The sequence below is a fragment of the Coffea arabica genome, chromosome 11c (genome assembly GCF_036785885.1).
Source record: "Coffea arabica cultivar ET-39 chromosome 11c, Coffea Arabica ET-39 HiFi, whole genome shotgun sequence".
Lineage (NCBI taxonomy): Eukaryota > Viridiplantae > Streptophyta > Magnoliopsida > Gentianales > Rubiaceae > Coffea > Coffea arabica.
The window spans coordinates 4020578-4082040 of record NC_092330.1 but is presented as its reverse complement, the minus strand read 5'-3'; the positions used below and the strand labels follow the sequence as shown (position 1 = coordinate 4082040).

The following is a 61463-nucleotide window of genomic DNA, read 5'->3' as shown; positions in this document are numbered from 1 at the left end:
TGACTGTAAGTGTGCATGAATGTAAACCATATGTGTGCCTCGCTGCATCGGTTGAACTGGGCCCCAAAACCCTCTGTTCAACGGACTACTCGAGCCAGCAAAGGGCTTGGTTGGGTGGGACGGTAGCTTTGGGTAAAGGTTTCAGTATACTCGAATATTACCATGAGGTTGGGAGATTATTGAACTGATTATTGAATGTAGTGGATTGTTTACTGTTTTGGAGGACATAAGGAGGTGAATTGGCAGAGTGAATGCAATGATATTGAAATAAATGTACAATGACCGTGAAATGAGTGTCTCTTGACGCTGAAATGAATGCTTAATGATATTAAAGTGGTTCTAATGCGAGCACCATATCCTTTTAAAAGTGATTGTTTAGTGAAGTGCTTCCTCAATTGCTTAATTGTACCGATTTAACTATTTATTAAATGTTGCTTGCTCGGCAAATCTCACTGAGCATTAGCTCAGCCCTTTTAGCTTTGTTTTCCTTACAGGAGTTGGAGGTCGGGAATCGAACGAGGGAACTTAGGGATTTATCATGAAAACTTTAGCATTGTGATTAGTATCTTAATAAGGTAGGATTGTATCGATCGAGGTATTGTAAAAGGATGTGAACGACTGGTTTTGGTTTATTGAAATATTATCTCTGGAGTTAATGTATGGTTAATGGAAATTATCAAACGGTTATCTTTGAAGTTAATGTGAAACCAATGAGTTCTGGCGAGAGTCAGGTAGACGATTCGCTAACTTTTAGAATACACCCTATAAGAAAGTGGGGTTGTCACGGCTGTTCTGAATATCAGCAGTGAACATGGAGTGTTATATAAATGACCTCAGTAACACTTTAGCACACGCTGTAAAATATCACCATACAAAAACTAAAATGACACCATGCAACCCATGGCAATCATGAATAAGAAAAGCCAGACTACTGCCGTCATGGCACTTGATAGCTTTGTCAGATGGATTTTTCTTTTATAAGTCAAACTATTGAAAAAAGAAATCTCAACTAATAGCCAAAAAACCTCACCATTGTTGTAAATCCAGCTTGCCCAAATTGTGGAGTGTTTTGTTTAAAGACCAAACATCTTAAGTAAGAAACTAAACGATCTTATCCTACCTTCCTACCTAAATGCCCATGGAAGAAAATGTGGAAGGGCTGAAGGGACAAATAAGGCAAGTAACAATCAAACCCACCCTCTCTCTCTCTCTCTCTCTCTCTCTCTCTCTCTCTCTCTCTCTCTCTCTCTCTCTAAGGCAGGAAAACACAGCTAGCACTCTCGAATGTGCTCTAACAGTTCATTAGCAATGTTTGCTTTCTTATTGCCACCAAACCACAGAAGGGAGCCACAGAAACAACACAACAATTGTCTATTGAGTCATAAGCTACTTTTTTTTCGCTAAATTTTTGGCTATTTTATCGAATTAAGTTCTCGAAAAGTAATTCATACTCGAAACAGATACTAAAGTGTAAAATCCCAGCAAAAAAAAAAAAATCATCCCAAACATCGACCTAGATAAAAGACTAGAAAAAGAAAGATTATGCGTATAGCACTTCACAACCAAGAGATCAAACGCCAAATTTTTAAAATTTGATTGACGTGCACGGGATATACATATACAATTTAGCTCATCCATAATCAAGTTTTATATTTATAATTCCTAAATACCCACACGCGATTTATCGCAAGTATACGAATCGTGAGCGAGTATAGGGTATTAAGGGTCGATCCCATAGGGAAAATTGCAATTACCGGTGTTTTTCGAACTCTTTTATTATCTAGACTACCATAAACATAAAATTAATGAAAATTACACTAGAAAACTCCTAGAGATATGGAATTCCTTACTACTCTTGCAAATGAAGTTACCGGTTAAGTAAATGCTATTATCTTGGTTAGCTATGGCAGAATTTCCTAATGTAGGTGAAAACTCTCGTAGTGAATCAACTATACTTGTAGCTAAACAATACCTACTCTCGTGGTTATGAAATTAACTACAAGTTCATTTCTTCTATGAAATTACATGAAACAAGTCACTAAAGCCACAAAGGTGTTCCTCTACTCTCGTGAGTGAACTCCCTAAGTTTATCACTTCCTTGAACTAGTGTTAAATTCCGATTCTCATTGCAAACTTAATACCTTTAGATAATCACAACTAATGGCCGGTTAATCATGATTAGAAGAGCAAAAGTGATAAATAACTTGCTCAAAATAATATCATCACATAACCAAATAAACATCACTAACAAGATATAGCAAGTTCAACCATACTCTAGGCATAAACTTTAGCAAAACATGAAAAAAAACAAATCCAAACTTGTATTATAGTTAAACATGAAATCAAATACAAAAGAAAAAGTGATAGGAGAGATGTCACTCTTGTCACATGAGCTTTAAACTCTCCATCTTTGCTCCTCCAATCTTCCTCCAAATCTGACTACAAATACAAGAAGGAAACACTACACTAGCTACTCTATACAACCCTAACTAATTAACTAAGGAAACCCTAGTGAAGACTACATTTTTGGTGAGTTTCTCTAGCCTTCCAAAGTTGTGAAATTGTTCTCCAAAGGCCTCTATTTATAGAGGAATTCAAGAGTCAAATGAGTTGTTAAAGTTGTCATTTTTGACTCTTGAATCTTCCATGAGTTGTCTTTCTAACTTTCCAACTTTTTCTTGATCAGATACAACCGAGATTGATAGCTGGAATTGAGTTGGAAAAGTTGTGTGAAAGTAAGGCAAGTTGATGAGCAAGTTGCAGAAAACAGGTGAGAATACGCGACTCAAGCCACGTATTCAATGAGTCGCCTTTTCACTTCTCCACTATTTCAACCGCTATTTTCTTGATGATGGAGGCTGAACTAGTTCTTGTGCAAAACATGAAAGTTGTAGCTCTTTGAGTTAGATTTCCAATGCCTTAAAAATCATCCAATTTGGAGCTCTGTGAACTGAGATATGATCAAAATACCAAAGACTAGTCAGAGCTCTGTTCAAGCTTACGACCACAGAATTTGTGTTTCTGTATTCCGGCTTTTTGACATGGAAAACGACTGATTTGGATTTCGATGTCTTCATACCAAATGTAGATATATCTCTTAGCTTCAAAATGGTTCAAGAATCACCTCAATCCAATGCTTGTAGCTCACATATAGCCAAAATACCAGAAGGTGTCAAAGCTGTGAAACTTGCTTCCTTTTATTCTTGATTGCATTTCCTCTTTTGCACTTCATGTCTTCTTTAAACCATTTCAAATCATCATCAATCATCCAATTATCTTGTTAAATCTCTCCCTTTGATGATTGAATCCTTAAACCCACAAAAACATGAAGTTTTTACCATTAAAAATTCATAGAAATGCAATTTTCATACTTTAAACCATAAAATGCATATTTTCACTAGATTCCTAGTTTATTAACTATAAAACTAATTAAAGCACACCAAAACTATAAAACATACTTAAAACACGTAAATATCTATTTGTCATTGATAAACATAGGTGATCACATGAACTGAAAATAGAGGTCAAATGAAATCTGAAAAAATCAGAAGCTAACAAAACCCATCAACAAAAGTACAATTTTTAGTCTAATTCACTCCAGAATCAGTTGTAACAATTAAAGATTAAATCTTTTAAACAAATTTATCAATGCATGCATAAAGAATTTTGCACACTTCAACCCTGATTTAAACCCTGACCTAATGCTCAACAAAAAGGGGAAAAAAATAATTATCTACATACGAATGGGAGAAGCGATATAGAGTCATCTGATTGAAGGAAAAGTAAAGTGTGCAAGAAAATTACCAGAAAGGCGTAGCGAATTGAACGTAAAACCTAGAATTTGGGGCTGTTTCGGAAATAGGGAGAAAAAGGGGGAATGATACAAGAGATAACAGCCACAAGGGAGGGGAAGGCAATTGAAGAAGTATAGCATCTGAATAAATTATGTGCGGAGAGGTACGAAGCTGAAAATTCTTTGAGAAAGAAGTGAAAAAATAATTAAAAAAGGTGAGATTTCAGTGAAAACGAAAAAAAAAAAGAGAGAAGAAAATAAAAAGGAAGGAAAAGTTATGTCTGGGACCTTCAAGTGAGATGGAAAAGAAATGGAACGAACGGATTTTGAAGCATCCCAAGTGCGGAAAGTAAAGGAAAATGAATTTGTAAATCTTTTTCCGACCAAAAAGGGGCGGAAGGCAAAGGAAAATGCATGGGAAGCTTACAGAATTCTTTCAAATTGTCCATTTTATCCTCACGAAACTTTATTTGTATATCCAAAATTGTTCCCTTCTAAAAACTCTCAAATAATATCAAAATTTCTTCTCCTTCCCCTTCTTTTATTTTCTTTAATAACTTATCATTCCATTACTCTTCTTTTCTTTTTTATCATAAACTCCCAAACTAGCCTAGGGTTATAATGAGGCTCGACGGTGATTTACTATATTATGAGGGGTGGGTTTTATTGAAATTTCTGGAAATTTGATTAATATACAATTGAAGGACGTGGTAATTTGGATTAGACATCATTTACTTTTATATTGGATTGAATTTTGTACTCTACCTCTTCCCTTTATCTTTTTATCTTTTTTTTCCTCAGCTTTGAAATTAAAAGTTTCAGCAAGAACAATCATTGGATTAAGTGGTCAAACTCATTATATTTTTCTCAAGAATTTGATCTTTGCTTTGCGCAAGTTATTGTAGGTAAACACTACACTTGTAAAGTAAAAGACGTTTAGCTTAATCAGTTTGGATTCACTATTTTTTTTAAAACTAGTTTTTCAAATACAATAAAAAAATTTTAAAAATTACTCTAAAAGGTACTTTAAAAAGTAGTCTAAATTTTTTAAAATATTCAAAAAATCCCAAAATATATTTTAAAAACACTACTACTCTTAAATATTCCAAAATATACTCTAAAAACTCCTGTTACAGTAAAATTTTTAAAAAAACACCTCTAAAAATAGCTAATCCAAACAGAGAATATTTCAAAAAGTCAAACTTTTAGGAATAAAATTCAGATGACCTAAAAGTTTATTCATTTTTTAGAATGCCCCCCCCCCAACAAACAAAAAATTGCTATTTTCATGTTCTTTAAAATAGTAAATTCCAAGTTTTATAAGATAAATTCTGTTTGTGGTGTTCTCATTTACTTTTCTATGTCCTATAGTGAATTTTATTTTTAAGCTCAAAAGTTTATTTAATAACTTATGAGAGAGTACATCTCAAATGGCTTTTTCAGAAAAAAAAAAAAGAAAAAAAAAGCTGAAGCAAAAGAAACACACTCACATTTATAAGTAAATATTTTATTTTGTCAGTTATTTTGTGCATAATACGTTTCAAAATAGTTCATCAAGAATATTATGATCTATCTCCAAAGTAGAGTACAAATTACACCACTTGTTTTAAAATTTTAATAAAATATTAGCAATCTCAAGACTTGAAAATTTCATGTTGAATTTCTTTTCTCTAACATCTAAGAACATCACTAATTTGAGGAAGATTCAGAAAAAAAAAAAAAATGTTGCCTCGATATGGGCGGGTTATGTTCAAGTGGCCAATTACTCCAATTTTAAGAAAATGTAATTTAAATTGTTGAATTCTCCTTTACAATCTTTTTGGATAAAATTCTCTGTGTCTCCATACAATGATATTATGTAACTGTCTATAATCAACTAAAACTTTAGTTGAGGTTGTTTCTTTTGAATTAATAATTTAGTAATCTTATAGCTAAGAATATCTTGAGACATTTTGTAATTGATCCCCCTTTTCTTTTAGTGTATAAAAAGCAATACTAACCAAACTTTTGAAGCAAATTTTATTGAGTAACCATGAATTCTATAATTCAACTCTGAGCCCTCTCCAAACACCCCCCACCCCCTCCAAAAAATATTGCTACTGGCAGGGATTAATGCATTTTCATTCCAACATGATAGTGCATATCATCTCCCAACATTTGAGTGGCCTGGATTCAAACTCCTCACTAGCGATAAGAGTCCCCAGGCGTAACCTACCACCCTTTAATTTTCGAGTTAATGCTCTTCAACAGAGCTAAGAAACAAGTGAATCTTTGGCTTTGTTACCTGAACAGCTTGAACAAGCCAATGAGTTATCACATGTGGGTTACCTTATTTTCTTTCTTGTTCATACTTCTTAATTTGAGTTTTCAAACAAAGAAACAATTAGGTTTCTTTCTCTACCCTCACTTCTTGATATATATGATGAATCAACAAAAGCTATGGCTGATCATAAAATACAATAAAATTGGCGAGGAAAAACTAGGGTGAACGTGGATCGGATACCCGCCTCGTCCACCATTTTGACTAATCCAACCCGCATCTTACGGGTCAACCATTTTCTGACCCTTACCCACTCCGTATATTAACAGGTACCTAGGGATAACAACGGGGGCGAGCACCCCTGCGAGGGGTCATTGGGGCCGAGGGAGAATTTTTTCCCCCCGTTTAGAAACGAGGTTTGAATATATATATATATATATATATATATATATATATATATATATATATATATATATATATATATATGTACATAATTATATATATATAATGATATTAACAATTATACTACTAATTATACATATCTATTAATAAAAATTATTAATTATTTATACTAAATTTATTAATACATTTATGTTAAACTATACTTAATACAATAACACTTTTTTCTAAAAAAAAACATAATAATAATTTAGTGATTGTATTCGTATCAAAAGTGAAAACTTGATTATTTTAGTTATATTTGTTTTATCATATTAGATTGTATTCAAATAACCTTTGTTTAATTATTTTTATGAGTTTCAATTGTGAAGTTACAATGAATAATAATTTAGTGATGTGTTGATATTTTAGTACTTAATTATTTGCTCAAATTTAATTATAATAAAATTATATAATAAAATTTTTTTAGCCCCACGTATACCCCCACGGGGGAAGCAGGGCGGGGGTTTGGGGAGGTGTCCCCTGCCCCATTGCCACCCCTACAGGTACCCGATTATAGGGTACCCGATACCCAATGAAATGGATCAACGAATATTCGCTCCGCTCCATTTATCATTTAATTTTTTCAAAACATGATTTATACTAATTTAATTTTATATTTTACACATTCATCTAACGTTTAATAAATTTTTTTTCTCAAAAAAAGTCTCACACCAAGAAATAAGCATGTGAAGAAAATACAAAAAAAAGGAAAAAAATCAAAAGAGTTCAAAATCAATAAAAGTTTGAAATAAGTAACACATTTTTTTAAATATATGTTCCACATTAATTAAACTTTTTTTTATAAAATATAAGATCATGACTTTTACAAATGAATCTTATAAATAAACTATGATCTTTCATATTTATAATGCAATTTATTCAATAAAATTGCTTATTTTGGTCTAAAAATATTATTTTATAATGTATATAAAAATTTTATATATATATCACGTCGTGTAGCCACGAATTTTTTATTATGTGACCATAACCCTCCACACATCTGCATATTTAAGTGAGTATTCAATCCTCTTTTGACCCAATCAAATAATACAAATTAGATATCCTAATTTACGGATTGGATCAATCCGGCTGATTTTCAGGTTAGTAATTTTGCTCACCCCTAAGAAAAATGTACCTGTAGACAATTAAAATTGTTTATTTATTGTGTATCTGCAGCCGCAGGATAGAAACTGCAATCTTAACTAACAACAAAGAAAAGTTTTAGTTAAGGAAAACGCACATGCAAATACAAAGACACGAAAGAGGGGAAGAAAAAATAAATAAAAAAGAACAATCGAAACTTTACAGAGAATAAGTCCAGATATAGATCCTCTCAAAATGATAAGGTCAACAACAAAACATTGGTCACTGAAGAAGAAATTATTGCTCTCCTATAGGCAACTTACCACCAGCCTAAAACCAAAGCTTTGGAAAACTATTTCTCTAAGCCACAACTGCAAACAATTAGTCTAGCTCACATATGGAAACAACGTACCAATCATCTTACATATTTTTTAATTATAAAGATCAAAAAGTAACAATCTCCAAGCATCTCTAATACACAACACAAACTATGCAAATGCAATTTCGGCCAAATAATCACCTAGGTGCGTAGCCGTCTTCTGAGAATTACCATCCTGGTACTCAGCGCCACTTGAGAAACATTCTTACCATCTCTTCGTAATCCCCACCGGGAAAATCACACCACCACCTCTTAAAAATATTCTCATTATCAATAAACCAAGCACTAGTATCCAACTACAAGAAGTAAGGTACTCCTGTCCTGGGTCCTCTTATTTGGTTGTTTTCCTCAGTTTCAGTGAAGAATTTCACTTCTCTCCTGGAAACACAAATCAAGAACAGTTGTGGAGAAAAACGAGAAGCTCATTAAGTTTTGACCAGTTAAAAAAGGCATTAGATAGAAACAACAATCTAAACAGTGATTTGCATAATACTAACACAATTTTTTATTATTAAAACAGCCTACATTCTAATTAACAGCAAAATCTCCCCCTGCCTATCCTCATGTTCTTCCAGGGGCCGATTTTTAACTACCCTGCAACCCTGTATCAGAATATAAAGTATCCCCTTTCCCCTATGATTGTTGTATTGCAGCGGACTGTTAGAAACTATCTTCCCGTTATAAGCAAAGAAAGTCTCTATTTATGTGTCAACTGCTAATAGTCTATATGCAAATAGCTTTTCTTATTGTCCGAGTATGTTTCTCAACTCTTTTTGTTTTCTCAATTTTGAACAAATGTATGATTCAAGTATTCAAAGTGATATCACATGTTTTGCCTTTACATCTGCTTTCTACAAATCATGCTCCACTTCATTAAATCACCAAATTTCTTTTATCCTTTTAACAATTTCCATAGCTCCTTTGGTTCTAACGAAGAAAAATTACTCCCTCTTATATCATTTCTGTTGTCCAGAGTCCTTTCTAACAAGTCTCCAAAATATTCACCACTATCATAAGTCAAGGTTCATTATCACCAAAATTTCTATATCCCCCCCCCCAAAACTTATGTTCATTCAAATGTTCATTAGAGTCGAGAATCAAAGTTCAATATATGTAAAAGAAGGGGAAACTTCGGCATTTTTTGGGAAAAAAAAAAATTACACATACAAGTTAAATCACTTTTCATTGCCTATGCATTTGGTCGAAAAGCCGAAAGCAAATGGATCTTAGAAAGAAAAAATGACCATTATCAAATAAAAAAAAAATAGAAAGAAAAAATGACCACTTTGATCCAATTTTATGACCAAAAAGAAGGGGAAAGTTCTTTATTCATTAGAGTCAAGGTTCACCACTATCATAAGTCAAGGTTCATTATCACCAAATTTTCTATATCCCCCCCCCCCCAAAACTTATGTTCTTTCAAATGTTCATTAGAGTCGAGAATCAAATTTCAATATATGTAAAAGAAGGGGAAACTTCAGCATTGTTTGGGAAAAAAAATTACACATACAAGTTAAATCACTTTTCATTGCCTATGCATTTGGTCGCAAAGCCGAAAGAAAATGGATCTTAGAAAGAAAAAATGACCACTTTGATCCAATTTTATGACCAAAAACATGTATCACTAAAATGCACAGTCACAGAGAAAAGAGAGGTGGAAACAAGCACAAGAAGTTGGATTTGGTACCATATTCTCATTGAAGCTCAAAATTGACGCTACATTTCCACAACGATAGCAGTAATTTGGTGCAGACCACACCTGCAAACAAATATATTGGATGACGTAAAGACATGAGTCTAGACTACGGAATCAAGTCAAAATTTCAGTGGCAGAAATGAGAAAAGAACTCACAGTAACTAGTCCTTTATCTTGAAACATGTATTTTAGGCCTTCCTGCACTAGTTGGTGGGCCCGACAAACTAGATCAAGCTTGTTAATATGATTGGACTGGAGAAAGAGACAAACAGTTGGCACAAGATGAATGATAACTGCACACATTCACACATGGCTTACCTCAGAAGTAACCCTGGATCAAAAGAGCCAGCCTGCTCCTCTTGGACTGACTGCCCATGTTTCAATATCTTCAGGGTCACTCCACATGAGGTCACAGAAGGGCCCTTCATGGGGAATTTCACAATTCCTTTCGATGACCCTAATCTGCCAGGCCAATAACAAAACAAAATGTCAGTTCTTTAAGCATACCATAGTTATGAGAAGGAGAAAAGTTTCAGGAACTCGTACTTCAATAATAAAAAGGTATTAGGGAAAAATATCAACCACTGTTGTCAAGATCAGTTTATCAGCAATCCTATAGTCCAAAAGTTCCAACCACTGTTGTCAAGATCAGTTTATCAGCAATCCTAGATAGTTTATCAGCAATCCTATAGTCCAAAAGTTCCAACCACTGTTGTCAAGATCAGTTTATCAGCAATCCTAGTCCAAAAGTTCCAAAAAATGTTGTCAAGATCAGTTTATCAGCAATCCTATAGTCCAAAAGTTCCAACCACTGTTGTCAAGATCAGTTTATCAGCAATCCTATAGTCCAAAAGTTCCAACCACTGTTGTCAAGATCAGTTTATCAGCAATCCTAAGTCCAAAAAACTCATTCCATTTAGTTCAAACTCATTCCATTAGTGCACAAATCTGTCCTATCTTTAACATTTATACTTTCTCCTATCACCAACAGCCGAAAATGCCATGCAAATATTTCAAGTTCTTCTTGAGTACTACAATTAGACGGATTAAATGTATGTAAGAAGTTAAAAAAAGAAACCCAACATTCTTACCAATCTTCAAAAAACTGTCCCTAATAATAATAACAGATCCAAATTAAAAAAAAAAAAAAGAAATGGGAAGGAAATTTTAATTCAAAACCCAACATTTAGTACAATCTTAATTCATATAGGGGCCTAATTTTATGTAACAAAGTTGGCAAACAAAAAAAGAGACGGCAACAGCAATTTTAGATATCATCCTGGAACTGAACTTTTAGAGCCACTCCCTACTCCAGTACAGACGTCCTAAAGCAAAAATACCACTGGACCGACCATCCCTAGGCTACACAGAACACGAGCCAATATGCTGACTTCACCATAAGTAAGTTTGGCTCCATTGCGAAGGAGAATAAGTTGGTCTTAAAACACCTCCTAGAACCACAATTTTAAGGGCCAACTTAAACAGCTTTCAACTTCAAAACCCACAAATTTGGATTCTGTTAAACGTCTATATTCCACTTATGTTGATATATTTACAGAAAAAAGAGCTTACAAGAATCCAAGGGAATACAGTAACAGAGAGGATGAGAGCTGAGAAGGCAAACAAAAGGCAGCAAATACTGCAACTTTGGCCACAACAAAAATAGGGAAAAATAATCAATGTGTTAAACCAAAACCAAAGAGATAGTCATTAATGGATGGAAAAGGTGGGGAAGAAAACAAAACTTTTTCATGCCTTTAATCGGACGGGTCACCTCAAACAAGCAACGGCATTTGGAATTGTTAAATAGCCATTGGAATCACATGGCCCGACCCATCCCAGAAAACCAACACTACACTGACACCACACATTATATAAGATCTCTTGATTTTTCCCATGAATTCCAAAGCCTTTCAATTGCCAATTACTTCATAAATGGGGCAACCCTTTTGTATTGGGACGTTACCAGGCTCGCAATAGACAAACATTCTACAACAGGAAAGAGGTGAAGAAGTCGATCTGGCTTTAATGACAGGAAACAATCACTTATTCTACCACCAAGCATCATTTTACAGCAACAAAAACAGAAAATAAGGGAAGAAGAGTGATGGATAACCTGTTCGCGAGGCCCTCCACCAATGGAGCTGATGAAATGTCTACCGTAGCTGCTTCTAACGTTGGCCAACAAACTGGGACTCGGAGAGAAAGGGCTCTTCAATTGAAGGGCGGCGGTGGTGGTGGCAGAAGAGGCTGACTGGTGAGTGGTGCAGACAGTGGTAGCGGTGGCTAGGGTTTGCTTTTGATTTGGGGAAAGATGAATGCCAACAGCGGAACAGCCAAGTGGGAAGAAGAAAGAGGTGTGTTTGTGAGTTGTGAGAGTCCACTGCCTTGGACCTTAGGGATGTATTCGAGCCAAGTCAAGCTCGAGTAGTGCTATACTTGAGCTCGACTCGACCTATATGTACCTAGACTCAAACTCAATCAAGCCTAAAAATCACAACTCGAGGCTTGACTAGAGGAAATTCTTTTAAGCTCGAGACTCGACTCAATAAGGCTCGACCTTTAGTCAAGCCTTATCAAGTCGAGGCTAATCAAGTTTTTTGAGCTTTAGTCTCTTAATGTAAGTGATCTAGGGACTTTAGAGGAATTATACAAAGTGGGATGAAGTTTGTGGACTTTAGTGGAATTATACAGAGTGTGTTTTGTTTTAATGGCATTTCTAACAAATTACACACAACAATTCTAGTGGTGCTTGTTTAACTCTCTATATCAAGTCATTAAATCCAGACTACCACGGAATACTCAAATTGTTCTTCCTACTTTCTTTTTAACTTCCAGGATTGACAGGCTACACCTTATATCTATGATTTACAATTTTTATTTTGGGGTTTTAGAAATCTGCTCTTAGAAGTTAGAATTTATTCTTTAGCACAAAGAGAGCAATAATTAGAATCTAGAGCCATGTGAAGATGATGGAGTGTGAGTAATTTCCTTCTGATTGAACCACTTTTGACAAAGGTTACGAATTCAGTTGAAGTCCAATTTAGTAGAACCGTGTACTACTTTAGCCAATTGCGTGGCATTTTTACGAAAAATTCAACACAGCATACCATTCAAATGCGGAAGACAAAAAAAAGACAAAAAAATTCCACACAGCTTTCGTATTCATTGTTACACTTACGCATGCCTAATAAAAAAGGCCAAAAAAAGACAAAAAAAGGAAAACAAATTAAAGCAGAAGTGTTTCATCAGATCCAGATGGCGATGGAGGCAGACAGGAAAACAAATTTAATATGCTTCTGGGTTTACTCCCAGACCCAGTAATCAATCATACTACTACTTCCCATTCCCCGTCCCCAGTCCCCACACCCATGGTGCCATAGAGAGAGACAGAGAGAGAGGGAAGCGAAGATGAATGAAGGGAGAAATGGAAATAGAACTGGAAATGCACATTAGAGCAGAGGCAGACATACCAGTAACCAGAAAAGCGATGGCGATGGAGGCAGACAGATGTGGCGAGCAACGGCGTCGGCGACGAGGGAGAGATTGAGAGTAACGGAGATAGGGTTTAGAAGTCACTCGTTCGAACAGAGAAGAAGGGAGGAACAGAAACTAAAGTCTGAAGCTTTTCTTTGCTTTTTCCCAACATTTTTTCTTTTTAGGTCTTTTACAATTATGTTATTACTTTTCTGCCCTTATGGAATTTTATTATAAATAAATTCAGTATAAATTATATCTATAACGGTCATTTTATAATTATAATACATATATATTATTTAAATTATATATATTAATTAAATATATCCGGCTCGAAGAGCTATTCGTCGAGTCTCAAGCCTCAAATTGCTGACTCGAACTCAACTCGACAATATACTCGAGTAGCTCGAGACTCGGCTCGAACTCGATTTGACCGAGTTCAAACCAAATCGTTGATCGAACTACTCGCGAGCTACTCGATATTGATTTGACTCGCGTACATCCCTAGTTTTGGTCCTTCAGCCCTTGGAGAAATTGTATCTAGTTTAATAATTAGTTAAATAAGTAAGGGTATTTATGTAATTTCACACGGCTCGCGAGCTCATGAGCCTTCATACAGATGGCCCGAACTCAACTCGTGCTATAAACGACGATAGCTCGAGACGAGCGTTGACCGAGCTGCTCGCGTGCCAAAATGGTTATCCCATTTAACTTAATAGATGGTGGACAGTTTTTAAACTTTTCATAAATGGACAAAAGTATCATCACCAAAAACATATAAGGTTTAGCAGCTCAAAAAAAATAAATAAGACGATAAATTCTAGAGAAAATCAAACAAGCACTAGTCAACCTCGTCTTCCTCCATGTCTCCCTATTTAACAACTCTATCAATACAAGGAGAAAACCATGTCTACTTTTGATACACTTATCACGAGATCAGTGTATGGTACTTTATTGATAAAGGAATCTTAGTTATGCCATTATGATAAAAGATAGGGATAATTTCAGAAACCTCCCCTAAGGTTTCATGAAATATCACGTAACTACCTTGAGATTTTCAAAATCTCACTTAGCACCCCTTGAATTGATATTTTAGTAATCACTCTTCTAACTAAAAGTAATATTAAAAAATTCATGTTTGAGGAGAGAGATTATTTTAGTTCCTTTGATACCCTTAACCTATAGAAAAATGAACACTTTACAAACCAAGGAAAAAAAGTACTAAATTGAAACCATCTTAAAAGTGAAGAGATGAAAATTGATAAGATTTTATATTACAGCCAATAGTCATTTATATAGTAGAGAGAGACAGCAAAAGCAAATATTTTTAAAACTATTTTTATAAATAAAACCCTCCATAGCATTGCAGGCAATTAGCATGTAAAAATCATACATTTGAGCCAAAAAAACTCAGCAATAGATGAAATTTCAACTTCAATATCATACAGAGAATTTACTCAAAATAGACCGACTTTTTTATGGGTATGAAATATGAAAATTTTATTATAAAAAACTCAAAATTTGAAAAACTACAGTTCGAAATTTTAATTACTTTATTTCTCTTGCGCTCTACATGAATAGGAACAAATAACTAAATAAATAAATAAAGTTGTGAAACACAAAAAAAAGGAGAAAAAAAGAGCCTGCGGCTTTTTTTTTGCAAATGCGCTGAATATTTCATTGGTTAAATCCTATATTTCATTGACATTTAGAAAAAGAAAAACAAGTTTAGAAAATTTAAATATGAGGGTATTATTGAAAATTCATCACCTTTGATATTAGCATATGGCCCTACTATCACTTCAAGGTGCTAAGTGAGATTTTGAAAACTTTAGGGGAGCTAGGTGATATTTCATGAAACCTCAGGGGAGGTTTCTGAAATTATCCCTAAAAGATATATCAACTATATAAAAATAAAATAAAATATAATATTAAAGTAATTTTGTTTGACACGGTACCATTTCTAAATTAGTTGAATATTCGGACCCCTACAACTAAAGCAAAATACATGAAAAAGAATAATAAAATTAAAACAAAAGCAAAAAACAAAAAAAAAATCGACTATAAAAACTAAAACTTTATAAGTATTGTGTCGTGGTCTTTAAATGTTTTAAAATTTATTTATGAACTCCTCTTGTAATTCTAAATACATCTACAACCTACGTACAAAAATATGCTTACCCTATAATTAATATGATTTGAAATACCTAATTAGTGTCAAGATATCAAATTAACATCCTATAGTTAACAATAAGGAAAATTTTGAAAATTCTAATAAATATTGAATAAATTTCATATACACTGACAACGCATACACTATCACCGTTTAATTTGTTAATATACACTGTCAGTATAGGAAAGATTAATCTATAAATCTTTATTTAATAATTTATCAAAGACTCGTAAAAGTATTTAATTAGTGGACATCAATATACTCTGAAATGAGTTAAAATATATATTTACTAAACAAATAAATAATGATTATATAAGACAAGTAAACAAGTTTAACTCTTGAACATCAACGTTTTTGTCCTCGATTTCATAACAAATCAGCAATTTCTCTCCTCAAACTCCCATCCAATCTCCCACAAACATTATCCCCAATGGTACGTGATCTTTGTAATGACATAAATCATCACGGAGTTAACCAAATCAACACAATTCGTAGGCCAAGGGGCTTGACCAAATAAGAACAAATAAACATACTACGGCTGCAATGATCTAAGGCAGCCGAAAACAGAGGAATGCCAAACGTACATATGAACTAACATTGACAAAAGGGCTAACATTGCCTGGCATTTCTCAGTGCTTTGGAATTTGCAAGAGACTTTGGAATCACACATTTCTTGCTAGAAGGGGATGCTTTAAATATTGTAGAGAGGATTAACAGCAATGAAACAGATTTGTCATTGATAGGTAACTTAATTCATGGCATAAGATCACTACTTGCTGCATTTGATTTTGTAAAAGTTAGTTGTGTGAGTAGAACCAACAATGTTCCTGCCCATATCGTGTCTAGAATGTCATTGTCGCTTGAGGGAAGTACAGTATGGTTTCTAAACTTCCCCAAGGCTGTCACTGTTGCGGCTCTTCAAGATCTGACATGAATGGAGGTTTTGATGTTTCAAAAAAAAACATTGGCAAAAGGGCGAATTTTAATTTGGCCCTTCAAAGTAGATAAAAAGTATTAATTCAGCTCTCGGAAGTGATTAAGTCTCAATTAAGCCCAAAAAAAGTGAAAAAAAAAAATGATACACACACACACACATATATTTCATCATTTCATAATGTTGGAAGTGAAACTTTACTTATTCTTAAGGTGCTTAAGTTAACTTCTCGCCTAAATTAGTTAAAACGGATAATTTCTTTTCGTATCTTAAAAAAAAATTACTGCTAGCTTAAATTCATGTTTACTCTTTTCTAACTCATTTAGATTAGAAGAGCACTATGTTAATCTTTTCGATTTTGGGTTTTGGACTTTGGATTTATACCAGCTGTAAACAATGCTGTTAAACCCGAACCAGATAGTGACTCAACTAAACTATTGGATTAGAAATCAATTAATCAGATCGGACCGTTCTCAAAAATCCACTGACGTCAACATGGTGTTATAATTATTTTATATTTTTATAAAATTCAAAAATATTGAAATTAAGTTCTTGGTTATATTTGACCGATCATGAAAAATGTTCTAAAAATATTAGACTCGCAATCAAATATACACCTAATAATTATATATGAAAATGTAAATTCATGATTAAAATATATCCATTATCTAAAACTACTTGAAAAATTAAATTAAAATAAATTAATATAAGTTGAAATCATTAATGTTAAATTAATGAGATCATAAGAATAAAAACATCTTAATTTAGAAATCATTTAAAAAAGCGAGTGATTTTAATATTTATACTAAATATTAACATTTTCTTATTTCTATTAATAAATAAAAGTATTATAATTTAAATAACTCATATTATGTTTGGAGAAAAGAAAAGAGAAAAGTTTAAGAATCAGAGCAACCAGTCGAATCAAATCACTGATTTTACCGATTTTTGATGATTTTGTCTGATTTTTGACCAATATAATTTTATACTACAAATCACTTAAAAAAGAAGGCCGATTTATTACTCTTCTCCAACATTTTTCTACTGCTTCTTTTCTTTAAATCCCTTCTTTTTTGAGAGGGAGACCGCTATGATTTCTTTGATCTCTCTCCTATAGGTTTCATTTTTGTTATTTTTCTAATAAAATCTCTCTTAAATTTCTTTAGTGAGAGATATCTATTTCTCCTAGGGTTCTTAGTGAAAATTTTTGTTCTCCTAAAAGTTCCTAGTGAAATTTTGTATTATTTTTCCTTCTCTTATTGTTTAAATTTTAATTTACTTCAAATTTGATTGTTAAATTTGAATTTTTTTTCAAATTCAAGTCTATATCGATAGATCTCATTATCTTTATTAAAACTTACAACTATTAATTAACATATCTAACGATTATAACATATACAGAGTAGACTGCAGCGATTTTAAAATTGATGATACCTTTTAAACCTATTCTTAATTTCTCAGATCTTTTATATTTGTTAAATTACAAATCTACAATTTTAATGCATGTTTCATTCGCCATTAAGAGAGTTTTTTGCCAAAATAACACTCTTTCTAAAAAATATTCCCAATATTATTTATTTTCAAATTTTATTCCCAAATTGATGTTATTGTTGCCACCTAATTATCCTGATTGCCATGTAGAGTAACAAGAAAAGAAAGTTTTAATCTAGTCTATAGTTTTCAACAAAAACTAAAAATTTAAACTTTTTTATTATAGAGGCACAAGAAGATTGAATAACTTTTATAATTTCCTTATAATTATTCAAAATAAATTCTTCCATTATTGACCTTGCTATTATTGCTCTCTGTAATTTTTTTAAATGTATCAAACTTATTGTATATATTTTTTGAAAAATAAATTTGCAAAATACAAAAATTGCAAGCAATAACAAGAAAAAGTTACAAAAACTTCAAGACTATCATATTTGTTTATGTTATGCTTCATACTCCTTAAAAAAAACTTTTACAAAAAGCGTATTGCAATTAAGATAATGCTAAAGTTTCTTGAAAGTAACACAAGCCATTAATTGATGTTGAATAAATGTGCAAAACTATTTCAAGTATACGAGATTATTTGATCATGTGATTGAGAGGCACTACAAATGAACATGCTTGTATATGTGGTAGAAATCAAACATTGTTACGTAGTTTTCCTCTTAATATTTTATCAAACACACAGTGTGAGAAATCATTTGTTAAAACAATTAGTATTCAAAATTTTTTGAAAGCCATAGAAATGTTCCAAAAACTGCACAATAGAAAAGATAAGAGAATAATCTTCGTTTACCTTGAGATTATCAATTTGAGAAAATATTTTCATCCACATATACAATATCGGAAATGATAATGAAGTTTTAGATGTTATTAATATAAATATTGACTTCTCACAATTACATTTGACAAGGAAAAATATGAAAGAACAAAAAATAATGAAAGGAAAAAAAAGTGAAAAAGCTCAGAGAAAGAATCGGAGAAGATACTAATTGCGAAAGAGAGATAGAATGTACCTCTATCTCTATTAACCACATAGACAACCTATGTGACAAAAAAAAAATACAAAAATAATAAATTTTAAAATTAGATTACTTTGGACATATATTTCAAAAGAAAAGTTATTTTGGCAATAAATTCGCCATTAAGATAACAATAAGTGTGAGGAAAAAAAAAGTGAAAAAACTCAGAGAGAGAATCAAAAAAGATATTAATTGCGAAAGAGAGATAGATTGTACTTATCTCTAGTAGCCACATAGACAACCTATGTGACAAAAAAAGTACAAAAATAATAAATTTTAAAATTAGGTTACTTTGGACATATGTTTCAAAAAAAAAAATATTTCGGCAATAAACTCGCCATTAAGATAACAATAAGTGTGTTTAAAATAATGATAAGCAAATAATTTAAAAGATAAAAAAATATGTTAAAAATTATATTTATAAGATAGCAAATAATTTCTGACCATTAAAATTTGCTATCCAACTAATATGTCAGTCGTATTAGAAGATTTTTAATTTTCAATAATCTGTTAATAAAATATGTCTTATTATACTAAGAAAACCGATTTACGATTGAATCGGTCGATCCGAATCTCAAAGATGAATCGAACTTGAGTGGCCATGGACAAAACTGTTTTACCATGATTTTGATGGTCTCTCCTGGCGGTAAATTTTCGGGTTAATTCCACTTTGTCCCCTTTAAACTTTAGATGATTACCTATTTCAGTTCTTAAACTTTAAAATGAGATATTTAAATCTCTAAATTTATAAATACCTCCCATTTAACTTCCTAAACTTATAAAATAAGACACTTAAATCCCTAAATTCTTATAAAATGGGACACTTTGACCACTAATAACATTCAAAATTTGTTAAGAATTTTCCTTAAGTGAAAGGTATTTATAAATTTAGGAATTTAAATGTTCCATTTTAAAATTTAGGGATTGAAGTAAGTAATCATCCAAAGTTTGGGGGGACAAAGTGAAATTAACCCTAAATTTTCTAATAAAATCCGGAGTTGATTCCGTGGTCTAAAATCCATCATCTCGACCCTTCTCCCCACATCTTCAGTGTCTTTCATGAAAATCTGACATCAATTGCTCCTCCAAACACTTCCAGATCTCAAAGAAAAATGTTACCCCCCCCCCCCCCACCTCAAAACATCTTGCTTAAATTCCTAATTGAGCATCTGAAATCACTTAATTCTTTTCGCTGAACATAGGATATACTCCGTGGTGGATATAAATTAAGCCAAGAAGAAAACTCTGGTAAGAAACAGGTATCTACCGATACTTTTTATTTCAAGAAATTCAAAGCCCTTTACACAAAATTCATCATCATCCTCATCCACACAGCAAACAAACAAATTCATACAAACGGAGACATCTCACAACCAGTTTGCACGCTACACCTCACACTCTTTTATTCTTGTTTCACATTCAGTTTCCACAGAGCTTAGCTTAGCTTAGCAACCCAAAGCATTTAGCCGGAGATCTCAATGGCCTTAACATCAGACTTCTTCACTTCCTCTTTCGGCACGGTGACGGTGAGCACCCCATTCTCCATGCTGGCCTTCACCTGATCCACCTTGGCGTTCTCCGGCAGCCTGAACCTGCGCAGGAACCTGCCGCTGCTCCTCTCCACCCTATGCCACTTGTCGTTCTTCTCCTCTTGCTCCCGGCTCCTTTCTCCGCTAATCTGCAGGACCCGGCCTTCCTCAACCTCCACCTTCACTTCCTCCTTCTTCAGCCCCGGAAGGTCGGCTTTGAAGACATGGGCTTCGGGAGTCTCTTTCCAGTCGATGCGGGCGGTTGCAAATGCAGATGTATCCCTTGCTGTATCTGGGACGTTCGCCAGACTGGTGTTCGAGAAAGGAAAGCCTTCAAAGGGATCCCAAATGTCAAGTGAAAATGGGTCGAAAACGTTGCTTCTTCGGCCACCGAAGACGCTTGGAATCAGCGACATTTTCAGCAGAACTGACGGTGACGGTGACGTTAAATATTTGACAGCTTATGAAGCTAAACAGAGATATATAATTGTACTGTGAGATTCGATCAATTCTTGTCGATGATGATGAAGCAGGTGAAGGAGGTTCATATTTATAGGATATGAGAGGCAGAGCCCAGAGTTTTCGAGGATTTTCGTGAATTGATTGCCCAACGGATTAATCTGGAATTCTTTTGCTTTCCCTATCAACTTCTACGATCTTCCTTCATGGTCTAGAGGGCTCCGGACAAGTTGCTGTTCTGACAAAGGACAAATTACAAATAACCTCCCGTCATTTCATCTATTATCACATCACCTCTTAGTGTTTTAAAATATCCACTTTATCTCTCTCTGATTTTATGTAAAGTAAAAATTTAACAGAAAAATAAATTATACTAACTAACGTCATTCGTTGAAATTCATAGTGTATTTAAATATTAAATTAAATGATGACTTTTGCACCATATGTAAAATAATAGAGGGATGGGATAAAATGAATATTTATATAAATTATGGAGGAATAAGTAGATATTATAATTTGATCATAAGCACTTTGAAGCATTTTTCTATAATCATTATAATTAATTGTGTATTTTATTCATTGTTTTACTTTATACTAAAATTACATGAGAGTTATATAACTATTTTAAAATGTTAAGAGGCTCGTCTGTTACTGTGCAAAACTACAAGGACTTATATGTAATTTATTTGCCCTTTAACAAAAGGAACCAATTTGCCGTTTTGGGGGAAAAAAATTCTAGAGAGCTCTGGATGGTTCAAATTTGAAGGCCCACTTAATTCTTGGGAGGCATGAGATGGACTTTTGCAATCTGTTTGGAGCACTAGGCGTGCATATTAGCCCAAGAAGATGAATTACAAGTTGCAGCCCAACTTCAATTGTACATGTACGTTCATTCAGTATTTATCACGCCAGAGATTTCTTGTGAAAAGGTGTTTTTTCCCCCTCTTGTGAGAAGTTAATTGTTTGGATTCTGATCTTTCGGAGAAAAATTTTTATGCTTTCATGAATATTTCTTCTACACAATTTTTAATTACCATTTTACTTTACATATATTGTAATTTTTTTCTCAAAAACTTCTCCAAAAAAAAATGCAATTCAAACGAGCAGTAAGTTTTTTATTTCTCTTTTGTGAAAAGTTAAGTCTTTTTTTGGTAAATAAATATCCAACAGAATTACATGGTAGAAATGTCACATGTAATTATCACAGTTTGGTTTAATTAAAGTTTCGTATGGCGACCAGAGCAAACTGTAATGAGACAAAAAATCCTCTTTCTAAAGTTTTTTGGTCCTTGACTAACTTGTTTTAAAACCCATTCACAAACATTGGAAAAGACAGTCTTTAAAAAAAAAAAGTATTGGATAAAACAATTTGAAATTGGTGAACTATGATTTGAGAATAGACATAGGTTTTTGAATATTAACAGAATATTAAACGACTTTGGGAAAGACACATTTCGTCCCTCAACTTTTGAGCACGACACATTTGATGTCTGAATTAATAATTTTTGACCAATGTCATCCTCAAACGGCAATTTACCCAATTTTTAACGGAACTGGTCATGTGATTTTCACATGACCGTTAAGTAAACTTAAATCACATTTTTAACAAAACCTGCAAGTTTCCTACATGCAATCAATCAACTTTTGACAATTTTGACTAAGCATCCATCAATAAACACTTGCGTTAACTATGATTTGAGATTGTTGAACTATGATTTGAGAATAGACATAGGTTTTTGAATATTAACAGAATATTAAACGACTTTTTAACATTCCTAATCAAGAATTACAGAAATGCTACCCCATCCGGACGTGGTTAAGGCAGCTTGTAGTAGAGCAGACTTTGTGGCCGTAACAGGCCTTGGCCCAATATTAGGTCTCTACTGGATGAGTTAAAAAATTTACTAGATTATAATTCAGGATTTAGATCAAACTTGGTAAGTAATCTGTAATTTATGTCACTGCATTTATTCAGCATAAGTAAACAATAAAATCATACAACTAAAACCTATGCAGGAAACAATAAAAATGTGAAGTACAGTTGTAATTTAGTATGATAAAGTCAAAGTATCAAATACGTAATGAGTTAGCATACTATAAATAATAAAGTTGTGCAGTTTCCTCTTCAAGTGTCAAGTTCTTTTTCTAATAGAGTGGCTTGATTTTTATAGCTAAATTGGTCCTTTTTCCCCCCCTTAGTAAAGGCTCCATGTAATTCGATAATGAGTTAAGCAATGAAGTGTTATAAATTGCAATGAATTAGTGCATTTGGCCATTAGAGTGGTACGTCTTTTGTAATAATCCAATATTTATTTTTTCTAATAAGCTAGTAGTAAGTTTTCTAATAAAGCGGAATATTTATTTTTATGAAGTATATTCTTCTTTCAATTAATTGACTTGGTTCAATTTGCAAGTAGATTTTTTTTTTCTCTAAATTTTGTTAGAAATAAAATGGTAGATTGTGCTGATGAAGTGGCTTGTTCAATGAAAGGATGCGCTGTAAAATTTAACGCTTACTTATGATGGTACATAGAGGGTCCTAAATTGGTAATTTGTTATCAATTAAGTGTAATATTTTGCTGATTAAGTTGTACGTTTTGTTTCAATAGAGGAACAAGTGCATCAAAAAAGGCGGCAACATATTAATACTCTACCATGGAAAAAAAAATTGAGATAAGTCAGAAATTAGTCTTGTTTGGATTGCATTTTTGACAGAATTTTTTTAAAAAGTTTTCATGAGCCTATTTTTTCATACATTTTTCAATCACCTTTTTACTTCACATACATCATATCCTAAAAAAAAAAAAAATGTTACAGTAATTTTTCTTTAAAAACTCCACAACTAATTAAAAGTTGTTATTCGAGGTCTTTGTTTATTTGAGGAGATGCATATTATAAGTTGTTATTTGAGTTTCGGTGGACTTGAAGGTATTAATTGTTAGTAAATAATTTGCTGTTTCAAGTTCCCTTTTTTTGCCATAACTTCACATCGTTTCAGGTATCTGCAAATTATTCCTAAGCCTACAGAACTCCAATTTGTAATAGTAACTATTATCTGAGATCACTTGAAAATTTAAGAAATTTGCTTTGTTGCTTAAATGTTCATCAGCATTAACTCTCTTTTGGTTGCAGGCAATGTTGTTAAATATGGACCAGATAATGATTCGGCTAAACTATTGTGTTAAGGATCAATTGGTCGGATAGGTAGGACCATTCGTTGACCTCAGTATGATTTCATGATTATTTTATATTTTTTATAAGTTTTAGAAATATTGAACTTAAGTTCTTGGTTATATTCGACCAACCATATAAAATGTTACAAAGATATTAAGCTTGCAATTAAAATTTATATATAAAAGTGTGAATTCATATCTAAAATACGTCCATTCTCCAAAATTACTTGAAAAACTAAATTAAAACAAATCATACCCAATTCGGCATCTTTTTGTTGGGAATATGGTTTTATAATACAAGTTAGAATCGCTGATGATAAATTGATAAGAAGATAGGGATGAAAACTTCTTAATTTAGAGATCATTTGGGAAAGCGAGTAGTTTTAATATTTACACTAGGTGAGTGGCATTTTCTTATTCCTATTAATAGATGAAAGTTTTATAATTTAGGTAACTTAAATTATGTTTCAGAAAAACAAAAAATGTTTGAAAATCGGGTCAGTTAGTTGAACAAGGTCACTGATTTGGCCTGTTTTAGACGATTTTGTCTAGGTTTTTACCAAAGCAATTTTTTTTAACCTCGGAATTTTATTTATTGTTTTTGAAAAGTAAAAGTCTATGAAAATCTTAAATAAGGAAAATGCATCCTATCTAGATTAGCTATGCCTTTTACAAGCTGCAGCAAATCTTGAGGATGATAAAAAGTGGAAACTTGGCTAGAATTGGCGAGTTGAGCAAGTGCATCTGCCATAGAATTGACCTCCCGATAACCATGAACAAAATGAAACTGCCTATTCTGAGAAGCAGCCCAAATCTGGCAAAAAAAAAAAAAAAAGCAGCCCAAACCTGGCAAAAAAAAAAAAATCATCAATGCACCATGCACACTTAGCATGTCTTTAAACCGCATCAAGCAGAATCTTGGAGTCCATTTCAACCAAAACCTGAATGTGACCAAGTGCTGCGCAAACAGCTAGACCTTCCAGTAAGGCTCTTGCCTCGGCCTCCAGACTAGTGCAATGTCCATAAAACGTAGAAAACACAAGAATCACAAGCCTAAATGATCCTGGAGCATACCTCCCTCACCTGAGGGCCCAAGGTTCCCAAGCGAAGAGCCATCCACATTTAATTTGTAAAAAGGGAATGATGGTGCTTGCCCAGTTAGGAAAGTAACTGACCGAGGATTCCTCGGAATAAGAGAGGAAACCATATTCGCAGAAGAAGCTTTGCATCTGATGCCTCCTTATGAGCTAAAGGCCAAGCTATCAAGATAGCTTGAACTTCAGCGAGAACTCGATGACAAATCAGAGTAGCTGGGAGGACAACACCTTCAAAGAAATGGAGATTCCGTACTTTCCAAAATTTCCCAACAGACTATCGATGGCAATATGTGTAGAAGACAACCAGTCATTGAATAACTCGAGGCACCTGCCCATAGGCCCTGCAGTCGATAAAGAATATCGAGGTGATGATTGCTCGGAATATCTAACAGACGCTCAAAATAATTCCAGACTTCCTCTGCTAGGGGTAGGGCTGCAAACGAATCGAGCCGCTCGCGAGCGGCTCGAGTCAAGCTCGAGTCGAGCTCGACATTAATCGAGCTCGAGTCGAGCTCGAGCCAGCTCGAGTCAAACTCGAGCTCGAACTCGAGCTCAGAATATTAAGCTCGTTAGTATATATATATATATATTTTTTATTTTTATTTTTATTTAATAATAAAATTACGTATATTATATATATATTTTTTTATTTTTTATTTTCATAGTGAAATTACGGATATATCCTTAATATTTTATTATTTATTCAGAAAAAATATTATTTTATTTATTTTTAAAAAAAATAAAATAAATTTTTTTTTATTTTTTTCGAGCTCGAGCTCGGCTCGACTTGATTCGAGTCGAGCTCGAGCTCGAAAATTGCCAGCTCGTCGAGCTCGAGCTCGAGCTCGAGTTTGATAAAATTTAGCCGAGGCTCGGCTCGATTAGCTCAAAACTCGACTCGACTCGGCTCGTTTGCAACCCTAGCTAGGGGACACTTCGAAAATAGATGATCCATTGTTTCACAACTTGTACAAAAAGAACATTTTGAGGGCATATTAAAGCCCAAGCCCCCAAGGACATCAACTAATGGAATAACATTATTCAGAAGCCTCCACATAAACATCAATATTCTTAGGGGAATTCGAGAGCTCCAAATGTACCTCTTGGAAATCATTGTCGGCTTCTTTTGACGCATTATATATGTTGAAAGCAGATGAAACTGAAAAAAGGCCAGAAGCTACAGGACACCACACCAGCTCATCTTTCATATCGTTAGACAAAGAAAATTGCCTTATATTAGTTCACTGTTCACTAGAAACAAGTGACTGCAATGCATCTAAATGCCATATCCTGTTGTGGGGGAAATCTGAAATTCGAACCTTCGGAAATGGAACGACTGGCAAACTAGTGGCAAGAGGCCCCTCACCTATCCAATTATCAAACCAAAAAGATGATGATCTATCTCGAACAAGCAGGCGAGTATTATCTTCCACTACTTGTTTAGTGCATAACATCCTTCTCCAAATCCGCGAATCTGAATGCCGGAAGTTGATTAAAGAGGCATGATCAATACCTCTGATATATTTTGAAGCCATTAAATTAGCCCAAATGGAAGATCCAGAGCGAAATTTCCACCAAAGCTTACAACCAAATGCTAGTTGAACATCTCCCAGTTTCCGAAAATCAAGGCCATTTTCCTCCATCGGATAGCATAACTTGTCCCAAGAGATCCAATTAATGCCTTTTATTTACCCCATTCGAAACCCTCAAAAAAACCTGGACATCAATTATTCCAGTTGTTTCAAAACCTGCTTCGGAGGATCTAGAACATCCATTGTATACAAAGGAATTGTAGCTAAAATATGCTTAATAAGTATCATTCTGCCTCCAACAGTCAAAAGCTTACCCCTCTATTCAATTAGACGTCTATTAAGCTATGTTTTCAGAACCGGACCGGATAGTAACTCGGCTGAGGTCAGGGGTCAGGGGTCAATGGGTTCGACCAGGGGTCAATAGGGGTCGAACCGGATGACGTCATAAATAAAAATTATTTAAAAATTAAAATATTATATATATAATATTTAATAATATATTGATATTAATAAAGGTATATTCATATATATTTGATGTTTCAAATATATTTAATAAGAAAATACAAAGAAATTAGAACAATCAAGTAGCAATTTATATTATTTAATAAATATTAACAAGTTTAGAATTAAAATTATGAATTGAATTGAAAAATAACATCAAATTTTAGGACAATACTTATAAAGTATTAACTATTTAAGGTATATCAATAAGTTTTAACAATTTAGGGGGTCAAAACATAATATTAAAAAGTTTGAATTTTATTTTAAAAAAATTACTGTTGAACCGGAAAAATCGATTTTTTCCCGGTCAAACCCGGTTTTTGACCGGATTTTAAATTTTCGGTTTTTTAATATGATTCGGACCGGCTACCTGGCCGGTTCTCGGTTCGACCAGTTCGACCAGCCGGTCCGGTCCGAATTTCAAAACAGAGCTATTAAGTTTGTCAACTAGTGGTTAGAAATATACTGCTTTTGTCCTCCCTTTGAAAAGTTTGCATTCCAATAATCAATTGCGAGATGCTTACAATGTATACCCGTAATAGAGGATACTAATCTTGATTTAGCCATAGAGCACTTCTTGGAAAGGACAAAGAAACGCTTCAACTTATTCATCCTCTAACTAGAGCCGTGCTCATACAAAGTTTGGAAATCCATCAAACCTCTAAGATGCTTCCTATCAGCCTTGGCGAATATCATAATGTCATCTGCAAAGTTCAAATGGGAGACTAATAAGCACCCCCGCGGCAGCCCATAACTAGCTATAGTCCCAGTCATAAATAGATTATTGAGCCCCCTACTAAGCATTTTTGCCACTAAGATAAATAGGTATAGCGATCGTGGATCCCCTTATTTAAGACCACTCGAAGCTTGGAAAAAACCACACGACTTCCCATTGATCAACAATGAGAATCAACTTGCAGTTAAATTATTCAAAATTAGAGCAACAAGGTGGGAATGAAAGCCAAATTTTTGCATCAATTTAGACAAAAATAGGCCGAGAGACCCTACCAAAGCCTTCATCATATCCAATTTGAAAATAATGTTATTTCCCCGTACCTTCTTGTCCAATGAACACACTATCTCCTGGGCCAATAATATATTATTATCAATTTTACTACCTCAAACAAAAGCGGACTGCTCCATTGATATTAAAGATGGTAACAAAGGCTTCAAAGGATTGCATAGCACTTTAGTGAAAACTTTGTTCATAAAGGTGCACAAACTAATGAGCGTACTTGCAATGGATTTAGGAATTGAAACTCCAACAAAGAACTCCTGAACTGCGTTGAACATGTCATGAGCCAAGAAGTCCTAGCTAGCAGTGATGGAAAAATGCCCTCGAAAATCCATCTGCACCGGCTGCACTATTTCCATCCAATCCAAACACCTCCTTTCTGACCTCTTCTAAAGACACCATTTGAACAAGATTTGGATTCTGTTGCGATATAACTTGGAAAGGAATATTTTGCAAAAGCTGTTGAGCCTTGTGCTTTTCTGCAAGGTCATCATCGGAGTCCTACTAATCTTTCTACAATAATTTCTGGAAAAAAACCACTCCCTCATCTACTATAGCATCCAAATCTTCAATCCATTCCTTTTGAGAGTTTTTGATTCGATTGATACGCAATTGTGCTCTCTTCTCTCTCAAGGATTAATGGAAAAACTTTGAGTTGGACTCGCCCTCCTTTAACCACTTGACCTTTGCCTTCTCCTTCCAAAAAAGCTCATCATTCACCAAGGCTTGGAGGAGGTTTGCTTGAGCTTGGCTCCATTCCTTTGTATTCTCCAACTCAAGTTGGATTTCTTTTTGACGAACTGGCTCCTTTGCCTAAGCAATCTTGTCAAAGACATTACTGAAGTTATCTCTGTTCCAAGCTTGCAAACATTTCTTCAATCACTTCAATTTACTTGCCAAGGCATACATCCCAAACCTTTCAATTGGCAAATTCCAATTTTGACGAACTACACCCTAAATGTGGAGTGATTGATCTACTTGTGTTGAAATTTAAATGATGTTGGACCAGACCGATAGGGATTACCAAACAAGCAAAGCAAAGGCGTATGATCTGAAGTTGTACGATTGAGATGGTGGACATAGAGGTTCGAAAATTGCATTTCCACTTACTATTGTAAAGAACTCGATCCAGCCAGTTCCAAATTTGTCGCGCATTGTGAGTACCCGGCCATGTAAACATACTTCCATTCACCTATGTGTTGAGCCGCAATTGTTGACGCCCACAATGGTTGAATTGGTGGCAAAATTTTGCATCCCACATCGACAAAGGCTTGAGGAATGCCTTCTTTGGATTCCTATAAATAAGGAAGCCTTCTGAAGGTTTTAACTCGCACCACTCAAGAGAGTTATATGGGCTATTAGATTCTTGAGTCATCTAGCCCATTCAGTTAAATATTTTAGGCTCTCTTGTTTTGAGTTTAGGAATATTTTTCTAAACTCTTTTGTAAGTGCCTATTGGCCTAGGAACCACTTTCCTACGGCTTTTGTATTTCTTCTTCATAGTAGAAATATTGCTCCTCCCTCGCCCGTGGACGTAGGTCAATTTGACCGAACCACGTAAATCTTCTGCGTCTTTTATTTGCTTTGTTATCCGTCTTTATATGGTCGGTTTTACCGCCTAATTATTATATGGCTGGTATCTACCGCCTATCTATTATATGGTCGGTTATACCGCCTACTTTGTTCTAACTTGAGTTTGTCTATTTCCTGGCCTGATCCTAACAAACTGGTATCAGAGCTGGTTGTTATATTTTGCAAGACAGGTTCATCTGGTGGGGCCCGTTCATCTGGTGGGGTCCGTCCATCCTGTGGGGCCCACTCATCCTGTGGGGTCCGTTTATCCGTGGGGCCCGCTCACCTTGTGGGGTCCGTTCATCCCCGTGGGGCCCGCTTATCTCGTGGGGTCCGCTCACCCTGTGGGGCCCGCTCACGAGACTTGCATATTTGTTTGGCCAGTTTTTTGAGACAAATTTCAAGTTACAGATTTTGTGGCAACAATGACGATAACAAAGACGGTTGTCGAGAAATTCGACAGGAATGTCAACTTCGGCATGTGGCAGCTCAAGATGGAGGCCATTCTTGTTCAAGACGGAGTTGATTTGGCAATTCAAGGAATTGAGAAAAAGCCAGAAGATGTGACAGATGCAAATTTTCCTGAGATGGATAAGAAGGCAAGATCCAGTATTATCCTAAATCTCTCCGATGAGGTATTGCGTGAGGTAGCAACGGAGACTTCGGCCAAGGCTATGTGGGATAAATTGAAAGCCTTGTATATGAAGAAGACAGTCGAGAATCGGCTATATTTGAAGCAGAGTTTGTACATGCTTCGGATGTCTGAAGGTACATCTATACTCTCCCATCTTGATAAATTTGATTCCATTATTATGGATTTGGGGAATATAGATTCGAAAATTGATGATGAAGATCAAGCCCTATTACTTTTGTGTTCCCTTCCCCAATCCTTTAAGCATTTCCGTGATACTATGATATATGGAAAGGAAACAATTTCGTATCGGGAAATTAAATCTGCGTTAAAATCTAAAGAGCAGATAGATAGGGATATTACTGGGGAAACTAGTGGGAGTCAAGCCGATGGCTTGTTTGTTCGGGGTAGATCTGAAAGGAGAAACACAGAAAATAGAAGTAGATCTAAGTCCAGACATAAAAATGTGGTGTGCAACTATTGTAAAAAGAAGGGCCATATTATCTCTGATTGCTTTAAATTGAAAAATAAAGAAAAGTAAAAGGAGAAAAGGAGTGAAACCACCGAGGCTAGTATTGCCGTTGATGAGAATGATGGAACTATTTTCTGTGCAACGGAAAATAATTTTAGATCTAACAATGAGTGGATTTTAGATTCGGGTTGTTCATATCATATGTGTCCCAATAGGGACTGGTTTTCAACATATGAATCAACTGAAGGTGGAGTTGTCTTAATGGGCAACAACGCTGTTTGTAAAGTTGTTGGCAAAGGCACAATCCGGATTAAAATGTACGATGGTATTGTGAGGACGCTCACAAATGTTAGACATGTTCCAGATTTGAAGAAAAATCTCATCTCTTTGGGCACTCTTGAGTCTATCGGGTGCAGGTATTCAGGTGGAGACGGAGTTCTTAAAATCACTCGAGAGCTCTTGTTGTTATGAAGGCACACAAATCTGGTACTTTGTATATTTTGCAGGGATCTACTGTGACAGGTGCTGCTGCTGTTTCAACATCATCTTTGTCAGATACTGACATCACCAAATTATGGCATATGCGTTTGGGGCACATGAGTGAAAAAGGCTTGGGCATACTAAGCAAAAGAGGACTTCTTTGTGGACAAAGTACCGGGCCATTGGAATTCTGTGAACATTGTATTTTTGGGAAGCAGAAAAGAGTCAGCTTCAGTTCACCAGCAATTCACAAGACAAAAGGTACTCTCGATTACATTCATTCCGATCTATGGGGTCCTTCTCGTACTCCTTCTAAAGGTGGTGCCAGGTACATGTTGACTTTCATTGATGACTATTCAAGGAAAGTTTGGGTCTATTTTCTTAAGCACAAAAATGATGTTTTCCTAACTTTCAAGCAATGGAAAGTTTTAATTGAGAAACAAACAGGAAAACATGTTAAGCGGTTGAGAACAGATAATGGCATGAAATTTTGTGGAGGTGAATTTAATGAATTTTGCAAAAAATGAAGGAATTGTTCGGCATCACACTGTCAGGATGACGCCTCAACAAAATGGTGTGGCTGAACGTATGAACAGAACGCTTTTGGAGAGAGCAAGATGTATGATCTCCAATGCAGGGTTGACAAACGACTTTTGGGCAGAGGCGATCAATATGGCCTGTTATATTGTCAACCGTTCTCCTTCTGCATCTCTTGATTTCAAAACTCCTGAGAAAGTTTGGTCAGGTACTCCTGCTGATTACTCCAATTTAAAAGTTTTTGGGTGTCCAGCATACATGCACGTGAATGATGGAAAATTGGAGCCTAGGGCTAAAAAGTGCATTTTTCTTGGGTATGCTTCTGGGGTGAAAGGATACAGATTATGGTGTCCTGATCCCAAATCTCCAAAATTTGTAATCAGTAGAGATGTTACTTTTGATGAATTGTCTATGTTATCTTCCAAGAAGGAGTCTTCTATTCCTTGTACTACTGATAGTACACAGAAGCAGGTGGAGCTTGATATTGGCAGTTCTGGTCCTTCTCAATCCAAATCTTCTATTCAGCAAGTACCAGTAGATACACCTGAATCTACTGATGAAGATAGTTCAGAAGAAGAAGAGTATTCCATAGCCAGAGATAGAGCAAGGAGAGACATTCGACCACCACAAAGATATGCAAATTTAGTTGCATATGCTTTGTCTGTTGCAGAAGAAACTGATGCAGTTGGTGAGCCTTCCACCTATTCAGAAGCAGTTTCTTGTGATGATTCTGCAAAGTGGTTGATTGCAATGAATGAAGAAATTGAATCTCTTCATCAGAATGAAACTTGGGTTCTTGTAAAGCCGCCGTCAGCTAAGAAAATTGTTGGTTGCAAGTGGGTCTTCAAGAAAAAGGAAGGTATTCCAGGGGTTGAAGATGCAAGGTATAAAGCACGATTAGTTGCAAAGGGCTATAGTCAGGTACAAGGTGTTGATTTTAATGATATATTCTCACCTGTTGTTAAACATAGCTCTATTCGTGTTTTACTTGCTTTAGTTGCCATGTATAATTTGGAGTTAGAACAGCTCGACGTTAAGACAGCTTTCTTACATGGCGAACTTGAAGAACAAATTTATATGAGACAACCCCAGGGTTTTGAAATTGAAGGTAAGGAAGATCATGTTTGCTTATTGAAGAAATCCTTATATGGATTGAAGCAGTCTCCAAGACAATGGTATAAGAGGTTTGATTCCTTTATGTTGGGTCATGGTTATTTGAGGAGCATGTATGATAGTTGTGTTTACTTCCGGAAGTTAAATGATGGTTCTTTCATTTATTTGCTGCTTTATGTTGATGACATGCTCATTGCTGCCAAGAATTTGTCAGAAATTCACACCTTGAAACTGCAGTTAAATAGTGAATTTGAAATGAAAGATTTAGGAGCAGCTAAGAAAATTCTTGGCATGGATATCAATCGAGATCGAGGAGTAGGAAAGTTATTTTTGACCCAGAAAAATTACCTTGAGAAAGTCTTGGAACGTTTTGGCATGAAAGATGCTAAACCAGTATCTACTCCTCTTACTAGCCATTTTCGGCTATCTGCTGCTCAATCACCAAAATCAGATGAAGGGGAAGATTATATGGCACGGGTTCCTTATTCCAGTGCAGTCGGCAGTATTATGTATGCAATGGTTTGTACTCGTCCAGATATTGCACAAGCAGTCAGTGTTGTTAGCAGATATATGTCTTGCCCTGGTAAAACACATTGGCAGGCTGTGAAGTGGATTCTCAGATACTTGCGAGGTACTTCAAATGCATGTTTGGAGTTTGGAAGAAATAACAATACTTTGGTTGGTTTTGTAGACTCAGACTACGCTGGAGATCTTGACAGGAGAAGATCACTTTCAGGCTATGTATTTTGCATTGGCGGTTGTGCTGTTAGTTGGAAAGCTACTCTACAACCTGTCGTAGCTTTGTCTACTACAGAAGCAGAATATATGGCTGTGACCGAGGCAATCAAAGAAGCCTTGTGGTTGAAGAGTTTATTTAGCGAGTTAAGTCTATATCAAGGTGTTACTGATATTCACTGTGATAGTCAAAGTGCCATACACTTGACTAAAGATCAGATGTATCACGAGAGGATGAAGCATATTGATGTGAAGTATCACTTCATTCGGGATATCATTGCTGAGGGAAAAGTCCTTATTCAGAAAATCAATACTAAGGACAATCCAGCCGATATGTTTACGAAACCTCTTCCAAATTACAAGTTCAAGCAGTGCTTGGACTTGGTTGGTGTTCGTTATTTGTGATTTAGACCCATTGGGTCTTATGTGGAGAAGGTGGAGCGATTTTACTATTGACGATGGTGGGACTCAAAATTATGCCAAGGTGGAGATTTGTTGAGCCGCAATTGTTGACGCCCACAATGGTTGAATTGGTGGCAAAATTTTGCATCCCACATCGACAAAGGCTTGAGGAATGCCTTCTTTGGATTCCTATAAATAAGGAAGCCTTCTGAAGGTTTTAACTCGCACCACTCAAGAGAGTTATATGGGCTATTAGCTTCTTGAGTCATCTAGCCCATTCAGTTAAATATTTTAGACTCTCTTGTTTTGAGTTTAGGAATATTTTTCTAAACTCTTTTGTAAGTGCCTATTGGCCTAGGAACCACTTTCCTACGGCTTTTGTATTTCTTCTTCATAGTAGAAATATTGCTCCTCCCTCGCCCGTGGACGTAGGTCAATTTGACCGAACCACGTAAATCTTCTGTGTCTTTTATTTGCTTTGTTATCCGTCTTTATATGGTCGGTTTTACCACCTAATTATTATATGGCTGGTATCTACCGCCTATCTATTATATGGTCGGTTATACCGCCTACTTTGTTCTAACTTGAGTTTGTCTATTTCCTGACCCGATCCTAACACTATGTCTGCCTAAGCAAGCAACTATGAATGAAAGAATTAAAGTTTGCAATTGCTCCAATATCTTGGGAGGAATTTCCTGAGTATTCATCCAGTGAAGTGACAACATTGAAATTGCCTCCCAAGAGCCATAGCCGTTGCCCAACTATTTGTTTTATTTACAATAAAGCAATCCAAAGCTCTTGTCGCTCTTGTCTTGTGCACTTCGCATGAACAAAGTTGCAATGAAAAACTGTCGAGACAGACTCGTGTGTAACAACTAAATGAAGAAACTGCTCACCATTTTTGATAACATTCATAGCAAATGAATGTTTCCAACAAACCCAAATTTTGTTGGATTTATTAAAAAGGCCTAGATGAAATCCAAGTGTCGCCACACAATCAGACAGAATAGAAGAGTCAATCAGAGGCTTCAGAAGTAATTTCTTTATGCTATGGGATGTTGCACGACCTACTACGCCTCACACATTCTAGATGAGCACTTTAATCATTAAATCAAAGGAGACGTTATAGCTTGAGAAGCCTTAACAGCTTGTCGAGTAAGAATCGTCCTGGGTCGTCTTAAAAAGCATTTTTTCCTTGCCCATTTCATTTGGTATAGCTGCGTTAACATCTCTTGATCAATCAGGCTTTCAAAAGGTGGAATATGAGCGAGCCTTGCATCCATCTGGGCTTTGAATGTGCAAATTAGCTAGTTGATTAGCCATGGTTAACGGCTCATCCATAGTTAAAACCCAGTCAAAAACATAAGTCTGTTTGGTAGACAAGTTCTTCTTAGGAAATCGTTTTGCTTGATCGAGTCTACAGTCATCGTAAAAAGAGAGAGCGAGAGGCTGCACATTGCAGTTAACAGCAAGATTAACAACAACCATCTACTCATTTTCCCCCTGCATTTGTTCTTCGGATAAACCAGAAGATATCAACTAGATTGTAGGAGATTTCCGTGCACAGAAAGGAACCAAAAGAGACTGTTTGTTGCTGCAATTAACAACTGTCACTTGATCACCACTCTTTGGCTGAATGTCCAGCTGATAAACCAGAGAAGTTCAAGTAGACACCATCAGATTTCGGTGCACAAACATAATTAATAGCATCCACCTGATCATGACCTTTCTGCTGGTTTTGTTCAGCTGATAGACCAGACGAGTTCGAGTGAACTGATCAGGTCTCGGAAGTTCCCGCTGCAATTTCTCTATTACAATCCATGTCTTATCTTCATGAGCTTTAGATTGGTGTGATGTCTAATTTTTTGGAGCCTGATCAACTTTATTCTCCACAATTTTACCTGAGCTTCGGCAAGATTCAGATTTATGGCCTAGCTTCTGGCACAATGGACAGTAATCTGGCAGGTTATTATATTTCACGGTCTGCCAGAATCCTGAAGCTCCGTTCCCAATCCAAAGTTTATCTGGGAGGGACTGTTGCAAGTCCACCTTAATGCAAAATCACGCTACGCTAGGTCGGTTAAGAGAGATTGTTGAAGCGTCAACCTTTAAAGGTCCCCAATCAGTCTAGCAATCGAAAAGAGAGGTCGCTTATTAATGAGATGAAATGGAAGTCATGCAAAAGATACACACACTGGAGCTAATGGTGATTCGGTCTCTACTCTCTACAGAGAAAGAAGGTGTCCATTTAAAAATAGGCATTATGAGCCCTTGCAAAGACCAGATGCCCCTCAACCAACATCGCAAATAATCCTTTTCAAGCTCGAATTAGATGAGAACATGTCGATGATCTATTAAACCCAGCAAAAAAACCCCTTGAAAACCAATCGCTTGAAATTCTTTCCGGAACGCATCCATCCTCGGTCTTCTTTTAGAAAACTTCCCAACCAACGAGAAGCGAAAAGGGCTGGAAAGGGCATGAATATCATTTTCAGAGAAAAAAAACCGTTGGTTTACCTCTGTAGGTAGAAGGCTCACGAACTATTGAAGGCTATTGAGGGGAAAAAACGAAAGCTTTAGAGGCCTTGGGAGCAACACTCTGCGGGTGTTGCGAAACAATGTCTGCAAAAGACTTCTTGGGGAGGGGGGACACAAGCCCTTCAACCACAAGTTCGCCATGGAGGAACCCTAGCGATTACAACTTCGCGCCTTTGAAGTGATATGTCACTTCTATTTGTAAGTCATAATACATAAAATTTTAACTACTTTTCTAGTTGCAATGGCTATCACCCTTCTTAATATGCATTGAGTCTCCATCACCAAAGCAATTTTGTACTACTAACTAAATTGAGAAGAAGGATGATTGGTCCGATCCGAATTTAACAACACTGGCTTCAGGTTGCATTATTTTACCCAAAGGCAAATTCTTCCATGTCAAGCTTTAGTATGCATATATATAGTTGGAATTTGAACTCCAGTATTGCAATACTTGAAAGTGTGAAATAGGAGCTTAGAAACAAAGATATGCCTTCAAATCACAAGAGTTAGTCCAATAATCAAGAGAGGACTTTAAGAGTTCTTCTCATTAGTAGATTCAAGATTCAAATTTTAGGCATGATAATTGAGGATGGAAAGGGTGAAGGAAGGGATGAAAGATAATAAAACAACAAAAAAGAGATATGCCTTCAATCCTCTTAATACACACGGGGTTAAGGATGGATAGAAAGCTGAAAGAGTAAACCAGCCACTGAAAGATGCTCCATTTCAATACACAAATTCTGTTCACCCTTTACACACAATTGATCATTGTCCCTTATACTAGTCAGTTGAGTTTTCCCTCATTTATAGAATATGATAGCATAATCCTACTGATTGACAAAAAGAGAAGAAGAAGAAGAAACTAAAGTTTTACACACTTTTGTTTTTTTTCTAATTAATCATTTTCAAACATATTACTAGTATACACTACACAAAAATGTTGTTTAGTATATAGCTAAAACTAAACATCCATAATGTTGAGAAACCCATAAAACATTTAGTTGGAGATTTCAATGGCCTCAACCTCATGCTTCTTCACTTCCTCTATCGACATGGTGATGATAAGCATACCATTCTCCATACTAGCCTTCACTTCACCCATCTTGGCCTTCTCTGGCAGCTTGAACTTGCACAAGAACTTCCTGCTTCTCCTCTCTACCCTATGCCACTTGTCATTCTTCTCCTCTTGCTCCTGGCTCCTTTCTCCGCTAATTGACAACACCCAACCTTGCTCAACTTCCACCTTCACTTCCTCCTTCTTCAATTTCGAAAGATTTGCTTTGAAGAAAATAGTACTTCGTTTGCCACCAAAGATGCTTGGAATGAGCGACATTTCTGGAATGCTTGGACGATTTTTTATAAAATTGATGTTAGATTCAAGAAAGCTTATTAAGATAGCTGCTTGTATCAGGAGCTTCAATTGTGACAGGTGCCGAGCCTGTGCAATAACAAAAATCTAACTACCACCAAAGGCAGTCAACAATCAATTCCAGATACTGAAGTAGGGACTTTAGATATGCAATGAGTTACTTGATTCACCCAGGCTCCGAAGAGTTTATTTAATTCGATATACTAGAATTGACCAGCTGACAGCAAATTATTAACTTATAGACAGTGGCAAACAGGGTCGTCTCCTCAGAGACTGACGACAATTTGCTCTTTTTCAAGTCAAAGAGAAACGGGGGTTCTGAGAATTAAACACTAATGAATTATTAACCAAATTAATCAACTGTGAAAAATAATTAAGAAAGACAATTAATGGGAAAAACTCTATCCAAGGACACACATCAGAGATGGTTCATGTAACTGATCATTGATTTAAATATAATTCCAACATTCATTAATAAATAGGTTTTTAATTGCCGATACTATCTGACAATTAGTTTCTCCTTACTGTTTCGATAGCCAAAATACGACCATTGACTATTTCCCTAATCCAGAGATAAACCTAGGTACGACCATAGGATTTAATTTCCTAATTGCATTAAAAACTAGAAAAACCCTGCTCTAATCAATAAACACGATACGAGAGTTTATTTAAATTAAATTATACGCTTCCCTGGTACAAATCCAATTATGCCAGTCGCTACCGGGATTAGAGCAGTCAAACAATTACGGATTCAACCACTCCAATTAGCAAATAGATTATGTGAATAATTAAATATTGCGCACTATTCAATCATACACAATAATCATAGCCACGAAAAGTAGAAAACATACAAATACCAATGAATGAAAGAAACAATTAAAATAATTTAGATCTCAGAGTTATTATTGAACCAAATCTTCAGTTGTTCCTTATCTAGAAGTATGAAATTTTAATGGAGAACTAGCCATGCGAAAATGTGAGGACCCGAATTTTTATTTTCTTACTTTTATTTCATTTTACTGGTTTATTTAATTATTTATTCACCCGTTTATTCTAAATAATTTATTTCATTCATTTTAAATCCATTTGCATGGAATAATATCTCATTTATATTTTTTAAACATTTCGTTAGCGAATTTAATTTTTCTGTAGCTCGTTTAGCGAGAAATAGTAAATGCACATTTTTTGAGGTAAATTCAGTTCGAGAGTGCAATAATCTTGGAGAATTAATAATGATAAATAGTAGACTAAGAAAAGTTCATTGAGAGATTAGATGTGAGTGAGTTATTAAGCTCAAGTAGGAGCACTAATTGCTCACTAATCGGTTGTTGACTTTTGGGGCACTAAGACCACCTTTATGTCCATCCTTCTTACACACTATCATATCACTCACCTACCAACCAAAACCCTTTCTTCTTTCCCTTGCTTTGGCTGATCCCCTCCCCCATTTCCTACACACAAATTTCAGCTCCTTGTCCTCCATTCTTGCTCCACAAAAGCTCTCTAAATTTGCTTTTTGTCTTGGTTCTTCATACAAGCTTGGAAGTGGACTTGAACAAGGAAGAAACTTTGGTGATTTAAGAGCTCAAACCCTAGTGTTTAGTCTTCATTTTGACAGCAAGGTAATCCTCAAAGAAACCCTCAACTTTTCCTCTCAAATCTTAGTAATAAGTTGGTTTAGTTAGTTTAGTTGTTGGGTTGTTGATGGGTTCACAAGAACCTTGACATTAGGTAGTGGACTTGAGGTAACTTGATAGGTAGAGGCCTTGAGGATTTTGTGTGTTTATTTGCTTATTCGTTACTTGCTTTGATGAGATATGGTGTAGTTTGAGTTGGAAAGAAAGCTAGAGGAATGAAAGTGCATGCTGTCCGAATTTTGTCCTATTGAAACCTTCATGTTAATTTCAAAATTTTGATGTTATTTTGGTCCAATAATGCTTGATATATGATGGTGGTTATGTGTGTTGAATATCTTCCAAAAAGCTTTCCAATTGGTTGTGTTAATGTGGAGTGAAAGTGAGGAAAAAATCTGAAAATTTTCTGATCAGGTGACCCCAACTAGTGTTCACGTTTTTGGTCATAACTTTTTGTTTGAGAGTTGAAATCGAGTGCCATTTGTGGCATCCGAAACTAGACTCCGAGAACTTTCCGTTGGTATAAATTGCACCTCCTAACTTGTTTCCTATGATCTGTAGTGAACTGCAAAATATGACTCAAATTCTTCACTGCATTCATCCGAGAAACAGTCTTAACTGCAGCTTGTAGCTCAATTTTGCCTATCTTGCAAAACGAATTTTAAGACAATTCCTTCTAGTGATTTTCAGAATTTTGAATCTAGTTTTCAATGCCACAAACCACACTAAATTTCGAGTTGCGTAGCTCTAGTTATGATCAGATTCTTAAACTTTGTCAAGTATGTCAGAACTGGAATTTCGTAAAACAGGTCCTAAAAATCAGTTTTCTTAGAATTGTTGTACTTGGCGTAGAAAGGTCTGAATTGAGTTCCGTTTGTTGCATTTGAAACTTAGTTTGGAGTTTTAATTGTGGTATAAATTTCAAGGGTTGATTCTATTTTTAAGAATTTTTTTGAATTTTCAAACTTCACTGAATTTGCAAGCCTGTTTTGCTCTATCCTGTCTAGAACAGTGACTTTGAGCTAAAATTTGAATGATTTTGAATTGGAGTCTAAGAAAAGTGTCTTGTAGAGAGTTTTAGTGCTTTGAGTCTAGTTTCAAACGGTGTAAAGCTTCTAATTTTTTGACTTACGGAACTTGAGATACAATTTTTCCAAGTAGTATTGCACTAAGCTGAAAATTTCCCATTTTCAAACAAATACTCCTTTTAAGAACTTTCCATATTCCTTTGCGATTGTTGGACCGTTTTAGGTGTAATTTCATGGTTAAATACATGGTTCCTTTGGACTTTTAAACTTTCATTTCAAATTTTGGTTTCCGAAAGTTAAACTTCTCTTGATGCATTTTCTTGGTCATATAACTCCTTTGATTTATAGCACCTCTCTTCATACTTGAATTAGGGACTTCAACCCCTATTCTTATGGTCTCGATTTCCATGAGTTTGAATTCTAAAAATGGAACGTTTTGACTAGAGTAATTCTTGGTGAATTGCACTAGTTTGATAATTGAACCTTGGAACCTTAGCCTTGATATTTACTATGAAAATGAGTGGAGTTTTAGATGAGTTTGACTCCATTAGTTTGGAAAATATGAACACTTTTTATATTCTAAAGTTTAGACGTGAGATTTGAAGTTTTGGGAAAACCATTTACCCTTTTTCCTTGATTTTCGTGCCAAAAGTGAAAGTGGTACTTTCTTGTGGAATTGAGATTTAATCACCACGACTTGAATTATAAACGACCTTTGAGCTCTCTTTGAGCATTATTCCAACGTTTGAGCTAGAAAAGTTTCTTTAACTTGACTCGAACTTGTGACTTTGAGAGTGGGTAGAGAGAAAATATTTTTCTTTTTAACTTTGGTCGAACACCTAGGTAATTATGATTGTACATGTCTTAGGTGGTCACGAGGACGCCGAAGAGCTCGTCTGACTTTTCACTTCACTCTTATTTTGCCCTTGACTTGTGGTGAGTGTCAAGTCCATGTTAAATGCTAATGTGTTTGAAATGATATGTGTACAAGTGCTATATATGATACGTGAACTTGTTGAGGTGAGAATGTACTTTATCGCCCTCGTACTCTCTTTCTTGTGATTGAATGATACTTGTTAAATGAATATATGACTTGCACTTGTACTTGACATATTTTAACTCGTGAGCACTGAGCGGCTAGATGTATCACGCCCTATTTGGGGTGGGAGGTACTACTCATCCCGACTCAGTGCTATGATCGAGTCTAAGTCGATTGGAGCGTTGTTTCATCGACCCATCATGCTTGTGGGGACACCCCAACCCATTGGCTAACCTTGTAACTCGAGCCGGAAAGGGCTTGGTCTAGGAGTTTGGTGAATCTTGGGAAATATTATAATTTGATCTTTTGAAATCTCGCTAGGCATACTCGAATAGTATCACCACTTTATACATGTTTGGTTACGGATCCGAGTGGATGCTATGTTGGTCGGAGGTAGTAAGTGGAGTGCTGCGGTCCCATTACTACTTGGGTTGACGGAGGGTCAACCCCGAATGGCTCAACTTGATCGAGATGTGGAAATAACTCTTGAGAACTCCCGTATTCTTATATGTGTGTTATTTCCAACTTGTGCACTTAAATGAAATGTCATGTTTAAAATTGCTTTCAAGCACGTTATTTGATTGATGGGTGTTACTTGCTTGTCCGTTTATTTTCTTGGCCTCACTGAGCGTTCGCTCATCCTTTTAAATTTGTTTTTCCTTAACAGGCTTGGAGGTGGATTGGAGGATCTAGACTAGCATTTTGGTGGAAGCTAGTTAATTTTGTATAAATTTGGTGACTATTGTAGTGTAATTTTGTTACTCTTGGTTGGTAGATTTTAATTACAATTGTTAACCTTAGAGTTGTGGCTTGTATATTCTAAATACTTCTTGTTTAAGCCGATGGTTGTTCTGTGGCTCTATATTAAGCTTGAATGAGTGCGTGAGTTCTGACGAGAGTTGGGCAGGCATTCTGCTGATACCCTAGGGTTCGCCTTAGGGAGAGGTGGGGCGTCACAGTTGGTATCAGAGCGCTAGGTTTGAAATATCTAGAATAAGATTAGGAATTCTTAGTCATGAACTTTTGGTCATAGAAACCCGTGATAGACCTTACGTTAAATTCTTAAATGATATCAGTGAATGTAAGGACCTAACTTTTAGTTGTGGGTTACTTGTAGGATATGGACAGCAGCAGTGATGATGATATGGTTGAGGGACCTCTCCCCGTGATCCCGTATCGCCTGGTTGAAGGCGGACCCCTTCTGCGATACTCACCTGCTATGAGGGGTAGATCGTGCCCATGCCTAGCGAGATACTCTTACCCTAACCGTCTGGTTTTAGGAGTAACTGAGGAGCAGAGGCACTTGGCTCGTGACTTCCGGATGGTACTAGCGGAGAGAGAGGAGATGGAGACCACTATAGAGACCCAAGTTGCACGGATCCAGGAGTTAGAGGCTAGAGTACTAGAAGAGCGTCAGAGGGTAGATGCCTTCCATGCCCAGTTTCAAGAGACTGAGGAGCGCCTTACCCGGATTGTCCAGGAGGCGGGGAACCGCGTGAACGGTATTATGGCCGAGTGTGTGACTATGACCGAGCGTCTAGAGGAGGCTTTGCTTGGGGATGTACCTGGAGAGGCTGCACCTGCCGTGGAGATGGAGATTGCACCGATGGAGGAGGATCCTGATCAAGAGGAGCCCGAGGAGGACCCTTCTGAGACTGTAGGATCTTCTAGTTCGGTCCACCTGTATTAGAGACCTCTTCTTTTGACTTTTGTTCAAAAGTTAGAAGGGGTGAATCTTGCTATGAGACATTTTGTATTTTGTGCATGTACCCCTATATTTTTTAGGCGCTTAGATGCCTATGTTTTGAATTTGATATTAGTAACTCGTTGTATGCACTCTTAAAATGTGACATGACTTCTAATCTATGTAAAGATCTATACTTTGATTTTAAAGTATTCTTGCAACATATATATGTTTTTCAATTTATACGCTTATATTTTCCTCTTTTATTATGCGTTTAGAATCTTGCTAAATGGATAGGCAAGAACGTGGACCGGGGCATGGGCATGGGCTTCGGCAACCCCGCACTCCCGAGAGAGGTGAGGGATTCGCGACTGGATCAAACCAAAACCGTAGAAACTAAGAGAGTGACCAAGTGGCTAAAGCCATTAACCGCATAACCGATGTTCTTGAGCGTTTAGCTAAGCGCCAAGGACCTGAGCCAGTCAACCAACCTAGGAATCAAGAGAGGGGTGAGGATAAAGCCCTTGAGCGATTCTTGAAGTTCGTTCCACCTAGATTTTATGGAGGGTCTGATCCCGAGGTAGCGGAGAATTGTTGGAAAGGATGGTGGAGATTTTTGCGGTCTTAGACTATGTCGAGAAAAGGCAAGTGAATTTTGTTGTTTTTCGGTTTGAGGGAGCAACCCGCTCGTGGTGGAACGTTGTTAGGGCAAAGTGGGAGAAAGAACAAACCCTTGGACTTAGGCAAACTTTGAAAGGGAGTTCAATGCCAAATTCCTTCCGCCTATGATACAAGAAAAGAGGGAGAATAACTTTATTAAGTTGAAACAAGAGTTACTAAGTGTGGTCGAGTATGAGGAGCGGTTTACTAAACTTTTCAAATTTGTCCCTGAGCTTGTGGTCACGGAGCATAAAAGGATAAGAAGGTTTATTCAGGGGTTAAATGCAGAAATTCAAGAATCCCTAGCAGCCGCCCAGATCACAACATTCATGGACGCCTTGGAGAAGGTACAGAGGGTAGAAAATGCTAAGTCCCAATCTAGAGTTTTTCACGCTAGAAAGAGGAGTAACCTAAGTAACACCCCTGGATCGTCTGAGAAGTCTATCCAAGCTCTTAAAATGGGAAGAGGGGTTGAAGGAGTGAGAATGTTTGGAAAACCAGTAGGAGCTCCATCGAGGGGAGCCCTGCCAAAGGAAAATCAAAGTGGTCGAAGTCAGCAAAAAGGGAGTTTTCAAGCTGGTCAAGCTGTGACTCGTGTGATTTGTGGATATTATAACAAACCTAACCACACTGAGGTCGAGTGTTGGAGGAATCAAGGAAAATGTCTGATCTGTGGAAGCGCCGAATACCAAATTTTGAGTTGCCCTAATACCTCTAAGGAAGAAGGAAATACCCCCAACTTGCTAGGTCTATTTCAAAGCAGTCAAGTGCCGGAGGGAGCTGACCGAAAGTGCCAACTAGGGTTTACGCCTTAGACAATTAGCAAATCCCTAACCCAACTGAGGTGGTGGAAGGTATGATCCCTGTTTTTCATCGCCTATCTAGAGTTTTAATTGATCCCGGGGCAACCCATTTTTTCGTAGATCCTAACTTTATGAAGGGTATAGATGTAAAGTGTGATTTATTGCCTTTTGACTTGGAAGTTAAAACTCCTACGGGGAACCAATGCCTGATTATTAATAAAGTTTATAGAAATTGTGAAATTTAGGTTGGTGAGAGAAGATTGGTAGTAGATTTAATGAGTTTAGCAATTAAGGGGTATGATGTGATAGTTGGGATGGATTGATTAGTTCGATACCATGCTCAACTGGATTGTAAGATGAAGTTAGTGGAGTTACACATTCATGGGGAAACAACTCTGAAATTAGATGTGAGTGGTAGACTAGCATCGTCTGCTTTAATTTCGGGGATTCGAGTTAGGAAATTGGTGAATAGTGGAGTCAAAGGATATCTAACCTTTCTTATCAATACACCTGGGGATAAGGTGAAGTTGGAAAATGTGCCGGTAGTAAAGGAGTTTCCCGACGTCTTTCTCGAGAAATTAAAGACGTTACCTCCGGAGAGGAAAATAGTGTTTAAAATTGATGTGCCTCCGAGGATGACCCCTATCTCTAAGACACCTTACACGATGGCTCCAACTGAATTGAAGGAATTGAAGTTACAATTACAAGATTTACTAGGAAGAAACTTTATTAGAGAAAGTGACTCACCATGGAGAGCTCGAGTGCTCATTGTTAAGAAGAAAGATGGGAGGTTAAGGCTATGCATAGACTATCGAGGCTTGAATGATGTGACCATCAAGAACAAATACCCTTTGTCTCACATAGATGAATTATTTGATCAGTTGCAAGCGGCAGTGGTATTTTTCAAGTTGGATTTGAGGCAAGGCTATTATCAATTGAGGATTCTAGAAGCTGATGTGCCTAAGACCGCTTTCAATTCAAGATATGGGTACTTTGAATTTGCAGTTATGCCATTTGGGTTAACTAATGCGCCTGCAGCGTTTATGGACTTGATGCATCGAGTTTTTAAGTCGTATTTGGATCAATTTGTGGTGGTATTCATTGATGACATATTAGTATACTCTAAGTCCCGAGAAGATCATGAACGGCACTTGAGAATAGTTTTACAAACCCTGAGAGAGCACAAACTTTTTGCTAAGTTCAATAAATGTGAGTTTTGGTTGGAAGAAATAGCCTTTTTAGGTCATATAATCTCCAAGGAAGGGATTACTGTAGATCCAACTAAGGTTGAAGCTGTTTCTAAGTGAAAACGACCAGAAAACCCTACCGAAGTTCAAAATTTCTTAAAATTAGTTGGATATTACCGTCGGTTTATCAAGAACTTTTCTAAGACTGCCAAACCCTTAACTGAGTTGACTAAGAAGCATGATAAGTTTGTTTAGGATTCTAAATGTGAGAAAGGGTTTCAAGAGTTGAAAAAGTGTTTAACCAAGGTACCTGTGTTGGCATTACCAAGCGGAGGAGATGGTTTTGTGGTTTATACAGATGCTTCAAATGATGGTTCACGATGTGTATTGATGTAAAATAAAAAAGTGATTGCGTATGCCTCCCGTAAGTTGAAACCTCATGAGCAAAATTATCCGACTCATGACTTAAAGTTAGCGGCAGTAGTGTTTGCCTTGAAAAAGTGGAGACATTATTTATATGGAGTGACTTTCGAGGTTTTCACGGATTACAAGAGCCTTAAGTACTTGTTCTCCCAGAAAGAGTTGAATTTGAGACAACGTAGATGGGTGAAATTTTTGGAGAATTATGATTGTTCGCTTAACTATCACTCTGAAAAAGTTAATGTAGTAGCGATGCCCTTTCTAACGGTATAAAATTTGATCTGTGGTTCATTTTATATGTGCACCGGAAAATCGGCAAATTTGACTAAAAATTCTGCCCTGTACAAGTTATATGATTTGGACCAATTTATGAACTGAATATCTTTGAGGTGTCTTCTAAAGATTGTTAGTATTTTGAGTCTCATTTTTAACGGGACAGGTTATATGATTTTTTGACATTTATAACTCAAGTTATGATTTTTCAAAGGAATGATGCTTGCTAAAAACTTTTAGTTTCAAAGGTACTCGAGCGCTACGAATTTCAATTTTCCTTGTTGAAAATTCATGATTTTAAACTCATGACAAATAGTTTTGATTATGATTGTATACTTGTGAGATTGATGGATTTTTTTGCTAACAACTTATGCTATATGTTTTTTTCTATATCGGATGTGAAAGATATTATGAGTTTGGTATTTTGAACAAGTGAAAAACTGGATCTTGACAAAAGTTTTGAAAGTATTTGCTAGAAATTGTGTTTGGCTGAGAGAGAGAAAGAAAGGATTTTCGTGTCTATTTTCAAAAATTTCTTGGTGACCTTGGACAAATTTGTTCTATATATTATATAAGACTTTACTTTCACATATAAGTGTGATTTGTTGAGTAGAAACCAAGTGTTTTAAGTGGAAAGACTCACCTTTTGAACTCCTTTTCTTGATGGTACACTTCCATTTTTGGAACTGAGAGAAGGGATGAAATTTTGTCTAATTTTCTTGAAATCCCTTGGCCATAATCGATTCTTTTGCTCCGTATACCATTGACAACTATTGTGTTAGGGCCGAAGACAACCTAAGAGAGGGATGAATTAGGTTGATTAAAAAAAAATCAGGTTATGGGCACTTTTTGCTCAATACGAAATTTACCTTCTTTTTTAAGTGATCACACAATGAATCAATCAATAAAGGAGCAATATCACTTGAGAGAAGTAGAAAAGATATGCAATTTAAGAATCACAAGATGATAAATAAATAAAAAAAAAAAGAATTACAAACCAATTGACTACCAAGCTTCTCTAAACTCGAAGATCAATTCACAAAACAAGTTTCTTCAAATTAATGAAATACAACCAATCTTGTGTACAAAGGAAGGCTCACTTCCTTCTTGCCCTAAGTTTCACTCGGTCAAGTGTAGACACCAAATTTTTCATAATTCAATTTTTAACTTTATTTTAATTTTAGCTTTATTTGTTCATTTAATTCCAATTTAGTTTTTTTGTTTTATTTTTATTATTTATTCTTGTTTCATATTTATCATTTAATTGATTTAAGGTTGCAAATAGTAATTCATGTTTATTTTTATTTTTATTTTCGATACATTGAGATTCTTCATTTTCTTTTCTTTTAAAAGCATTTTACACTAAAATTCAGAAAAAAAAAATTTTCCTCAAAAGTTGTTTCAATCATTTTGGATTCAATTTGAAGAAAGTATATAATTTTGTTTGTTTTACTTAAATTAATTTTTGAAGAAAAAAAGTGAAAATAATAAAAAAATAAGGAAAATGAGTGAAATAAGTGGAAGCTTGCATGCTAGACAAATGGGAACATGTCATAGGGACAAGTGTCCCTTTTTATTTTTTAACAACACATTACCTAGGTAACAGGGTGTCTAGAAACTTGTAGGATAGGGATTTTGAAAAAAGAACAAGAAAAAAGGAAAACTAGAGAGAAAACCTACGGGAGGTGGGGGAGGAAGGAAAAACTAGAAGGAGTTTTGAAAAAAAACCAGATAGAGAGGTTGAAGCTACGGGGGAGAGCTGAAAAAGGGGGCAGAAAGAAACTAAGGGTTTTGGGCTGAGGGAAGAGCAGGAAAGAAACTGAAAAAAAAAAGAGAAAGAAAGCAAAAAAGAGGGGCTGAAGATTTTTTGAGAGGTGACGGCGAAAAGAAAAGGGAAGGAGAGAAACAGATTTTCTGGGAGAAGAAAGCAAGAGTGTGGTGGCTGAGTTAGAGGAAAAAAAACAGAAAAAGAAAGCTACGGGGTTGACTGGAGAAGCTCGGAAAAGAAAAGGAAGGTGACGGGCAAGGAGGCGGAAGAAAAATTGAGCAAGCTAAGGAAAGAAAGAACTGGGAAGAAAAGAAAAGGTGAGAGGTTGGAGCTGGAAAAAAAAAGTGATTGACGACTGAAACAGAGGGCAGAGGGAAAAGAAAGAAAGAGAGAGAGAGGGGTGACGGCAGATGAGAAATAGGAGTTCGGGGCTGAGGGCAAGAAAGAAGGAAGCTGGGAAAGAAACGCAGCCAAGCTGCAAGTATGTGACGGCGGGGGGGGGGGCAGAGGAAAGAAACGAGAACCTGAAAATTTTCTGGAAAATTTTCGGTATCGGGTTGATCCAGTAGCCCTCTTTGGATCCATATCCCCGCTTTGATTCTAACCCTTTAAGCTAGTTCTTCATTTCTGCACTATATACAGATGTAGGGTAACAACTTCTCTGTTGAAAATTTCCGCATAAAGCACCAGTAACGCCTTTGAATTTGAGCTCCAACTCACGGAATCATCAACCTTGGAACGTCGGCGACGAAGTTTGCAACTTCATTTCTGGAATCAATGCGACCTCTTGGAGGGTTTCCACGATCATTCTACTTTGAAAACGGTTCAAGGTAACCTCAAGTTCTTCCTTGGGAATTAATACAGTTTCTTTATGAGAATCCGAGACTGAAAAGCAGGAATTCCGTGGGGTTTTTTCTGGGAGAATTCTTGGTTTGTGATGAAAAAAAAAAGTCATTCTACAAGTGGGGCGATTTTTTTCATTTGTTCTTGAAATGGGGGTCTTCGCATTCGTGGAATGCGAGCTCAGTTTGGGAAAAAAAAAAAAAAGACCAAACTCCCGCATTCCCGAACTGGGATGCTTGCGCAATCAGTGCTAACAATGGCAGCACCAGCAATGCAAGCAGCAGTAGTATTGAATTGCAAAGCAACTGTTCATTCTTCGACAACAATGGCAGGGTTGGACTGAGTGAGGAAAAAGCAAAGAAAGAGCTTCGGGTAGCAGCGGGCAAAGGAGAAAGAAAAAGTACCGAAAAAGAGAGGGGAGATTGAGGGAGAAGTGACGGTTGAAGCAGAAAGGAAAACCAGAGAGAGAGTAAGGGAGGAAGAGAGACTGTGGGGAGCCAAAAAGGGAGAGAAAATCAGTAGAAAAAAAAGAGAAAAAGTGCAGAAAATGTGGGTGAACATTTCGAGCCAGGGTTGGATATCTGGCTTTCATTAGCGAAATCCGATCTGAATTTGGGTTGTATAAGTAACTTCTTCATTTCTGCATCATCTGCACTTGAAGGGGAAGATCTTTTGTTCACAAAATTTAAAAAAAAAAACACCTCTATGTCTGTTTTTCTTTTTCTTTTTTTTTTATTTGCATGGTAGGAAAATTCAGGGAGACCTCGCATTCAGCAAATGCGAGCTCCAAGGAGCTCGCATTTGCTGAATGCGAAGACCCCCTTGACGGAACTTCATACAAAAAAGGCCCCTTTTGTAGAATTTTTTTAAAAATCATGATAATTTTAGAAATTTCTCGGTTTTTTCTCTTGGTTTGATGGACATGTTCCCTGGCTTTTATCTCATGTTGAATTTTGATGATTCTCCGGTTGTGGTTCCTTTTGTGTTTGTGTAAATTCTGATGTTAGATTCAAGTAAAGGGTATAGGTTATATATTTTGCTATTTTAGAAACTGATTTTGCATGACTCGTTTGTTTGGTAATGAAACCAGAAAATTGCAGAAAAATTCTTGCCAAAAGTTCGCAAGTTTAGATGATTGAACTTCTGTGTTTTTCGTTGCTTAAGATCAAAGTCTAATGCCTGGTTCAGATTATACTTGTGAGAAACTTGCACACTTGCACTGAAAACCCGAGGAATTGGAAGAAAGCTTCGTGCGTTCTTATGTTTTGCTGCTTTCATACTCGCGACAGCCCACTAAGTGGGTTTTGTCACCTGGTTTGCTACTCAATATTGTGCTTGAAAGAAGATTAGATGATAGTTTGATGTTGGGTTGGTTGAAAAATGATGCTTTGATTCGTGGCAGCAATAACAGAAAGTTTTCCACAATTGCATGGAGAAAATTCTTATTTTGTGATGAAAAACAAATGTTATACTACAAAGGGGGTGATTAGTTGGTCTGCTTCCACAAATGTGATCTTCGCATTTGTGAAATGCGAGTTCAGGTACCTCGCATTTCACAAATGCGAGGCAGGTGCTTTAAAAAAAAAAGAAAAACAAGCTACGGTCGTCAGTTGGGAGCTCAAAAATGCGAGCTTGTTTCCTCGCATTCAAGAAATGCGAAGTACTCAAGCTTTTTTGACGAAAATTTGGATTCTGACCGCAATTATGTAAACTCACCTGTTGAAGCATAAGTTCCACCGACTTCAGCCTCCAAGACACTCTTGGGTTTCCCGCTTGAGCACAATTTCGAATCTCATTTCTCAGCTGCTACCCATCAATTCATCGCAGCTGGGTTTTGGTTGTCCCTTTGTCCGTCTAATTCCGTTGCATCTTCGCCGCTGCACCACACTCTTCGCCGCCGCTACATTTCTCAGCTACTACCCAGCTCAGATTATACCAGGTTTGTTTATCCCTGTTCCCTTTGTTTGTTTAAGTTATGTCGTTGTTGATTACTGGCTTTTGGTTGCCCTTCCGTCCCCTCGGCCCTCTGTATAATGAATATGTACTGCTGTAATTTTTGGGCGTATGATCCGAGCTCGAATCTATAAAACCCAGAAGGATCCGACCTCGTATCGTTTGAAACGCCAAAAAGTAAAACAGGGGGATCCGAGCTCGGATCCAAAAGTTCCTGGTGGATCCGAGACCTCGGATAAACTTCTGTTATAGTGGATCCGAGCCATGTCGGATCCGAGGACTTTATGAACAGATACGCCCTCGGATCTATTTAGGTGTTGGTACTAAACAGTTAAATTCCAGTACTTCACTGCTAAATTCCACGAAAGGCCTAAGTAAAAGCCTTTTTGTTTTGGTATTATCTGAAAAAGTGGAGTAAAGTAAAAAAAAAGGCCCTCGGTCTTGAAGTTCGACAGCCTATCTAATGGTCCCTTCTGTCACTTAATTCAGTAATTGATAACCATGCCATTGTGGAGTTATATTATAATCTGATATTGAAGCATGTAGAAAGTTTCCCTTGCTTCAAGTACTTTCATTTGGTTCATTGGGACGATATTTTGACACGATTGGTTACTTGGTGAAGTGAAGTGAGAATTTGACAGAATCTTCGAAAACATGTTTTTCAGTTGTTGAACACATCTTCTTGTTTGTCTTGCTAGGTTAGTATAACAGGGTAACATAGATATAATAAGTATGACTCGTTCAATAATAATCTCTGGCTACCATTTGTCATAGTTGCCGGTCTTTCAATCTTTGGCTGTTATAGGTAAACACTTAATCCTATAATTAGAAAACTTTATTAACCAAAGTGGGGTGACACAAAGATTGTATGATGAAACATGATTTGATTTTCTGTACAGGAAGGTTCTTTTCTTTCTTTATCCAAAGCTTTTTGTGTATAAGACAAAATGTTTATACATATGCGGTTTCTGTTGATTTGTTTATTTTCTTTTTAATGGACTGACTATAACCATTACTTGCCAATTGTCGATATGAAAATCATGCTATATATATCAGATTCAAGCCATAGTTCAATTAGTGGGCATCAAAAGTGAGGGGGTTCCAATTTCATCCAGTGTGATCTTTGCAATTCTAATACTTCTATTGGCTATTGGATTCTCTATGATGCTTTTAACGTATAGAAACAATAAGCAGCCGGAGGCTTTTGTGTAATTTGTGTTTGACAAATTCGCAAATTTGATGACGAATTTAAAAAACATTCCATGCGACAAGGGTGTTTTAAGTATAGACTAATACTACTTAATTGGCCAAATGCTTCCACATAGTTGAGTAAATCAACTAAATCGGTAACCGAAACGCCATAAACAAGCTCAATAGCTCTTCTTCTATCATACCAAGCTTTCATATAAGGAATTTTAGCGTTCAAATTTTTTGTCATGGAGGATATTATTTAGTTTTAACTTGACAGTCCTTAAAAACAAACCCCATTTTTGGGAAGAGAAAAACTCATCCACAATTCTTTTTTAAAAAAGAAAAGGTGAATGTGAGGACTCACCTTTGTTGGGATTTTTGATATTTTATTTTTTGTGAAAACATTATGGTTGGATTAAATGTTGGGCGTTCATCTGCATTTTATAGAAAAGTTGAAAAAATGATAAAAACAAGAAAAGACAATCATCATGATGTAGTCCTTGGCATCAACAGAAAGGAAACAAAGGGTTTTACAAAGTAAGAACAAAGTAACCCCCTTGCGTGGAGATTTTTTTATTTTGTATAAGTATGTTTTCTATACTTATGTTATCTAATTTACCAACGCATATTTTCTTTGAATTTGGGTGAATAGATCCAAAAAGGTATATCGAAACAAGCAAGATCTACGGGAACGAGGTGGTTCATTTGAACAAATCCCTCATTGCACCCCAGATCCTCTGCTCCAGTACCTTATCTTGGACCACATAATTATGTGTTTGGAAAACGCAGTGGGTGAAACAAACACACATGGAAAATGACATGCTGACTACAGCACACGATTACTAACTTGTACCTTAAACGCACATGCATAATGATTAAGGTGAGTTGTCCTAAGTATCACACTTGAAACAGTAACAATGGATAGGGATTGTTATCTGATGTATACTCTTGTACCGCATGAGCTAACTTATTTTATTCCAAAATAGGGATTCTTTCCACACGCATGTCTATAGAAAGACCTCTGCGCGTGTCTCTTTATTGGGGAGGTAAAATACACTACGAGGATGGGTCAATTTGTTACTTGCCTCGTACCTGCAACCGTACATTCTCATTACGATGCAGGATTGGATATGATGAGTTGGTGGATAGAATCTATGAATATATAGGGGTCGATAGGGGGCTGTTCAAGTTGAATATATTTCTCCGCCAACCTTGTGGCCGGAGCTCTTATAACGTGTCCCCAGTGGTTGATGATGAAACTCTTGCGATAATGTACGATGTATGGACTGAAATTGTTCCATACACCGCAGAACTGTATATCGAGAAGGATGAAAAATTCCAAAATCCTCGAGTCACCGGGACATTCATTTCACCAAATACTAATTTAGGTCCGATGATGTCGCTTGTCCATGCATGCATGGATCCGACAAGATTTCAACCAAGCTCTAGTACAGCAGTACCTGAGACGGCATCGGTATCACAATGGGCACAGGGATATTGTGGTAGGGACTCGTTAGAGCCACGTCTTACATCAGGCTTAAGGACGGATGTTGAATCTGTTCAGGGCCTAGACTCGATTCAAAGTTTTAGAGATCCAGAATCGCCGGATCATCTTGGTAGTTATGGCTTGGATTTCACTGCCGGTCCAAGCCATTGCAACAGCCCCCTAGATGATGATTTGGAGCATGACGTGGAAGATGCAGAGGAATCTGAGTCGGTTGATGTGTCAGGCAGTGACTCAGATGGCGAAATTGGACAACATGGAGTCCACCTGGATTTTGAGAACCAACGGCCTTTTGATGCATCTAGCAACCCCTTGTATGATCCACGAGGTTTGAAATTCTTCTCTAACCTTGGAAACATAGATGATGACGAGTATATGACAGATGACGATGAGTTGGAGCGCATTGTGACATTTAGTGAGGAAAATAATAATATAAGGCTGCATATGAGGTTTGAGAGCAAACAACAGCTGAGCAGGGCTATTAGAATGTGGTCTATCACTCATAATAGGGAGTTCAGGGTTGTTGAGAGCAAGAGAAATACCTGGGCTGCCAAATGTAAATCCGCAATTGAAAGGAGTTTCACCACTACAGCCGACTCATCGGAACCTCCATGCGACTGGTGTGTCCGAGCAGTGAAGAAAAAGACACACGGATTGTGGCAAATAACCAGGTGGGTGAACGATCACAATTGTCTGGGTGACTTGATGAGTAATAGCAATGCTAGTCTAACATCTTCGGTTATTGCTAGACACGTTGTTCATAGCATTGAAGACGATCTTGGGTACAAAGTAAAGAACATAGTCAGTGATGTTAAAAAGGTGTTGAAGGTGGATGTTTCTTATAAAAAGGCTTGGTACGGCAGACGCAAAGCTATTGAACTTGTTTTTGGTTCTTGGGAAACAAATTTTGCCGAACTACCAAAATATCTTGACGCACTTGTGAAGTCAAATCAGGGAACCGTTATCAGGTGGTTACACCATTCTGATAGTACGGATCACGTGAAGACATTTAAGTATGTGTTCTGGGCCTTTTCACCGGCTATTGATGCATTTCACATGTGTCGGCCGGTAATATGTGTTGACGGCACTCATTTGCGTGGCGAATATAAGGGCAAACTACTTGTGGCCGTCACGCAGGATGCGAACAACCACATTATTCCAATAGCTTATGCCATAGTCGACGAGGAGACCATTTCTAGTTGGTCTTGGTTCATGGAGCAATTTAGATACCACGTCGCCCGCGATCGATATCCCATTTGTGTCATTTCAGATCGGCACCCCGGTATTATTCATGCTATGGAAAATTTTGACTATTGGCAAGAACCTTTGGCCTTTCATAGGTTTTGCCTACGACACGTTAGAAGTAACCTAATGACTCACTTCAAAGGTTTGAATCTAAAAAAGTTGTGTTGGGCAATGGGAAGGGCCAGACAGTTGCGCAAGTGGAGGGCATTCAAACGAGAATTAAGGAGCACGTTTCCAGATGCATGGACCTATCTGTCTAACATTGAAACCGAGAAGTGGTGTCTAACTCATGACGGTGGCCATCGCTGGGGTATTCTCACAACTAACATGTCCGAAAGTTACAATAATGTATTTAGAGGAGCACGTCACTTGCCTATCTGAGTTTGTATTGATTTGACTTTTCATCGGACAGTAGAGTTGTTTAGAACAAGAAGGGAGGATGCCAGACACTGCAAATATCCATTTCCTCCAAAGATTTGGTGAAAGTTTAAGAATTCGAATCAGAAAGCGGGAAGCCACCGGGTTGTTGAGTTCGATGGCTCTGCAGGGGTGTATAAAATGACGACAGGCCGCCGTGTGGACGGCAAAGGGGGCAATATACAAACGGTCAAGTATTTGAAAAAATCTTACTCTTGTGGTAAGTGGCAGTGCTACCGACTTCCTTGTTCCCACGTGTTGGCCGTGTGCAGGCATCGCAGGGATAATCCGGGGGCGCAGGTAGATCCGCAGTTTACAAAAAGGCGATGGACAGTTCATTATTCAGGAAAGTTCTACCCTTTGCCACATCCGGATACTTGGCTCCAACCGGATTGGGAGTTACAGGCAGATCGCAGTAAATATGTTGCCCGTCGGGCGGGGAGGGTACGAGTTAGAAGAATTCAGAATGAGATGGACGAGAGAAATCCGGAGGAACCAAGAAGGTGTACAAATTGCCATCAGTCGGGTCACAATAGAAGAAATTGTCCTAATTTTAGAGTTTGACATCATCCGTTTTAGGGATGGGAACCAGTGTACTAACCACGTTTGTTATGTCATTATGTTGGATTATGGAATTAATATGATTTATGCTATGTCATTCTGTTTATCAGTACTTTACTCGTTATATTTCAGTGTCATTTTTAGCATCCATATATTTCAGGTGTTGCATTAGTTTTAGCAACTACCAATCTACTATCTAAATGTGTAGTAGCCTTATATGTTACATAATGCATTTGCAGCTATTGTTTTCTGTATGGCCGACGTTCCTACACATGCAGCCTTGCATCCGGGGCCATTCGTGTATGATATTATCTCAGCAGGCACTGCACACCGGGCACATTCTATATTTCACGGGCACATTGTAGGTGAGCAGCTTGATGTTAGGCGGTGTGATAGGCACTTTTGGGAGCATACACCTATCCCTGAGACCGTTCGACAGTATATTCGATTGGCTGGCTTTGAAAGGGTGCTTGATTGTGGATATATGATGCTCGATCATGCTTTGATCACTAGTTTGGTGGAGCGGTGGCGGCCCGAGACGCATACATTTCATCTCCCCGTCGGAGAGACTACGGTTACTTTGCAGGATGTGGAGGTTCTGTGGGGTCTACCCATAGACGGTCCTCCAGTTATAGGAATTGATACATCTCATAGTGTTGAGGAGTGGAGGAATTTATGTGGGGAGTTGATTGGATTTTATCCAGCGATGTCAGATTTTGATGGGCAGCGTCTCAAATTAGGCTGTTTAGCTAGAGTATTAGATACAGAGTTGACACCTGCAGCTTCGGATGTCCAATGTAGACAGCGGGCCCGTGTATACCTGCTCCTGCTATTAGGCGGTCATTTATTAGCAGATAAGTCCGGTAACAAAGTCCCCCTATTGTATATGCCATTACTACGAGGTTTGGAAACTGTTGGGCAATATAGTTGGGGAAGCGCGATATTAGCAACTCTGTATCGATCATTGTGTAACGCCACATCTCCCTCTAGATCGGCAATTGCGGGACCATTAGTTTTGCTTCAGGTACATTTCCTCCAGATTCAACGTGTTAAACTTTAAGTAGGTGATGATTATACGGTCAATTAATACATTCAAATATAATAAATTACAGCTATGGGCGTGGGAACGTATACCAACAATGTGCCCTGATCGTGTGCAGCCGTTAGAGCACTATCCTGGTCCATATGGAGCTCGGTATGTATATATCAAATATATTTCTGTAATACTAATACGAATCAACTATCTCCTTTAACAAATATTTTTTCAATTCGTTCCCTCAGGTGGAATGTTCAATTTGATGTACACAGAGTGGCAAGACATGTTGTATCTGTATTCCGAGATCAGTTGACAGGCTTACGTGCCCGAGAGGTACACTAATTGTCTTTTGATGTCATAATGATCGGTTTTTGCCGTTATATTTCAGTAAGATGTTTAAAATTTATATATATATGTTGGTTGTATGGCAAAAAAGATTATGCTTGAGTATCGTCAAAATGGTTGGATTGGTAGGGAGTTTCATCCGGTTATAGGGGAGGTGCTGGGAGGATTTTTTAAAATTTAGATGTAAAAACGCGCATGAATATTGTGATGTATTGTCTGTATGGCGAAATTGAATAAGTATTGGTTTTGCAGTTTATATGGCAGCCGTACTCGGACGATATTCTCGCATCTTTGCCTGCATATTGTACTGCAGGACGCGGCATTTGGAGATCTGTCACGTATCTCATATGTTGGGAAGTTGTCGAGCCACATCTTCCGAATCGAGTTATGAGACAGTTCGGATATCATCAGCCCATGCCTGATCTAAGATTGACCGATAATCAATAGGCACTGCATTCTCTTGATCGTCGTGGCAAGGGGAATCAAGACTGGATAACTAGACATGCACCATATATTGATGTGTGGACAGATCGGCCTATGCATGTGGAGGACGGTGCTGTAACTGAAGATCCTACCTATCCGTCCGATGAGTATCGTCAATGGTATCGCGAGCGGACAGTGTTATATATTTCAAATCCTACTAGGCATCCCGTTTATCCGGAGGGCTTTCAGGGGGATAGCGCTAGAGCACAATATCTAGTAAGTGTTCCTTACAATTACTGAAACAGATCCTTCAAACAAATCCCAAGTTGATTAAGATTTAACTCTATTCTAGCCGACTCATCCCAACGTTATATCTCCAGATGGATGCTATGTCTCAAGTATATTACATGGCTGAGACCTGTGTCGCACAAAGTGACGAACAGCACACAAGTTATTTTAATGCAATGAAGGACTTTGCATCCATGACATTGGACACTGTAGGGGAGTCATCCCGACTTGCATTTCGCCCTCCACGAATACCCCAGCAAATTCCGCAACCAGCAGACCCGCGTCGCCTTGAAAGAGCTCCTAGGAATGTTCACGGAGGTCAGCATGGTGGTGGACGCCGTCGTAGACTCCGGTCACCAGGACCCACCGTCCAAACTGGATGTGATGGACGGTCACAGGCTACCGAGCATCAGGGCAGTCGTATGTACAGCCGCCATCCTAGGTCGCCAGTGCCTATGGCGGAGTTTACGCCCCTTACAGATTTACATCTTGCAAGTGGTGAACAACATGTAGGAGGTACAGATGAAGGCCCAAGTTTCCAAGCTATTGATGCTAGACTTGAGTCACAGATTACTCAAGTCGAGGTTGCGATCCCAGTCCAGCCATGTCGAACACAGAGAGTGCGCAAACCCAGAGGATGTGGCACTCATGGAAGACTTGGACATCATTGATATTCAGCACAGGGCATTCTGTAGTTGTTGTTTGTTTCTCCTTTTGTTTATATTCTTTACTTTGGCGAATAGTAGTTTTATTTTTAAAATATTTGGACACGTTGCTGGAAATATGGGTATGAGAAATAATCACTCCATAATCATCTGATAAAAAATCACTTGGACAACGTGCGAGGTACTCAATCTAAAAAAAATGCCTATATGTAAATAATACTTCACTTTATTATTTAAAATACAAGGGCACGAAAAGAATATTTTATTTTGTATCTCTTCTTATGATCTTACGGAAGTCACAATTGGAATGGAATTGTAAATAACACATTGCAATCAGGAAATGTGATGATTTGAAATTTAAATATGGTAACATGCGCATTAACTAACCACTTGAAAGGAAGGTGAACAAAGGTAAAAGCGAACTTAGCCAATTGAAGGTGAAGCTCTGCAAAATAGCTGTAAAACCTGTGAGAAAGATGTAGCAAAACGGCTCTGCCAATTGACCTGAGGAAAGAGACAGATCCGCGCCTCGGATCTGTCTCGTGATAATAGATACGAGCTCGGATCCATATGATCCGGGGACTGTCCGTCGTAGATCCGAGGTCGGATCCTAACGACCTCAAACCACTTACTGCAGAAGTAGATCAGAGGCCTCGGATCTAACTTGTTAATACGGGTCCGTTCTCGGATCCAAGTGATCCGTGGACTTTCCCTTGTGGGTCCGAGGTCGGATCTTTAAAAACCTCGGATCCCTTACTGCAGAATTACAGCCGAGGCCTCGGATCATTCTTGTCAACAAGGATCCGTGCCTCGGATCCGTATGCAGCAACTACCACGCTTTATTTTTTACGCCTTTCCTATATTTGTACAATTTTGCTCCCAATCTGTTGTGCAGTTTGTCCTCTTAATTAGCCCTTACATTTCTTTCAGTTCGTGCATAAATTTCATACTTCAATAACCTTCACGGTGTTAAGTCAATTAACGCATTAATCCACTAATTTGAATTCGTTTTGAACCCTTAAATAAGTTCCTGTAGACATTTGTAAAAGGCAGCCCCTTGTTACCCAGTACATGATTCATTGGAGCAGAAAATTAATTATATTATTCTTTAATTTAGGCATCAATTGCTTTTGTCATTTAAGCATAGCTTTGTTGCAATTTCGCCTTATCGTGACTATATCAAGCACTTACTAACGAAATTAAGTGAAAATGGCAAATATCATTAATCATGCAAATTTCCAAGCGAGGTAATTTTGCTTATTTAACCGAATATACTTCCTAAAAACTAAAAATCCTAATTGCATAGTGGTACGAAACTACATAAGTTGGACAAGATAATCCAATAAGAAAACTACAAAGGTTGTCTTAACAAAAGAAAAGCAAAATAGAGAAATAAAAGATCCAAGCCGCTACTGAGCGTCATGGCTGCTCGGAACGAGGGTTTATTGCCTCCTCCGCTCTATGAGGACCCTGTGAGGTACCAATATGGCCCTCCTCCTGATGAGGTGTCGGAGTAGGCGACCGGCGGATGTTGAAGTGTTCTTCCATCGCCCGAAGACGGCGATCATGCCTGTCTAGTCGCTCCGTCATCCGTCTCTCCATTTGATCGATACGCTCGACGACTCGTCCCTCCATACAGCAAATGGCATTTAGGAGCTCTTGCCATTTTGATCTCGGAGGAGGTGGTGGTCGAGGAACAGGAGGAGGAAGAGCTTGCTGCGCCTCCGCCTCTCGAGTTTCCACTTGTGGTTCAGTGTGCGGAGGAGGCTGGGCGGAAGTCGATGCCTCTCCAGTGTCTCGAACCAGAGCAGCTCCAAAATCCGTAGCAATGCCCAAAGCTTTGAGTATAGAGGTATTAACCTCCTCGACAGACCTGGTGACGATAGCTCGCTCGGTTCCAAGAGGAACCTTGACCTTCTCAAATATGAGGGATAGCAGTCTTGGAAACCCGAAGCAGGTCTCGCCGGCCCTCATGCGAGCTGTAGTCCGCATATAACTGATGATAATGCTGGGTAGAGGAATGCCGGTCAGCTGCGCACCCACACCATGCATCATTTTGTCCAAAAAGTAGAGATCACTATTGCGGAGCTCCCGTTTTCCACTTTTTTTTGGTACCACATTGAAGGCAAACAGGTAGAAGATTAGGTGGTACCTATGCTCGAATGAATTGGCGTAAACTGTAAGCTTCTTCGCAGTTCCTCTCTCTCTATACTGGCCCTTGAGGCATCCAACCGCCTCTCCCACCTGCCAAGGGTCTCGCGCCTTGAACTCCTTCGTCAATTTGATATCTTGTCCTTCGTCTTTGAGTTTGACGAACTGTCCCAGTGTATCCCGAGTAAGAGCCACTCTCTTGCCTCGAACCCACGAGACGATGACATTGCCACTGTGACTTTCTTTGTTTTCCACGTTGGCATAGAACTCCCGGACCAAGGTTGGGTAGTAATGCTTGGGAAGTTGTAAGATGTTCTCCCAACCAAGGCGCTTGAATGCTGTGGAGATGTGGTAGTGTGCATCCACTTCCGGTGCCAAGTGCTTCTCGATGATAATCTCCTTGTCTAAGCCGAATTCATACCATATTTGGTTTTCAAGCGA

At 37.1% G+C, this 61463-nt stretch overlaps 2 protein-coding genes and 1 long non-coding RNA gene across 5 annotated transcripts; all 3 read right to left on the bottom strand.

Moving 5' to 3' along the window:
* Positions 1-7795: 7795 nt before the first annotated feature.
* Positions 7796-13300, bottom strand: LOC113717148 (uncharacterized). 3 transcript variants are annotated; one of them, XR_011823031.1, is made up of 6 exons: positions 11769-13300; positions 10235-10390; positions 9971-10114; positions 9809-9904; positions 9644-9715; positions 7796-8334 (listed from the first exon to the last, which is right to left on the bottom strand). It is a non-coding gene; the product is annotated as an uncharacterized lncRNA (long non-coding RNA). The 3 variants fall into 3 exon arrangements; XR_011823032.1 differs by having other exon boundaries at positions 10287-10390; XR_003454285.2 differs by lacking the exon at positions 10235-10390 and having other exon boundaries at positions 11769-13298.
* Positions 13301-19995: 6695 nt separating this feature from the next.
* LOC113715780 (18.5 kDa class I heat shock protein-like) lies at positions 19996-20868 on the bottom strand. Its single transcript, XM_027240082.2, has one exon. It carries the CDS (start codon positions 20692-20694, stop codon positions 20212-20214), a length of 483 nt encoding a protein of 160 aa, XP_027095883.1. The 5' UTR covers positions 20695-20868; the 3' UTR covers positions 19996-20211.
* A 16664-nt stretch (positions 20869-37532) lies between these two features.
* On the bottom strand, positions 37533-37868 carry LOC113715831 (18.1 kDa class I heat shock protein-like). The gene has a single exon (XM_027240133.1). The coding sequence runs from the start codon at positions 37866-37868 to the stop codon at positions 37533-37535; it is 336 nt and encodes a 111-aa protein (XP_027095934.1).
* Positions 37869-61463: the final 23595 nt, after the last annotated feature.

Bases quoted from the DNA above. Each gene is read 5' to 3' on its own strand.
- LOC113715780 (XM_027240082.2), bottom strand. From the start codon at position 20,694: ATGTCGCTGATTCCAAGCGTCTTCGGTGGCCGAAGAAGCAACGTTTTC.
- LOC113715831 (XM_027240133.1), bottom strand. From the start codon at position 37,868: ATGTCGCTCATTCCAAGCATCTTTGGTGGCAAACGAAGTACTATTTTC.